Genomic DNA, 71,073 nt, shown 5'->3' with positions numbered 1-71,073 from the left:
AGCAGCCTTGAGTCTCTGCACCCTTTTCCTTGGGTGCCTTCATGGGGACAGTGGCACACGTGGCCCTGTGGGCACAGCAGGGCTTGCCTTGTGGTTGTCCCCCTCATATCAGGAGAGTGGCTTAGGATAAGGGGGTTGCTCCCAGGATGAATGTTGGATTCTTTGTTTGCTTTCATAAGCATGCTCATGGGAAAAAATCCCCCTTTGCATAAAGCATAAAACCACTTTTAACTCTGGTCTTTGAAAGACAAGCAAAACTGTCTTCCCTGTACAAATGGCACATGAGAGAGCACAGAGATTTTGTGGTCCATCTTAGAGAAGTAGCTGCCAGAAGAAGACATCATCAAGCTGGCTTCTCCTTCCTGTAGGCATCATCTTGTGATGATTCACAGAGCCCAGCTGAAGGGCATTGATGATGTGTCTGTATGATGCAACAGCAGAGCTGTGTCAGATCCAACACCAGAGCACTACTTTCCAGAGTAAGGACACTCATTTTTTTACTTGGCAGGACAGTCTAACCAAAAACTTGTATGAAATTGGCCCAAACTCTTCCCTAGCAGAGAGCAGGGATGGCTGATAGAGGTTCCCATGAGGGTCACTGGGCTCCTGTCTCTCTCCATCTGAATTCAGTATTTAGGGAGAGATGAAGGCAGGACTTGCTGTTTCAAGGGACTTGCCCTCACAGGGCAGCATTTCCTGTGGTTTCTGCCATTGAGCTGACAGCACAGGGACCAGAAACAAGAGATGTGAATTAAAAATAGAGAAGAAAGACCTGAATCTTTTGCAGGCATGAAACTTGACTATGGGTTGCCAAAACAGTTCATTGCAGCAATTTCTGAAGGACAGAGCATCAAGAGGGGATAGCAATCAACAGCTGACAGCCAAAGGAAGCCCAGATGTTTAAGTTGCATGTTGAGGAAATTTGATTGAGAAATCAGAGAAAGCACAGATTCTGTTATTCTACATCCAGATTTTTTTTTCTTTTAGGTTAAAAATGCACTTGAAGCTCTTTTTTTGCAGCTTTGACCTGAGCAAAAAGCAGTTGTTCAACTGTCAGAGTTGTGAGCTCCAGTGATTTATTCAACTCTCATGCTAGCTGGTATTTCTGACAGCTTGGAGACTCATGTGAATAAATCAGCATTTCAGCTATTATCAACCTAAGTTTCTATACATTCTGCTAAAACAAAGGAAAATAAACTGGTCCTACAAATGTGTATACCAGGAGTCAGCCAAACCCCAGAGGCTGCTACCTGAAAAAACAGTCTTTTTTTTTTTTTTTACTTGATGGTATGGTGTGGGACATAACCAGTCTTGTTTCTTAACGCCTGGAGTTACTTTTAGATGATACCCTAGATTGTACCTCCAGGTTGCACAGGCACACTTGGACTGTGTTGTTACATTGTCACAGGCTCTGGTGTCCGCAGTACCTGCATTGTGACTCACGGCAGCACCACGGGGCGGTGGAGGATCATCCACCACCTCTGGCATCCAGTCAGGCCTTGTGCAAACCTTCACCAGGATCAGCAGGAGATGGGCCTGTTCTCACTGTCTGTTGCTGGAAGCCATCAGGAGTCTCCAGGAAATGCCAGTCAGAAAGGGCTGGAGGCAGCAACAAAGGAAAAATAAATCTCAGCCTAGCATATCTGAAGATATTTAGTACAAAGGAATACTTACAAGTCCTGCTTTGTGCTTTAGGCACAGCATTTGATAAAAATGGTCTTCTCAGCCTCTTTTATTGGCAAAATGATGCACATCAGTTGGACTTTGGAAACAAAAGGTGAACAGTCTGATAGAACAGATGCCTGGTTCCTGAACAAGGCTCTGACCCTCACTCCAGAACAAGTGTCTTGAACATTTGCCTGTAAGACTGAGGCCATTTACCAGTGCCTTTCAAAGCGAACAGAAAGGTCACCGCTGGCCACAGTAAGAGTTTGATCCAGATGAAATGCTGCACCCAACTCAGTTTTCTACTGATTTTTCAAGAGATAATAAGCTTTTACAAACCTTTGCAGAATGAAGACTCTCACTTGTAGCTCCACTGACTTCACCATCCTGCCCCAACAACATAAACAAAGCCAATTACCTGAGACTTGCAGACTACCCCGGCCAGGACAGCAGAGTCTTCCTGTTTCTACACAAGAGGAAGTATTTCCTGGTTTGCAAGGTGTGGTCAGGCAAAAGTAACAGCTCCTTTTTTTTAATTAATTTTGTTGCTATTTGTATCTGCACTTTCTTTCATCATTTCAGGTGCACAAGTTATCAGGAATATCTGCTGCAAGGCATAAGCAGTGACAGTTCTCAATTCTGCCTTCCCCTGCCTTCTCTCCCAAAGTATATGTGAGGCACTTTCCCACAGATGCTATTTTGATCACCAAAATATTAAACCTGCAAACTCGGGGCAGGGAAAGCCTTTCAAATCAAGTGAATAAGCCAGGGGGGAAAAAATAGACTCAGTCATTTCTCCTACCCATTTCATTAATAGCATTCCACTTCAGAAGGGGCACACACAGAGCCAACCTCTCTGGGTGCCTGTGTACAGCCCAGCCCCTGCAGTGCCCCTCTCCTGCCCTCCCTGGCCCTGCTGTGCCCCTGCCAGGGACCAGAGCTGGCAGCGCCCAGGCAGGGCTGCGTGTGGGGCCGTGCTCCAGCCAAGTGTTTGAGCAGGCACATACCCTAGTGAAAGGAGCAGGACTGGTTGTGCTTCGAGATAAGATTGTCTGCCAGGGCTTTGTTGGAGGCAGCCTTGCAGATGCAGGAAGGAAAACAAGCTGTAAAGATGGCAAAAGGAGAAGGAAAAAAATGCCCCAAGGGAAGCAGCACCGGCAGGAGACAAAGTGAAGGGCACAGTAAGGCTGAGACAAACTTGTGCAGCACAAGTTATGTCCTGCATGAAGAACCCCCCTCACTCCACTCACTTGTGTTCTGCACCTCCCAGGGCAGCCAGTGCTGGGACAGAGCGCCAGGAACCTTGGCAGGAGGTGCTACAGTCCACCCACACCCCATGTTGCCTGCAAACCGTCCTGAGCAAGCAGCTGGGACACTGGCTGTGAGGCCACCTGCAGCAGGGGCTGTTGTGCTCACAATGACAAAACCTACCTAGGAAACAAGTTGTGGGGCTGCTCACCTTGTAAGTATTTCAGTGGCAGCAGGAGAAGCATTTGTTGGCACAGTTTGGAGGAGGATGATCAAATGCTGCTCCCACAGGAGAGGTGCCAGGTGAAGTACAGCAAGAACAGCAGAGGCAGCCCAGCAGCCCCTGCTGCTCACAAACCAAGCACAGCACTCAGGCTCTCTGTCACGTTTGCTTGTTTGGGATGCCTGGTTGTTTTTCCAGATTTAGCCTCCTACTGCATCCATGGACGAGGCCCTGCATTCAGTCTGTCCTGTGAATGTACAAAGAGAGCAAGGACCTTCACAGAGGGTCCCTGGAGGCGCACCACTGCCTTATAGATGAAGGTTTTACTCCTTGAGCATCTTGCTTCAAGCAAGGCAAGGATTCAAGGGGAAATCCTAGTTCCAGTTTAGCTCAAGCTAATCCTGTGCAGCCCAGCCATTTGCATCCACCTGTCACACAGGTATTTTATTCAGCACAGTTTCCTGGCTTGCCATCTTATGGCCCTTTCTCCATTGCTCCAATCCACAACAACAGGAGGATGGTGTGAGGGCAGGGAGGCCAGGAGCAGCTGAGTTTTACATGTTGAGGTGGGAAACAGCACTGCACAACATGTGGTTTTGGTTCTCTGCATTCTGGAGGCTAAAACCAGCACCTGCAGCCCCACAGGAGCCCTGCTGAGAGCACAGGGAGGAGCTGTGGGCTTGGGACCAGCTCAGTCCTGTTGGATTTCAACTGACTGGTGATAAACTCTGGGAGCCAGACAAGACCCGAGACAAGACCCAAGATAAGACCCAAGATAATCCACACAGCTTCCTGCTGCACTTTTTGGCTTGATGCATCTCCAAGTTAAACCAGCACCTTGTCCTCACAAGTGGCTGAGCTGTGGTTCCTGGCACACACTGGACCTGGAGCACAGGAGCAACAGGACTGGGCCAGAGGGTCCACAGCAGTGCCAGAGTACCGGGGGCAGTTGCACACCCCAGGGACCCCAGGGAATGGCAGGGTACTTACAGTGAAAGCCACAGCTGCTGCTTTGTGCCCTGAGGCTCAAGGTCATTTCTTTTTCCAGAACAAGGAAAAGAAACTTGTGCTAAGTGCCTCAGTTTGTTTAATCCACAGAAACAAAAGCCTGAGAGGTTCAAAGCTCCAGTGTTTATTCTATCAGGCTTATTTCTGGGCTAAATAAACCATCAAAATCTAAATCTCAGCTGAAAACATCTAAACATGCTAGCTGCAGCTAATGAATAGTTAGTGTTTGGCAAAGAAAAAGCACGAATCCATAATTATTGTGAGTCACCTGGAGAAACCAGAGCAGTAGCCAACAAAAAACCCCCTCTGAATAACTCAATGGGAATGAAGATGCCTAAAAACGTGCACATCATCAACACCACATCCTCAGCCCAGGTGAGGCCAGAGGGGGGCAGTTCTGTAGAGGATGTTTCAGCTCCCCACTGGTCACTGACCAAGGACCCCATGCCAGTCTCACCAGAAGCCCATCCCTGCATACAAGGGCAGTCTGACATCCACATTCCCTCCGTGACTCATAGGATTGGACAAGTCAGGCTTTTGCAGACAACAAAAAAAAGATAAAAATCATATTGCTTGGGGGAGTGCCAAGCTATTATTTCACCCAATTAGAGTCTTGAACTGCTGAAAGTTAAAAGGATTTCCTCTGCAAAGAGAACATTCCCCAGCCAGAAAGTCTCCAGAAAGGTACAGGCACAATAACTCCTGGCATTTGGTCTTAGGAAACAAGTGTCTAGACAAAGCTGCCTTCTTTTGATTTGTTTTTGATGACATTTTTAAAGGATGCTACAGTACAGATCCTAAGACTTAAATTTCTATTTTTACACTGTGAATACCTGTGACAGCTTCACACATCCAGAACACGCTGGAAATTATTTCCACATCTTTGGTTGTTTTACTTAACCACTACAGTCTAGAAGTATTCTACCCCCTGGGGTTCTAATGGATGGGTATCACTATTTGCATGGATGGGCTGTCAGGCAGGAACAAGAGCTGCCTGCACTGAAACTGCCTCCTGGGGAGACCATGAGTGGGTTTAGCCCCATGTCAGTCCTGCTTGAGAAGCCTCAGTTGATCTGAGGAGCACAAGGGACAGCACAGGGGTCTCACAGGAAAGTGCCTGACACTGGTGCAAAGGTTCAAACACCCCCCCCCCCCCCCTTTCATGCACTGCAAGTGGCACACCTGGGGCTGAGCACAGGAGCTCTCTCTTGGCATTCCTCACCCACCCTGGCATCTCCTTTTCCATACCTCCTTGCTTTGAACCGAGCAAAGCCACGGAGAATTGTACTAAGGGGAAGGTTTTTACCTTGTCCTGCTGTTCCAGGTGGGCACTGCCAGGCTGGCCATGAGGAGGAAGCCTCTTCCCTTGCCACAGCACTGCCCATGGTTGCTTCAGCATGTTGCAATACACCGATTGAGCAACTGGCAATTATATTGCATTTATCTCTATCTGCAGTGTTATGGTGTTACATTCACAGCTGTCTAAACAGGAGCCTGCCTCCCATCCACGGTAACTTCCATTTTGTGTGACCTTGCTGATCCTGCAGCAGAGAGCAGCACCAAAGACTGAGCTCATGTTTTGGGGCTGTCCCCCCACCCAACCAGTGCCTCAACAGTTTTTAAAAAGTAATTTTAAAACGTGCTTCTACATTGCTACAAAAGCAACCTTATTACCACCCTGCAAAAGGAAATGTTTTGTGTTTTGGCACAGCCAGCTTTAGATCCTTTACAAGAAGGGGGAGCTCAGTGTGGCTGCCCTGGGACTGGCTGGAGCTTTATCAAGAGAGATTTCATCATGGACTTAGACAACCTCGCTCGCAGCCATTGTGCTGTCAGACAGGTTTCCTTCCTCTTCTTCCCAACACTTCTACATCACATCCTATTTAGAGCTCTTACAGTGCTTCATAAATAATGTGATAATGAGAGCCCTGTACACTTGTGGGATTTGGGAGGCATTATCTCAGTTTTTAAGAGTGGAATATGAAGATCAGAGATTAAAGGTGGCAAGTCCAATGGGCTGTGATCCAGACAAGAATTCTAATTCATTCCCCTTACATTTGGAGCCCTTTCCTGGCTTACAAAGTCAGCCCAGCTTTTCCACTTCTTCCTCCTAGCATTTCCGTCCTGCCCCATCCTTTCTGTTCAGGGTACCTCCCAAATTTTACACCAGAACATGACTGTCTGCCACTCACTGTATTTTGCTTGAGGTCTGTAGAGACAAGATTGCTGTTTCCATTGGACAGTAACTAGGATGAGAAATTAAATATCAGAAAATCTGTTGTAGATTAATACTGCTGAAAACTTGGGAGTTATTGAACATAGTGATGCTCACCCCTATAAGAGGAATAACCTTTTGCTTAAGAAATGCAACAAAGTGCAAAGGACATGAAAAGAAAATGAAAGCTCAGAGCTAGGGCTCACCCTTGGAGGGCAAGTGCTCACTGCAGAAGCTCCTGGATTTCCTGCAGGGGCTAATTAAGCATAAGGAAATGCAGGCATGGATGGAGCATTTGACAGCACTCCATGTTATCCAGAAGAGGCAGCCTCCATCTCAAGGCATCAGCAGCTCTGTGGGGGCAAGGCTGATTGATGCTGAGGGCTGCACGTCACACCCTGTGGCTGGAAAGGCACAGAGGCTGAACCTGACAACTCAGACAACAAGACTTCTATTCCAAATTTTAAGCTGCTCCAAAAGACAACATGCCGCTGTGCTTCTCCCTGAGAAACAGGAAGCTACTGCTGAGCTGTCTATAGTTTATTATAAAATTATTATTTTTTCCAGTGAAAGTGAAGCCTTGCTGAAGGACCACACAGGCACCAGGATGCAGCACAGACAGCAGGAAGCCAACTTGTGGGATTTTCCATGTGAAGAAATAGCTTGAGAGAGATGGAAGAACTGAAGGTTTTACCTGAAAAACCCCAGTGGTTCTGTCCCTCCACAGTAGGCAGGCTTTGTGACCCCTGAGCAGTTACTGCTGACTTCACACCAGGCACCTCTCACTGCAGGGACACACAGAATCCCAGGACAGCTCTGGAGAAGTTCTCCACTGCAGAGCAGAAGGGCTCTGGAGTGGTACACAGTGCCTGCCCATCTCATTCTGACACAGGGAAAAACGGGGTGCCTCTGCTTGGCTTCTGATGCCCAACAAGAGCTGCTGCACATAGGCATGGACACAGGGCAGGCATGCAGAGGATGTGTGTCTGTGGGTGCTAGGAACAACTTCAGGATGGCTAGAGCAAGCAGGATGCCTGCAGGAGACCAAAAGGAAGTGCACATCATGACCTCTAGGCACTGGGGTGAGGGGCTGCTGCAGGGCAGGGCAGGGCTGCAGCAGTGCCCCCCAATGTTCCCATGAAAACAATTCCTCATGCACAGGGAATGCTACCAGGCAAACTCCCAGGCAATAAACAAACAAATAAACAAAATCCCCAAACATCTGTTTTCCAAGACTACAGTTTTAGCCTTAAGAAAACACTCATTTCCTGACAAGGGCTTTCATGGTGCTAAGTAGCAACTCAAAGAGCTGGATGATGTCTCTGGTGAGAGGGTGCCCAGCAGAATCAGATGGTGAGCAGCCCCTGCACTCACTGATGCCCATCCTGCAGAACAGGGATGAGAGCACAACACACAGCTATTCTGTTCCAAAAAAGAAAAAAACAAACAGAAAACTCCACTAAAAAAAAAACAAAACAGACCAAACAAAACACCCAACCAAACCAAAAAAGCCTCCACCAAAATCCAAACCACTAATTTTGCCAGGTGCTTTGCAGCTGACAGCCAGCATGGCTTTCCTTCTGGGTCAGTGTGAATGACAAGGAGAAACAGGTAGGAAATGTCCAGGACCTCAGCCCAGAAGCTGCCAGGCACAGAACTGGTCCCCTGAGGGAACACGAGATGTTGTCACCAGCACACTCAGAAAGGCTGCACTGCCACTAGATGAGCACCTGGCAGCTCCCAGAAGGCTGGGCTGGTGGTTGTGTCCCTGGCAGTGAAGTGGAGGCTGTGTGGAACCCCTTCCCCTGGTAGGGGCTGTAAGTGCTCAGTCCAGGGGACTGTCAGCTAGGAATTTAAACTTACTGTGGGCTGTGAAGGAAGGATACCTACCCTTCCAGCTCTCAGTCAACATGAGAATAATTTTCAAAAGTCATTTTATATCCCTTTCAAACTGCCAACCATCCCTTTGAAACACCCTCATTTACCCTCTTCTAGGCTTAGCTCTAGTTCATCAACCATTTTCCACTGCTACTTTTGGCTTAGAGTAACCCCTATTGGTAAAATGCTCTAAGGATTACATTATCATTTTACATCCTTCTGTTCTACAGGTCTTGCTGTCTTGCTTTAAATGCCATCATCAGTCTGGCTAACTCTTCTTTCTGCATTCAAAATACTCAAAGCCTCTATCTTTAACTTTAGTTCTGGGATTTTGATTTTACTTTATCAGTAACAAAAGATCCATTTTTGGATGAATCACCTCCCTTACTAAAACTAGTGACCCATAGTTCAGGCTCTACATAAATGTCTTTGATGCACAGTTGCTCCTTACAGGAGAGGCTACACAAGCCTCAAATCTACTGTAAAGAGATAAAAGGTTTGGGTCCCAACTAAAGGCCTCTCACACTTCTTAGGTAAGAACCACCACTTCTCTGTGCAAAGAGGCTGCAGTATTTCCCAGCTATAACGACAGGCTTTATCATTATTTTAAGGTGCAAGACTGCCCATAAATGCCCAAAGCATCGTTTGTGGAAAAGCATGTGTGAGAAAACCAATCTTATCAGCCTGAACTGATAAGCAACCTGAAATGCAGTGACCTGGCCTACAGTGACTGCAGTCTATCACCACTGTTTATTTTCACTGATGATATTTAGCACTTGAGCTGAATACACTTACCAATGTTTCAGCAGTAGCCCTTGTGGGTAGGCAGCTCATTGTTCTGAGGATGAGGAGTTTAACAGCTCAAACCAGAACCCAGAGTACTTATTCCTTTACCTGCTTAAAAGAGGTGATGGGCAGATGTGTGTGGTCTATCCAGCACTGAAAAACTTCAAATTTGCTTCCTCTTCTCCACCCAGCATTTCTGGGTCACAGACATTTTGAAAGAGAAAAAAGTAGAAGCTCTAGTTAATTGTGTATTAAAACCAACATTCCCAGCATGGAGGAGGAGAGGAAAGACATGCTGCTTCATGACCAAGCTCCAATGGGCTGCCTTGGGAGATGGAAGCTGGTCTGCACTGGACACTGGCTTGCAATGATAAACCACTAAAATGTGCTACATAAGGAAAGAGGTGAATCTCATTCCCTTGTTATAAAAAGAATAAGCAAAAGGAAGGAAAAAGTGGCCATGCAAAAATAACCTCTCCATTTCAATCCCACTGATTAGATCTACTAGCAACTGATGTTCATATGAATTTTCTGATTAGGGTAAATTATACATGACAGTTTCTTGAACAGCACATACATAATTTATCTGATACATCTGAGAAGAAACTACAGTAATAGTTCAGAGAAAACTGAACTTTATGTCTGGTAGGACTCCTGTTTGAAAATGCATTTACAATAAAAAAACCTAAAGGCACTAACAGTCAACTCTTCTATTTCATTATGAATACTTTTTAATACTTTTGCTGCCCATTTAAACATTTCAGCTTAGATTCATTTTACTTGTCTAGCAAAAAGCAGATTGCCTGAGTATACTGAGACCATTCCAGTTTATCTCACAACAGTTAAACTCACTGCAACCTTCATAAGGGGGGAAAAAAGGCAGTTCATATTCTTGATACTGGTAGAACAGTGCATGAGTTTGTTACCAATCCATTCAGGGATCCACTTGCTCTTCCAGGCCACGAGCCGTGGGCAGTTCAGTACCAAGGAGCTGCTCAGTAAGCAGCTCCAGTATTCCAGAAAAACCACCAGCTACACTGGCTGCAGTTACCAAAGGTTACTCAGCTGAAGAAACTCATTTTTGTTCAGGTAATATTCTACCCACTATACATGAGGGAAAAAAAATCCTTCATAACAATTAATAAACTGAGTGCTAAGCACAGTTAAAAAAAAGTTTCCTTTCCCACTATAAGAGCTTAAGAGTCTTGATCACATGATGCTACTTCAGTGCATCTGTATTCCCACAAGAATGGCAGAATTAGCAAATGGCTGATTTCTGCTACTAATAAAACACTTGTCTTTTCTGCTTCATTATCAGATAGCTGAAGTAATTTTGCCTTGGGTTTGGCTTGGTTGGGATTTGGTTTCTTTTCCTTGGATTTTTGTTCGTTAGTTCCAAGGGTTTGTTTGGTTCTTGCTTTGTTTTTAAATCAAATGGGGGAAACTGCTACAATTACCATGAAGCAATTTGAAAGCTACCTCACATTTGTTCAAAACATGCATCTGAATTTTGTTAGCCAGTGCAGCAAAACCAAAACATTTGAAAGATGCTTAAAAAAGGTTTTATCAAGAAAACTACAGTGCAGACTTGGTAACACACCTCAACTGTTCAAGGCATCTTTGATATCATGCACAGATATTAGTATCCATTTTATAGAAAATTTAAGGATATTACAACCTTTGAAATCATTAGAGAATAAACTGCAACAGAACATTTACACATTTAGAACTTCAGAACTGACAAGTCATTTAAAACAATGTATCTTAGAAAAAGTCCAAATAACGGCTAGAGAAAACAGCAAACAAGTTAAAAGACAGAGGCATAAAATCTCCATAAAAATGTTTTTATTCTGTATCAGTGGAGACTGGTTATGAAAAGAGGACCTATTGTGAGCTTTTAAACAAAAGAAACTAGTAATCCTCCTAATTCTCAGAGACACCAGGGTATCCTGTTCCAGGGAGAAGACAGCTATCAAACCCATCTCCTTGCCCTCTTGCAACACAGGGAAGTTAGTTTTCAGCAAGAGGCTAAACAAATTATGTAGATAAATGCTACTCCAAAGCAGCTGTCCAAGGGCCAGTGTTTTCCCCTGTTCCACATCAGTCTTCACCCTCATCTTTCATTTTCTTTTTTTTCTTCTTCTTTTTCTCTGTATTCTGCAAACAAACAAATGTTGCCATGAACAAAGCAGAGTGGAAGAGCAAAGCAACACGCGTAGCTAGGCAACAGGGCTCAGAGCCCAAAGCCCAAGCATCACCCCAGCTGCCATGCACAGCCCAGGCCATGTCCTCCCTCAGCTGCTCACAGGGCCAGGGAGGCTGTGCCACACTGTCACAGCTCAGCCCTGCAATGACACACACCAAGGGCACAAAATTCAACCCTGGGTTAAGAACAGGACTTCAGAACTGAGCAAAAAGCTGGGTTTGGTCCTATCTGCTGTTCTAGAAGGTACCAAATCAGCAGGTACAGCCTCTGCTCCCTGCAAGGGACAGATGCCTGTGGATTGGCACCAGGGGACACTCTTCCCACTAGAAAAGATGCAAAGAGAGGGAAGACAAGAGCTGGGGGTGGGCAGAGGACAGGAGGGGAATGGAGGCATTGCAGTCACAAACTTCCCAGATCTTATTTTGCAACACAAATCTTCTTGGACATTACAGTGACGGATGTCACAAAATAAAGTTACTAGAGCAACTATTTGCATGTCATGGATGATACATATAAGAATTTCTCCCCGCCCCTCACTCTACACTCTATATTTTGGAGAGAATATTCCCAAAAAGGATCACGTAGCTGTGCAATTCTGCCTCACCTCAGTTATGGGGCTTGTGGGGAGTTCCTCACTCATTACCACCTCTTCTTCAGCTTGCTTTTCCTTTTCCTTATCCTTTTTCTTTTTCTTCTTTTTGACAGGTTCACCATCTTCTACAGCTGTCCCTTCTGTAGCACAGAAAGGACAAAAATGAAAGGCAGGATGTCAGTTATTAAGAGTGCAAAAGGAAAAGCTATGAGACATCAGAGGATGCAATGACTCCTATTTACTGTCTGTGTTAACTTACCTGCAGAACTACTCCCTGCTATTATCAAAACATAAAGCTACTTCAGACAGTGACAGTGTTCAGATAGCACTATGCCCAGCTCCTGGTGAATTCACATCATCCTATTCCTATATGCTACTCCCAGGGTTTAAAACAAGCTTGCATGTTTTAATTTGTTTGCCAAATTACCTTCAAGTACTGCATCAGAAAAGTGACTGTACACAGTTTGGCAAGTATTTTTACCAGCAACACAGGAGCAGCAAAAGGACTCTAAATCCCCCCTGAAAAATACATTTAGCCAGCAGTAGCTTGGTCACAACTGATTTCTCCATCTTGATGTTGGAAATTTGTTAAGAAGCAGACCAGTTTTCTTTACTGTTTAGATTGGCAAACACAAAGATCTCAATGCAACTTCAAGCATTTAATGCAGAAACACTTTCTTATCCTGGACAAGAGGAATTATTTATAATATTATTTATATAAGCTGAGAGGAATGTCAACCCAGGGAAAGATTTACTAATGACCTTAGAGTTACTTTTCAGAACAATTCATCAACAGCTGCCCTATCTAATCACAGGGTAATGGAACTGTGATTTACCACTCACTTCCTAGAATACATCCCACAATCTTAGTAATCTTGAGGTAAAGATACCAAGCAGAAATCATTACCAAGCTGACAGCCTATGCAGCAGCCAGGCTGTTACTGGAGCGTACCCAAGTTAAATTTATTTGCACAGCTGAGTCAGTGCTGGATACCAAGTTTCACACAGTACTCATGACTAAGTTCTGAATGTAGCAACCACTGTCCTTCAGTAGCTACAAAATTGATGCTGAAACCAGAGGTGTTTGTGGTATGCATCTTTGCTACTGGAGGTTTGACTCAAGACATCATTTTCTCACCATATGTCCCCCAAGAAAGAATAAGAAAGAATCAATTTCATTTTCATGAACACTCACTCACCACTTACAAAAAGAACAAGTACAATTACAAAAAAAAGACCCAAACCACATAACCTCCTAACATCTTGATTGTACTTTGTCATGAGTTTAGTTCCTCAAGCCAGAAGAAGGACTATATGAGTCAAAAATAACACTTCAAACTGTGCCTCTAACATTAGCTTCAGACAAAAAAAGTTGGCTTTGGGGTAAAAAATTTCTAGACATGTCTACAGAAGAATACAGCCAACACATGCAGTTTTCTGACATTAAAAAACATACCAGAAACAAAACAGCAAAAGATTCTAGATAAAAACGCTGGGAAATATAACTTTGAGTGGATTGTGCCACAAAATTCACAGAGAACAGTATGCAAGCATAAGGCATTCAAAGCAGGTATAAAAATAAGTGTCCTCGCCTCCCTATGTATAACATGGGAAAAGTAAAAGTAGCTGAAAAACAAGCAGAAACTATATTAAAGCCACACTGTATAACAGGAGCATACACGTTGTATTTTGCTATGCTACATGTTTTTACTCAGCTGGATTGGTAAGATATGCATTTCCAAGAAAAATGTTGGGTGATAACCTTGAAAAAAATAATTTCTTGTTATTACCCTAGATGTCATCAAGTCTGACACAGCAGGCAGTGGAACCTGGCACAATTTGCAGTGCAGATGATTCACTGGGTGCTCACAGGCACTGTCACTTCTCACAGCAAGCAGCAGAGCCCTCTCTGAGGATTTCAGCTGCTGCCTTCTAGCAAAGCTCATCACAAGACCTCACATATTTGTACCTAGCCAGAATGAGGCTTTTATAAAGGCTCCAGGAGTGCTGGTCTTTTCCCTCTAGGTGCAATACTTCCAAGTCAGTCAAGGCCAGTGGGGGTTTCTTTGTGATACACAGCAGCTGACAAGGAAACCAAGAGCTCTGACTCAGGCACAGAGGCACAGAAAGCAGCAGCCTGAGGATCAGCTTGACCGATGGCCCTGGGAGTGCTGACATCACCTGCAGTAGTTCCACTCACCATCTTCCACCGGTTTTGTCTAAGCTTTTACACACAAGCCTGATGTCCTGGTGTACCCTCCCTCCTCCAGACAATGCTCCACAGAGTGTACAGAATGAAGTCACACTGCCTATCAGTAAAGAACACCCTGTCAAAGCTGCTGCTTTTGTATCTTGCAGGGTTCCCTCCACTGACACCATTAACTGAAGATATTTCTCTTTTCAAGAGATACTTTCCCAAGTCACTAACTGCCTCTATATCCTGATGCTAAATGCAAGCTGAAGGCTTCCCTGAGGACACTGGCTAGCCCTGCTGGTGGTATGAATTCTGTTTGGCCACATCCAACTGCAGAGACCACAGTCACAAAAACATCTGCCCTATTTCCCTTCACCAACAAGAAAAGGGGTTTTAACAGACAGCTCCTGAAGTGGATTATAACTTTTTTCAGGCACTAATCCTTCCACCTGGTTTCCTGATAGGTATAAAAGGTGAATGTGTTTTCAAGTCATACCTCAACCCCCAACCCCCTGCCAGTTCCCACCCAACGTACTGCCATTCATGCACCCCAAACAGGGAGAGAGAAAACACCACACATCTCATCTTGCAGTAACATTTATACTTCAGGCTGGCATAATGCAAAATACTGTCCCTCTTTACAACAGATATTAAAAGCAATGGTTTGACCAAAACTTTTCACTGGCAGCTTCCCACTCCTTCCTGTCCTTTACCTTCCTCTTGTAATACAAGCCCAACAGAAATTTCTGGCTGAAGAATGCCTTTTTTTCTGGGACTACTTTTCCCACCACCCCCATTTTTTATGCAGCTGCACAAACAGCATGGGGAAGGAGGAGGCAGAGACTTCTTTCACAACACACTGTCTGGATGTGTTATCTCTGACCAGGCAAAAGCTGAATAGAGCACTCCAGCAAAAAATAACAGAGCCAAGAACAGCAGACATTAAAGGCTCACATGCATATTCAAGTGGACGTGCAATATAAATCTTAATGCTGGGACATCCTCTGCACCCTTCTGTTTATTATGTGACTTGCTGAACTCCTCAACCTTCTAGGACCACCAAGCCCTTACTAGCACACTTGGCAATCAGAGAAATCAAGCTGCAAAACAGCAAGGCTATGCTCTATCTAGCAGGTCTCAGGGAAATCCGTGTACCCATGCTGGGTGCTCAAATATAATTTGCAAACATGAGGCAATGCTATTTTCAAGGGTACAAGAGGACAGGCTAAAGGGATTAATTCTGCATAGAGGTGACATAAGATAAATAAACTCTCTGGAAACATTTATTCTATAGTCTGAAGCAACTGGCATAGTTAGCACTAATGCCCAGGTAGTCAAATAAAATGACCCAGTTGATAGAAAGAACTAGGAAAAAGTAGTAGCTATTAGCCATACATTTGAAGAATTACCCATCTTTTAAGAAAAAAAAGCAACACATCTGAAGTCTGTACTTCGGGTTTGGGGAAATTTGAAAAACAAGCAGCCAAACAGCACAGATTTCAGCAGTCCACAAATATTCTGGACACTACCTCCAACTCAAGGATATCTGCTAAGCTCCACCCAATCCTCAAATCTGGAAGTACAGTAAATGAAGCAAACACAAGCAGGTTTGTGTATAAAAGGACCAACCATTGAGTAATAGAACTATGAACTGAAATATCCTCCTCAAACTACAAAAGAACAGGCTGGAAGGCAATGTAATATTTCACCTGCAACGAGCTCCTGCCTGTGAGATGTCAACACTTGCTTTGATAGTACAAGGGAAGCCCAAGGGAACAGCTCTGGCTATATTAAGGGAAGTTGGTTCAAAAGCAGTAGCTGTGAGAACACCCACATTCTCCAAAAGCAAATGGGCAAAGTTCAAGCCTCCAAAGTACTCATGTCCTTTTCTCATTATGTTAAATACAAGTGAACAAGGCAGAGCACAGATCTCAGCTTTACAGCACAAAGGATTCTCCTTCCTTCCAGTGTAACTTTACTTCTCAGCTGTGTTTAGATTCCTGCAAGCTCCTCCCTCCATGTACAGACACCATGGACTAAGTGGTGTCTGGGATGATCATACCTCCCATCACCTGAGCATGAAGGGCATTGAGCCAGCGCATCTGCACTCTGATCCCCTAGAACAGAGCAGCAGAGAAGGCAGAAATGGAAGGCTGACAGCCTCGCCTGCTGCAGGCACAGGTAGTTGGCAAAAGATGAGTAGTTTGTGCCCAGATCTGGCTCTGGATCTCCCAGAAGTGACTTTAAGTCATCTTCTTCCCCTCCCAAGTTACACACTGGTGAGAACAGCATATTTCTTAAAATGAACCATAATGTTGAACTAGATAGATTTTGAGCTGTGACTGCAAAACATTCTTCACACAGTAACTTATCAGAGAAAGAAAGAATAACTGTGGACAGAGTTCAGTTTTAGCTCCCCAGAGAATAACAATTGTTCAAGTATTACGTAAATTCAGACGGAAATTTCCAAGTGTCATTTCAAGTCAAATTCTGACCTTTTTATATGTTGAGAAATGCCAGAACACACTTCTACACAGAATAGTATTCTTGAAAGAAAATAGGGCAAATTCTGGTTTTACTGAGTGCAGCTTTTCTATCTTCAAGATACTAAACACAAACCTGCTGAGCAAGAAATTCTGCAAGAATATGAGTTTTGTTTTTAAATGTTCATACACATTTACAACTGCTTGTAAATTGACTGCAATCTGCTGTCAGTCACTTTTTTAAATACACTGCCATTCTCAAGGAGAATACCCAGGTACTGTGGCTGGCTGTAACTAATTCCAACTGCACCATGCTAACAGGGACATGGCAGCAGCACAGGTACAGCAACCAACCTTTCATCTCTGCTTTGAACTTCTTGGCTTTCACTGCAACCTCTGTGTCTTGTTCATCCACCTCCTGAATTTTGCGCTTCTTGGAAACAACGGGAAGTGTTGAGTCACCAGAGGGGTCAAACACTTTTACTTCACTGTAATGAAGAAAAAAGTTTATGCATTAAGAAGAGCAAACCTTTAGGGAAGACCCTGCAGTTGAGCATAAACTTTCCAACACAACCTACCAAGAATATTTGAAAATCAATTTTGCTCAGCTAACAAAGCATCTACAGGCAGTGAAGCCCTCCCTCCAATACACTGTGCCTTTATCAGTAATCATGACTAGGAAAGAGATATCCCACAAAGTACAATTGTCTGATCTGAAAATACCAGTTAACTAAGAGTTTGATCCTGGTTTATACCTGCTCAAGGCTCTACAGAGCACTTGAATTACCCATTACATACACACACACACACAAAGCATTAGAAGTAGCTTTACTTCTGGCTTTTTCTACACTGCCTCTCTACCATTACATTGAGAGAGCAAACTCACAAGGCAGGGTAATGTTACAGCCTCATTGCTGTAGCACCTGTATCACTGAATTTATGGGACATTCAAATATTTAATCTGTGTCTGAAACTGCCTCTTCTCAGTTATTGCATGCTCATTTGTTCAGTTCCTAACTCCTCTACAGGCTGTCCAGTGCTCTTTAATTGGAACTTGTAAGGGACAACTGAATCATCAAATAGCAATGAAGCAGTTCTTTTCTTATTCAGAACAGAATTCCTACTGAAGAAAGAAGTTGTTTTAAAACACTAAGTCTAAAATATTTCATCCTCAGCCACATAATGGACATCTGAACTTTTCTAAAATAGGAATCTGAAGAAGATACCTTGCACAGGTTATAAAAACAACTGAAGCTGAGTGACTGGGCTAGCAAGCATGTGGTAATGCCAGCAGACAGTACCATCAGCTCATCCTCTAAACATGGGAAATTATTTTTATGGGTATAAACACTGCATATTGGTTTAAAGAAATTGATTATGCAGCTTTTTGCAAAAGGTGGACTTTACTTCAGATAAGCCCAAATGAGTGCTCAATGGCTTCCTTGTCATTATCATAATACTGCTAATTAAAAACAAAACCAAAAACTGAAACCAAAACCCAAAAACCGTAAATAAGAAATGTAGCATGTCTTGCATCTGTTTTGGAAAGCATACAGAAATGTTTCACTTGAATCTCATCTCTAAAAACTAACTCTCATTTAACTTCTGATACATTACTTTAATTTAGCTAATTCATACAAAATCCATAGTTCCATACAAGACTAAGATTCTTGCCCATCTCCTTAAAACACTATTTTAGCCTTTCTAACGTGCTCATGCAGCAGTACTGCCATTTTTGTACTACAAGGACAATTTGACAAGTACTGAGTTAGTTTCCCTTTTCGGTAGCCAGCCTATGCCAAACAGCCAGGAATTATCTTCAGATTCTTCCCAAGCCTAGACATGTTTGCAAAGCATGTCTACCAGCAGGAACATGTCCTGGCAGGAGTTCATGATTCCTCATTTCCAGAGGTCAAACCCAGATCTATGCTGTCTCTTTAACAACCTCCTCTCTCAGCTCCTGCCTCCCGACACGCCCTGATGCTTCATTTACTGACTGACACTGCCTGCAAAAGCTGCTCCAGAAATCACAGCCGTCACCACACTTGGAAATGCCTGGCATATGGAAATAGAAGTCACAGCTAGACTCCAGAAAGATGTTTGGGGGCTGCAGATGGGTGCAACAGTGCTAATTTCTCCTCACAGAATGAGCACTGAAACCTGGCTCTTACCCTCTCTACACCAAAAGCTCAGCAAAATAAGCAGGGCAGGCTAAGCAAGAAGCCTGCAGCCAAATTAAGCAATAAACCCAGATGTCACAGCACAGACTAATAATACCTTGTTCAAATCCTCAGATGTTTAGCTGCCCCAGTTGCAATTTACAGTGTCACTTTGGGCACCAGAAACTGTTCTAACAGTGTCCAGAGTACAGAAGCATCTTATTTATTGCTTAAGACATGTTACTTATTACCTACACGACTTAAAAAAGGAGATGAAGCTTTGCTCAGAACAAGTGGTGTCTGTTTTTTTTCCTTTTTTCAAGAATAAGAGGTCTAAGTAGGTCTCTAGGACAGCTTCCATGTCAAATAAATTAATTCATACTCTGATTTTCTCCCATTTATTTCATTTGGAATTGTAATAAATAAAGCTGCTATAGATTAAGACCCTGCTTTTTGGGGCACTACTGGTAGCAACTAAAGTACTTGCTATCTGATGATGTCAGTAATTTGCTATTAGAAAATCTGGGGAAAAGGAAATTCTTATTAGCAACAGAACTTATTATCAATGTTTAAATAGTACAGAAAATGTTTTCTGGATCTTAGGTCAACCCTGCCCACAACCAAAAAGCTTTTCAGAAATAAAACTATGGAGAGTTATTTTTACTCAGCCAAGCTGAAAGGAAAAACTATTCACCTCTTGTTTTGATACTTGTCTGCCTTGGCCAAGGCTTTTCCAGTGCCACTAATTCTTCTTATCTACAAGAAAAATTTAGATAGGAAAAACAATTACTCATAAGGAAAAGAATTCACAACACAAGTTATTCAGCTCTTGAAATGGAAAGACAGACATGTATAATGGGTCAAGCTCTTGTGTACTTGCTTTAGCTCTACACCTGAGTGTAGAGTAGTGACAGGGTAACAGGGAGTGTAATTGAAGTGAAGAAGGCTGAGGTGAGAATGGCCTTCCTAATGCTGCTCTTCAAGGGCCTAATTCAAGTAAGGTATATCTAATACTGGATCAAATATGCAACAGTAATATGACATAACATTGTACTTCCAAATTCCCAAAAGCAGCTCAAATTTGTGTACTTTTTTTCTTTGGCAAGAACAACTGCATGTCAGGGCAGGTATCACCCTGCAGCTGGCATAAAGCCACCCTTAAAGCCACAACACAGGCCCCAAACTAAATTAAATGTGTACTTGTCAGGTGACTGGTTTGTCTTTTGGTGTTAACATGTCTCCTTGCCTTTGTTCTGATGGGAAGTTTCACCTTCCATGGAGAGTGGGCAGTTTTTCTGGATTTTTCTTTTCTGTTCTAACGATGGCAGTACTAGAGCACTGGCATCAGGTCTAGCTTGGAAGGCTGAACCTAGCTGTCATTCACAAAATCACATGCAGCAATCACCTAAAAGAGGAAAGGGTCCCCTACGTGCTCCCAGCACCCTGTGCTGATGGCAACATGGAACAGCAGGTGTGGTGAGCCAGGATATGCATCAGGAGGTAGGAGGGCAGTGCAGCAATTTGCAGAATAACATCTCCCTTTAGCTACAGAGAGAGCTCCCTAAGACTAAGCTCTGTCCAGATTCCAGGAACCAGGGTGGAGAAAATATTGACACAAATACTCCTAAGGTAAAGAGAAAGAAACTATGAAGTAATTGAGGTATCCTTGCAATTCATAGAGATGGAGGGAATGTAAAGGTATGATCTTATTAATCCTGTTTGCTATCAAGATTTTTCAGTATAAAGCAAATAAAGACAACCCTGTAAACAAGAACAGCTGATACACAACTGCTTGCAGGCAACTTACACACCTGGCCACTCCAGCCAAAGCTGGGAGAAGCTACAGGATAAGAGAGACATGCTGCTGAGAGAGAAGAGTCAAAAGGCAGCGTCAGGAAATCATACCCTGAACAAGAATGACCGCTTCATGCAGCTCTCTGTAAGACTTACCCCTCTCTCTTCCAAAAGCCTCAGCCTTGTCTCTACTTTTAGTCTGTTCTCAGCTCCCATTTCAGCACTGGTGTTCTCTCCAAGGGCATCATAACGAATTGTCAAGGCAGTCTTTGCTGCCAGCATTCGAGAAATCTGGAAAAGCCAAAAATAATATTAAATGCTAAGACTCAACATAAGGCAATGATTCACTCTGATCGGGAAACCATACCCACATACAAAAGAACAAAGTAACCATTTACTAGCAGTGTTTAGTCCAAAAAGTAATTAGTGTCTCATTCTTTCAAGACTGAAATACTGTTAATATAACACCTTGCTTCCTTGATAAACAGAGGGAGATGTCTGAGACAGCAAGTCAGTTACACATATCCTACTCTACCCCAACCTTTAGACCAGGTTAGGCTGAGGTGTAATTTCCTGCTTTCTCCAAAATTCAAACACATATTCATCCACCTGCATTATGAAAGACTAAGCATTAAGACCAAGCTGTTAATAACTTCAGTACAAAAAGAGTCCAATTTTCAAGCAAGACTAAAGCCTTTAACACCTTAGTTTACTATCACATAGAAGAAAGTAGTAACATACCCCTTGAGAAAGCCAGTGTTACGTCCTAACTCATCTGGGATACACCTATTATTGCTCAGGTATGTCAAACAGACAATCCTATTCCCTTTTTTTTTTGAACAGGAGTGAACAATAGTCAAGGATTTGTAGGACGGTGGTATTTTCCATGTCATCACAAAGCAATACAGTAAAGCAAGCCATGGAAAAGCCTCACTGTGAAGCTCAAGCCATCATGAAGCTCAAGATATTAATGCCCTGGAAAAAGCCAAGCCAGTAAAGAACTATGCAACTTACCTTTCCTTTATTTTTGGTATTGCTTTGTCCCACCAGGGAGGCATGATAGATAAGGCCAAACTTAGGTGTGTCCCTCTTAGTCTTCAGTGCTCTGAAGAGTGCCTTCTCAGCACCCAGTAACTGAACTGTAGAAGCTGGATGTTTTGCCAGATTCAGGAGGGAACCTAGAAAGAGGTGACACAGCAAGAGTAATTTGTCAGAGAAGCAGCTAGGCTAGATTGCTGCTTTTGAATAGTGTAAGAAGCTCAGATCCATCTGTTTTCATGAGAGCTGTTTCCCATTTGTTTCCTGAAGGACAGGTAAACCATTTCAGTCTTTCATGCCTCAACTGTCTTGGTTTGATTTGAGCATCAGGAAAGAAGGCTTAACATATTCCATTGGAATAATGCCTACTCCTGACAGTCTGACAGCAAGAACATTTCATCACAGAACTGCAGCACAGATAACTGAAATAAGGCTGCTATCTTGAGCCAGTCTGACTATAAATGCCCAGAGCTGGTTTTATACCTCAGAAGTGACTGAACTATCAGCAGGAGGCTCAGTAAGTGTCTCAGAAGAGGTAGTGACTTAAGTTGCCCTCATATTCCAAAAAGAATTCAGGCCAACTGAGAACTTTGTCATCACAGACTACTACCAAGCTCATGCTGGTATTCTCAAGATTTCTGAAGTGCTGCTTTTGCCCCACTTACCACGATATGTGCACCAGGCCTTACATAATGCTGTTAGCTGACCAGCTCCTCAGAGAAAACCTCTGATGAGGTCACCTAGGATTCATTCATGTTGATCACTGCAACCCACCTGCATGAGCAATGAGCCTTGCTCCCACTAGCTCTCCCACCATGACAGTGAGATTGGGAGCAATGGCCATCATTCTGTTCTTCAGGTAGTCATAGAGCTGGGTCCGATATTCAGAGATTTCAATCACCTGGCACAGACAGAGTTTGGTTACAGGAGTCAGTATCAGCCAACCAAAAAATAGAAAGAGATAAATATACTGACACAAGGAAGTGCTGAGAATTCCAGTGTAGGAGACTAACAAATTGCAAATGCAAACAGCCAAGAGCCAGAGTTATGGGAAGCCTTATATAGGGTATGTTGCCAGAGCAGAGCTACATCCACAAAGTATATTGGATCTGTTCTGCTTATTCCCTTATGCAACTTATCTTCTCAGCAAAGCTCCTGATAAAGGAGCTGACAATATGCCAAAGACAGAGAAGCAGAACAAAAATACTTAGTAAGCACATTTTCTTTAGGACAAAACCCTGGAATATTCAGTTGTTACATAAATCTTTGCCATCATTCTCTTGAAATGGGATACGTGCTCTTGACTTGTTTCATACAAACAGACACAATTAGAATGCACATAAAAAAGCAGCCTAGTCTAGATCAAGAACAGGAACTCCTAACTCTGCCACTGCTGGTAAAGTCACAAAGGGATCCAACTGACACAACTGAAGTCAGAGGGTGTTTGTTCACACATGGCCCAAACGAGAGCAGGGTAGAACTCCTAATTCTTTTGGGGCTTCAGTGGTCCATTTTTAACCCAGGGTTCGTCACCTAGCGTCCACAGTGACAGATTTAAAAGAGGCTATACAATGCTATTACCTCAAATTCTTAGAAGTACAATGATAGCAAAATCCCTCCCAAAAGTAAGACTGCTACTTTCAGAAAGACTTGTGCAGGCATCAACAGCCTGAGATGGCTCAGATGAGGTAGTGACTGTGCACCCTCATGTCTGAACATCAGGAAAGCAACAATATAGGAATCATCACTGCCATCACAAGAGTTAGCACTGCCCTGGGAAAAGCTCTCCTTGGCAGAAGTGGCTCTTCTGAGCTGAAATAGAGTCCTACTGCTATCCATTCATGTGTACATACCTGATCACAGAGATGGATTATGTTGTTTATGTCTTCTTCTGACACTTCTGTCCCCATGGAAATCTCAGCAGCAGCCTTCACATCCTCCTCAATCTCCTCTGGTAGGATGTCAGAAACATCAGAGGAAGCAAAATTGCTTCTGTCTCCTGTGGGGGACAGATGAAAGCATGTTTGTGCTGGGGGTGAGATGAACTAGCAAAAAAAGCACAGAAACAGATGAAGATAAAAGGCCAAAATCAAAACAGTGAGTCAAGTCTGCCATCACACTATTCTGAATTCCTAAAATATATGTCAGTGTTCTGACTTTGTGTTTATACCAACTAGGAATGGTTGGAAATATTAAATTTGAAACCAGAAAGCCCATACTGCATACTTCATCTTTTCAGTAGCTGGTTGCTGCAAAATTTTCAGTGACAATATTAGAACAATAGAATTCCAGGAAGTAATCACTTACCACTAACCAAATCTATTTAATTGTTTCTACAACTGGGGGGAAAAAAGCTCCCTTAAAACCACAGGTCTCTCTCTGGACTACAAACTACATTATAACAAAAAAGAACAACCAAGCAAAAATTAAATCAATACAAAGCACATGAGCCCAAAAGGCAAGGCAAGTGTCCAAAATATAGCAGCCATTCTTCCTGCTCTTACAAGTAGTTCTAGTAGCTGCTCTCTTTAAGAGCATCCAGAGACAGGCAACACTTCTCTACATCGGTTTTTTAGGAGCTAATTTCCAAACTGTTCTGCTGACTAACTGTGATTCTAAGATGTGCTGGTGGTCTATGAAGGACTGGCTGGTGATGTGGCATTAGCTTTCACTTAAGTTCCCAAGTGGCAAACTGCACCATGATCCAGATGCAAACATACCCTCCTTTTCTGCTGGCCCCATCAACCCTGCTGCTGAAGGCAGCACTGCTCAGGGTGATGGCAGCTGGACGAGCAGAGTGGGTGTCACACCAGTGCCACTCCTGCTGTGCCCACTGCCATGGCCAGGCTTGGCTGCCCTCGCTACTCACCGACTTTGCGCACGCATTTGCAGTAGGTCAGGTTATCCGTGATGATTTTGCCCAGCTCAGGGAAGTGCCAGCCGTACCACTCCCGGCAGCGCATGATGTAGTTATTCAGCTCTTTGTCCAAGTCATCAAGAAGTGCTAAAGAAAAGAAGGATGGAGTTCTTTTTCTAAAAGGGCAACCTAAAAATGTGGTACTCTCAAACCAACCAATTTAAGTAGTGTAAAGGGAGATTACCTGAAGCATTTCACTCTATAAATATTGGAATGAACCAAACTGCAGTACACAGAAGTCTTTACTTTTCAGAGAACTGTGTAATACCAGGCACAATACTATAGAAATGTTGGCATTCCCACGAGTTTGGCCTCAAAGTTTTATCACTGGGATCATCTTGGACAAACTCCCTAACAGCTGCAAAGCTCATTCCCCTAGGAGCGCAGCAGCCTGTTCTCCTTCCTCTTAGTCAGCCAAAGGGCTTTAGACAAGGTTGATGTAAAATCTAGCATCCAATTAAATTTGAGGAAAAAGTGGTTTTCTGATAACTAACTGATCTTGTATTCCATTACTTGATTTAAAAGAGCAAGCCTGTTAGTTGCTGTTATAATATAAATATACCAAATACAAAGCCAACGAGCTCACCATTTACTAGATATGACAAATAACCAGATTTATAGTTTATTAGAGTAGAGCACCTACAGTATATATTGCTAGAGAACCCTGAGGCTAAAATATTTCCTGCTAATGCAATACCAACATTCCCATCTGTTGTCTCAGTGGTAGTGACGAAGGAACTGAATTACATCATTAATTTCAGTTTAACTATGTTTCATCATTGGCAACAGTTTGGGAATTAATATTCCAAACAGGATTCCTCACCACTGCTTCACAGCAAGCATGCAGATTATGATGTGTGTCTTTCAAGGAAAAAGCCCTTAGAGGACTGAACTAACACAGCCTGTAGTTCAGCTGATTTTTATGCTAAGAAAAAGTGCACGCCAGTTTATTGCATCGCCCTAAAAATGTTCCTGCTTGTGGAAAGCCCTATTGAGAAAACACACTTTATGCCTAGATGAACATCAGTGCCCAATTTACTCAGACATCCTAGGAGGAAATTGACAGCAATACTTTTCTTTAGCCAATGTAAAGAAGCAGCTATCCGAAGCCAAATCCATTAGTAATTTACGCTCTAAATATACTTACAAATTGCCTGGATAATCATGGTATCTACTTTGTCTGGGCTGAATTTCAGCTTGTATCGGGAAAGGCTGAGGAGACACAAATACAGTTTCATCAGCATCCTGACATCCTGTTGCAGAATATGCCCCACCTGTTCCTTTTTGACACAAATACAGTTGTCCACAGGTTCATTGAAACCAAGTTCAGTTCTGTGCCACTGACTGCTCTCAGCTGGGGCCAGAAGCCACACTGACACAAGCTCCACAACACCCCTGACAGGAGTCCCTCCCATACCCTGTGACCAGGGTGAAAGTGAAGGTTATTTGTACCACCTGCTGCAGACTGAACATGAGTGCTGTGGCAGGAAATTAATTGGCTCTTGGTTTTTCTGCATGGTTCTCCACAAAATGTCTTTATCAGCAGCATTTCCAGTTGGGCAGCAGCAGGAAGCAATCCTCAAAACTGCACCTCCCTAGCAGCAAACACCAGCAACACTAACATGAAGCAACAAAAGAAACTTCCTGGAACACATTCTCACTGTCTGAGAAAGCCCATTACCATCTGGCTTTAATGTTATGTTAACAATTCCTCTGTAAGCTACAGTGAAAGACACTTGGTATCAATGAGGAATTGCATCTTAAAAGTCCTTTTTCAATATTAATGCCCATTTTCTAAGCAAACACACTTTTAAGGAATTGGCTACAGCAAAGTATTTCTCTAACTTGCCAATGGCTTGTGACAGGACAAGCTCATGTCAGAATATGGATTAAAAAGTTACTCGCTAATGGATGCTTGATCCCATGGTGATCCAACAACTTGGTATTCAACTACTACTCCACTAAATCTAAAAAGCAGCAAGAACAAGGTGGGAAGAACAACCCTGCCTTTAATATTTGCATTATCTATTATATGGGTATTTATTCTAGCAGAAATAATCAAATTGTGGTCTCCACATTGTCTCTTAGTGGCAATAGAGCTTTAAATGACTCCCTGGACTGCTCCAGACACAGTCCAGAAGTATATTACATGAAAAGGAAAGCTACCAGCTTCCACTTTGGGTGAAGATTAAGCCTTTCCCTAAAGGGTGGGTGCAAACTGAAAGCCCTTCCTTTTAAAACAAGATTTCAGATACACAAGTATCTTGACTCACAGAGTACAAGACTATGCCACATACTCAGAAACACTTCAAGCAGCACAGCACAGCCAGGGACACAGGAGTGGGGCAGACAGGATGAAACAGAGCTGTTGTAGGAACTCACCTGTGTGCCAGACCCAGGCACATAGCTGCCATCTCTCGAGAAGGGAGGCCTGTTATGAGCCCTTCGATCTGTGAGCGAATTCCTCTCATCAGCTCGGTAACCATTGGGCTGTGTATACAACTCAAATTCAGCTTCTCCTGCAGTGTGGAAATCAATGGTCCAAAGTCAGGCACAACACAACATTCCTCTGAAGTCCTTCTTCCAGCAGCCTTACATCATTTTAACTGGTTTTCCCACTGCAATCCTGTGATCACACAAGTTTCATCCATTTTTGATGTTCAAGGTAGTGACACCCCCAGTTCCCCACACAGTTAATATTCCACTTGGAAGAGCAGATTTATAATTAATGCTCTATCTGCTATATAAAACATTCAACTTAAGATTCAAGATTTTGAAGTTTACTAGAAACAGTTTGGTCACAGAAAGAAAATTCAGAGGTAGAGGGTTAGGGGCTTTGTGTCTTTTTTTCAGAGAACAAGAGTAAATAATTGGTTCAAAGTCCTTGCCATTATTCACTAACATTAAGCCCTCATTTTGCAGCCTACACAGTCTCCTAAGACAGCATGAGGATGTTGTCAGAACAAAGTTCAGTGGAACAGGGAGCAATTGGACATGAGGTGGGAAACTGGTATTTGACACCTAGGAGACACTGGAAAAAGCAATCTACTTGCACTGAACCTCCTTCTTCCTCTGGGCAGGCAAGGAACAAGGGGTGTACACAGCTACCTGCACACTGAGGAAGGCACAACAATGCCCACTCCCAGAAAGACAATAAATCATCACCCTACTCTATTGCTGCATCTGTTAGTGAGGAATATGTGTCTGCATGGCTTAGGTTTTTTGGTTGGTTCCTCCCTCCACTCTTTTTCTGGGATGGATAATTAGAAAATTAATTCTTCTACATGCTGGGTTTCTAACCAATATTTAAGAGAGAAATCAAGCAAACCTGAAGACCTCAGTGCATTCTTACCATATCAGTCACTTGTGTCCTCAAGACAACATCTTCCCTGTACCCATACTAGGATTAACTATCCTCTATGCTGCAAACACAGCACTGGCAGCATAATCCATTGCTAGCAACTGCAAAATCTCTGGAATCTGACTGTAGCATTTTAGTAGCGTGAGACAAAAGGAAAAACAGCAAAATGTTATCACCTTTATGACACCTCCAAGTTTGGCATCTGCCACAGCCAACTGCTCGTGGGCATCTTTTGCCACTATCTTCTTGAGAATCTTCTTCAAGTTCTTGCTGAGCTTGCCTTCTACAAGAGCTGTGGATGCTGTATAAAACAAAAAGACCAAAGATGTTGTTTCTTTCCCCTCCTAAAACCTGTAAAAAAATTACTCCTAACTTCATGTATTTATTTTAACTGTCCACAGTAGCTCTAGTCTGAGCTGCAATACTACTTCACTATGCAATAGCTAAAAATCAAAAAAGATAATTATACATGTCCTCCTCTGAAGGCCTAAATGAAAAACCTTTTCTCCCAGTTGCCTCTCCTTTTTCCATATGTTTTCAGTTCTATTTTCACCAATTTTGTTTAAGGATCTCTACAAACAGAATGCCATATGCTTTAGATACATGTTTAACATTTCCAATGGCAAAGTTAGATGGGAATATTTTGTGCATAATTTAATTAACCAACCATTTGCCAGGTCCCTTAGACAGCAACCATGATATCCTAAATTGAGTAATGGCTTATCTGCATTCTCTGGTGATGATAACATACTATCTAAAGCCCCAGGAATGGTGCCAAACTGGACAGTCAGACAGACCCTTTTAATACAGCATGCAGACATGAGAATCTTTAAAGGATGTTCTTAATTCTTAAATATTAATAGATCTGTAAAAACTTTACCATCCCACACAATATATTTTAAGCAGGCACTTATACAACTCTGAGGGTCAGCTCTGTCCTCCACTGAACTTCTGGGACTGATACATCTCCACCACAGTAACAGAGCAGTGATTTTTGGTTTCCAGACCCTAATAACATGTAAGAGTAAAATCAAAGTGCTGAGCTGAGTTTCCTCTCAGCCCTTCTGCAATGCAGATAATTTTCTACCCTGCAAACTGGCCAATAGCATCTAAGCCCTTGAAACAGTTGTTGTCATCTTATTGCAGGGGTTCCACACCGTTGTCTCCTTATCACAAAAGTTCCATACCTTCTTGGTGTTTCTCATGGGCAGCTCTCAGAGCACTGACTCTTTCTTCTTCACAAAGCAGCCAATGGCTCCAGGTCCCTTCTCAACGAGCCACCCCACTCTTTTATAGCACTCTTCATCTCATTGCTTACAGCTGTGGCCTGTTGAAGTCAGGCCTGTTCCTAATCTTTGCTAATTGGCCCAGCTGCAACTCCTTAGGGGTAAGATTACCTTCTACACTGTCTTTATTTTCTTACATTCTATCCCCCTACAAACAGTCACATACATAGTCCTGCCTTCAAAATAAATGAGCCATAAGTAGTCTGAACATCTCCAATTCACAGATAAGTCAACTTGAAGCAAAGTAGTAGAAGGTGTTGGATGTTTCTGAGGTTTTTTTAATCGGCTAACTGAATCCAAACCTATGCAAAAGCAACATAATCAAAAAAATATGCCACAGAGAGGAATATACAACAGCTTCATTCTCAGCTCTTTTATTTGCATCTCATGTTTGATAGTTGTGTCTCCATTCTTGTTTCTTTGCTTCCTTTATAAGCTACCCCTACTGCATCAGAATATGAAGAACTGATCTTTAATTATAAATGTGACCTGGAACACTCACCTACTTAAGTCATACAGCACATTCAGCAGTAATTGTCACACCATTTCTGAATTATTGCCTAGAATTCCCACAATTTCTGTTCAAACCAGGCCACACATCAAGCATTCAAATGCAAAAGCCATAAAAATTATTGAATATAAGGCTTTCCATCTTGCTTAAACTCCTGAATTTGAGGAGAACACAGACTTTTCTTAGCCTGAAAACCACAGGCATAACATGGATCCATAATACCCAGGTGGCTGTAATAATGAATGTTCTCTAATACCTGTCTGTTGTCTCAGTGGTAGTGACGAATCGTTGACTCAAATCAGTGATATTCAGCTTCAACAAGAATGCATCATTGACAACAGACAGGCTATATGTATCAGTCACAACTTATATGGGGCTCATTTGTAAACTGCTTAAAAATATGCACTGAAGGAAAAAACTAGACTTTATTACATCTTTACTGCTCTATACACTGGATAGGTGACCTCATAACCATCAAAACCAGCTCACTTTTAAAACCCTGTCATTTAAAAGCTAAGAAAAGAAAAAGAGCATGGACAGATGCAAGTAATGAGTGAACTAATGCATGATAGAGATTTGATTTTTTTGTAATGATATGTAACTCACTTACCAGCAAGTGCTTCTGTTGTGTCCTGAAATTTTTCAAAGTGTTTCAGCTTTACTCTACAGAAATAAAATAGAAGTGTGTAAACAAGCGTACACAAACTACATGCTAGAACCATTTTATCTTTCTCTGCCTCTGCTCCTCTCTTTTCCCTATGGCTTCAAGAGAGCAAAGATCAATATGCAGACCCTCAAAGAGGACTGAGAGCACTAAACTGGCCAACTGAGTCTGGTGTGACATTTCAGCTGGGTCCCACAATAATTATATAAGGGGGGGGGGGGGGGGGAATGGAATTTTGACTTGGTATTTCTTGGACCGACATCACCAGAAAACCTAAACCCCCCCGTTTTTGCTTTGTAGTTCATATTTAAAGACAGACATCATCCATTTACATTTCAACACTGCACCCTGATTGACTGATGATAGCATCTTTCCACTCATCTTCAAAAGGAAATGTTCTGCCTCTGTGGAATGCAGAGCCTGCACAGCTCAGATTTAACATGCTTTTCAACCAAATACATCTTCAAAGACTTTAAATTTGAACTGATTCATTGCCCATGAAGCCTCAAGTCCTCCCCTGTAATTAGATGCTAGAATACAAGTTCTGAGCTGAGTTTAAGACAAACAACAAAAATTTCTTTAATGCATTAAGTGCTGACCAGAGCCAAGAATCATCTGAAGAGTGTTTAACCACACTGTGTCAGATCCTCAGGCATAGCTTCCCTCTACCCCTCACACAGCCTGTGGTGCTGATATATAGTTACAGTTAAGAAGCTATCTCAATCCAGTAAATGCCTTGTCAGGGACAGGCATTTAACTAATCCAGCTCAGATTAACCACTGCTGGTTGTGAGTAAAGTATCAGCAAAGGAAGCAAGGTCACAGATACAACTGAATACTTGAGTTAAGCATCTGCAGATCCCAACAAAAGCTTCAGGCTTACACTGATGCCTTTTCAGAAAGGCAAAAGAGGAATTACTTTTATCAGAGTAGAGATCCCATTAAGAGCCACATCCTGTATAACAAGTGCCCAAGATGATGCTTTCAGGACAAGATTAACCACATTACAAATAGGCAGATGTGGGATATTCTGGCCTCTGCCCTAAGTACTGTTACAGAGCAGGATAAATATGAAATGCACAGCTTGCTCACACACATCCATTATAATCAAAGCTGGTTAGAAATCTTCCAATAAAACCACTAGACAGACTTGGAAGGAATCCACCATTGTCCCCAGCTTTAGCACAATTTGCTGGAAAGGCCAGCTTGATTAGTGGACACTGCAATCCCTGTGCAACTCTGCAGTGGTGCTAACTCCCACTGATGGCAAGGGCAACAACACAGCTCTCAATTCAGTGATTTACATAGTTCCACCTGGATTAAGCTTTATTTTTCCCAAAAAGAATTTTCTGTGAGCGCAAAACCCTATCATTTCACTGACAACTTCCAGCATTACAAGCTTGGATATACTTGTCAAAGCACCCACATCACCTTAAAATATTGTTCAATTTTTTTGCTTTGGTAACACATGGTAATGACTTCTGCTACTAAATTACACTGTGAAGTATTTCATTCACTTTGATATTCCATCGTAAGCATCTCAGAGTACCTAATTTCACATTATCATTGCTCACAGCTTTTACAATACTGAAACCCAAAAATCAGTGCTTCACTTTGAACCTCAGCTGTGTGTAACTACAGGCAGCCATGTCCTTCCACAAGCCACAGTGCTACCTGTTGTCATCTTATTGCAGGAGTTCCATACTGTTGTCTCCTTATCACAAAAGTTCCATACCTTCTTGGTGTTTTCTCATGGGCAGCTCTCATAGCACTGACTCTTTCCTCTTCACAAAGCAGCCAACTGACTCCAGTTCCCTTCTTAACCAGCCACCCCACTCTCTTTTATAGCACTCTTCCTCTCATTGGTTACAGCTGTGGCCTGTTGAAGTCAGGCCTGTTCATAATCTTTGCTAATTGGCCCAGCTGCAACTCCTTAGGGGTAAGATTACTTTCTATACTATCGTTATTTTCTTATATTCTATCCCCCTACAAACCTGCTTACATTTTGTTTGCTTTTTCAGGAGTTTCAAATTCTTTCCATAGACTGTCAACTTCTTGAAGCTTTTTCTCATTCAGAACCTGCAGGAAAAAAGACACAACACACAACTATATTTAGTTCTTCAATGCAGGAGACCTGAAACATTTACAGTGCATCCAACCACTCTGCAGTAGTTAACACTGATTGAGTCAACAAACTCAACTTCAGTGATCTCTGTTTCACTACTTCACTATTCTCTCTCAGCAGCTTTACCCTACTAATAGACAATAGTGCAACATTTTTACTTTCACCTGAATTACACAAGTTCTTCAATAATGGCTGTGTCCCCCTGGACCTGGAATATTAAAGCAAAACCCTCTTCTTCTTTATCAAAACTGGGCTTGCTCCACCTCCTCTACAGTACTCATAACGCCAGTGACCCAAACCCACATTTACCACTGCTTTGGAAAAATAAAACATCTGGGAAATCTCACAGAAAGCAGTGATCCCCCAAGTTATTTTCATTAATCAGAGCTAACCCTAACAAAAAAGAAAACCTCCCTGTAAAGAACAGTCGTCACCACAGCTTGGTCATCAACCACACCAAAACTGCCTAAGAGGCAGCAATGGCTCAATCCCATCTCTGTACACAGGGAACCCCCTCAGCTTTTAAGCAGCACAAGATTAACACTTTTACTCTTGGAGCCTATAAGCATTTCACAAAATGCATAGTACATGGCAAATTCCCAGAAAATGGCTTAGGGGAGTTGTCAAAATCTTTACAACACTGTGTTCTTTACATCTCACTCCTTGTGGTTTTGTCCCCACGACGCAGATGCAACACAATTGCAATTTAACCCAGTGCAGAAATCACTCCGAGTATCATGAATTTTGCTCCCTGGAAGATTTTTTAACTCTGGTTGAAGGAGATTGTCTTTTTTTAAACTCAATTAGTAGCTGAGCAATAAACCTAGTAATTAACATCCCACATGACTGTGAGGCACGGCAAAACCTTGGGGCAACTCTTCCTTTCCTCAGCCAGGTGATTCTTTCCTGCAGTTCATTTTTCCTACACCAAGACCTACAGAATTTTCAGCCTCTATAAACAGACACGGGCACATAGAGAAAATGAAAGACATAGAAACTGCTAAAATCAAGACTGTAAGTGTATAAAAATGGATATACGCCTATGGATAACTGCTGACAGCTGCAGCACACACTGCAGCACCTCTGCAGATACCTTCCTGCAGTTCTCTCTGTATGTCCCTCCTCCTGCCTTTGCTTCATGCCTAGCCTACCTTCAGAAGTTAAAATATTAAAATTTATATTAAAATATTGCCTGAACTGCACAGCTTCATCCCAACGAGGAGAAAAGGTGTCAGGGCATAGGAAGGAAATATCGTGCTCCACAGAGCAGCAAGGGTGCAATTCTGCTGCAGGCAAAGGTAGAGGAAACCAGAGTCTTCCTCTCTTCACACCTGCATTCATGTTCACACAAGTTAAACCCTAAGACTAAATAGGCGGGGGAAAAAATAAGGACGTTATGGTCAAACTATGACCAAGCTGGTAAAACTGTACATGAATCGACACTCGAGCAAGACAAAAGCCAGAAAGGAGCACGGCACTGTAGCAACTCTAGGCTTGCTCAAAGCCCCAGGGAGCTGCAGCCTGAGCCACCCGGTCAGGAGGCTGGCAAAGCCCTGGGAAGGTGGCTGCTTGTCCCTCTGGGAGAGCGAGGTCGGGACACGAGAATCCTGCACCGTTCCCGCGATCCCGCTTCCAGGCACGGCCCGGGCAGCGGCCCCGCACAGCCGGGATGCGCTGCCCGCCTCCCACCGCCCCCTCCCTCACGCACCCGCGGGGCTCTGCGGGAACAGCGAGGGCACAGCCAGGAACAGAAAGGGATCAGCACTCCCAAGCCCGGGTGCCCCGAGCACAGGACGAAAGGGGCACGGCCACGAGAGCACAACTTCCTACCAAATCCAGGCGGGCAGAGGGGAGGAAGCGAGGGCCAGAGGTGACGCTTGGCAGGCACCGAGGAGCTCCGCTTCTGCCCGCCGAGCACCTTCAGCCTCCTCCGGCAGCCCCTTCCCCGAGGTCTCGGTCACAACGCGGCCTCTCTGCTCCCACCCCCGGCCCTGCTCTCCCCGAGGGGCCGCACGGGATGCGGGGACCCTCACTCCCTCCCTTACTCTCACCCCTTCCCGTGTCTCCCCGTAATTCCCACCGCAGGCCCGACGCGCTCCCCTTCGCCCTCCCTTCCGCCCCGCCGCAGGTCGGCGGCCGCGACCCGCCGGGCGAGAGGCAGCGCGCCCCGAGCCGCAGCCCGGGGCTCACCTTGAAGATGGCGTAGCCGGCGGCGGTCTCGAACAGCACCAGCATCGCTGCGGCGGGCGGGAGGGCGGGCGGGGGGCGCCACGTGCGCCGCCGCGCCGGACCCGCTCAAGCACGCGCGCGTCGCGCAGCGGAACCGGAACAGGAAACGGCGGCAGCAGCGGAAGCGAGCGCGCGCGGGGAGCGGAAGCGGCGGGGCCACCTTCCGTCCGTGAGCCACGTGGCGGGGCCGCGCCCGCGCCCCCACCCGGTCACCGCCCCCGCCGCGGGTTCGAGCCTCCTGAGGCACAAACACGCGGGAGCCTCTGGGGTAGCCCTGTGGCACCTCACCCGAGCTGCCCCCACTTCCCCGGTGCCGCAGTTGGCGGCAGGGTCGGCCACCGTAGATTGGAAGCGGGTGTGTTCCCCGGGACGCGGGTGGCCGTGCCGGAGACTTTGTTTCCCGAACGGATCCCTGAGCGAGTGTGAGCGGGTGGTCCCCTCGGCGACCCCAAGCCGGACCGGCCGCGGTGTAGGGGTGTAGGCGGCGCTTCCGGCCCTCCGCACACGGCGGGTTGCGTTCTCTGCCCGCTCCGCTTCCTGACCTGCAGCTCATCGCACCGAAAGCAGTTTATTTACATGAAGAATTGTTGACACAGTGCGATTGTGTGTGTTTAAAAGCTTGGCTTCGCCGCCAGACAAGCACCACATTGTGCCCACATAAAGCACGCGTGTGAACGCTGCATGTTTCCCCAGGCTGCTGCGATCTCCCCGGGGCAGGGTCAGTCCTGCCGGGGGAAGGCAGGGCCGGGAGCGCTGGGCGGCCCTTTGTGCCCCCTCCTACTCTGGTGCCACCTCGTGCTTTGGTGCCACCTCGTGCTTTGTCCTTGGCACAGCCCGGGCGCGCACAGCGCGGTGCCTGGCTGACCTACTTCTGTGCCGCCGTCCTGCCGGGCAAACCGAGCAGCTGTCTGCCGGTGGGAGGCAGGCGGAAAGCGCCGCTCCTTGGCCTTAGAAATCCCCACTTATTTCACAGGCAGGGTTATCTGTACTGAAAACAGGCAGAGATTTTCCTGCCCGCAGGAAGAGAGGCTCCGAGAAACGCCTGGATTTTAGTTTATATCAGGCGTTCATTGCTGCATTTTATGCAACCATCTATATGAGTCAGCACTCCTTTGTTTCCTCCATGTAAGGAGTATGCTGGAAAGCCAACAGTGAGAGAAATCTGTGGACTTGAATATTTCTGAAGATTTTTTTTTTCAAAGGAAAGACTTTGGTACTTTACATTACATAACCAATTTTCTTAAAATCCTACAACCAGTAATATTGTCAAAGAAATTAGGTTCAGGGTGGTAGAGAATTTCCAGGTTCCACCTAGTTTTAAAGTACTGTTTCTGGCCTGGCTGGTAGAGGACCATTATTATGTAAGAGCTACTGTTACTTAGCTGGCTGCCCTAGAACACTGCATCCATCCTGTTTGCTAGCACTAACCCCTCTCAGGCAAACAAATTGGCATGATGAGATTACAGATTGTTCTTAGGTTAAAGTCTGCTTTTTTAAGAAATCTGTTTCTGATGGACTGAAGCAGCTTTGCACAGAGTGTATGTGTGGGGCTTTGAGAAAACCTCTTACAGCTATTGGCTCCTAAACTATACAGCGGCTTGGGAGAAATCCGTCAATGGAGGTGAACTTTATTGGCTTCAGGTGACAGAGATTAAGTGCAGGTAGGGAAATCAGAGACATTATAAAACACCTGAGAATTCAGTGAGGTTATTAGGGCAAGTACCATTAGCAGTGCATGCAACTGCAAGGCTGACTTTGGGCTTTGTGGGAACAAGCTTGTGTTAGTATATTTGGTAGTTTTAAAACAGCTTTTGTTGTTTTCTCTTTAAGTGCATTCTATGTTGAATTTGAGCTGTTGAAAAAGAAAAGTGGGCGCTTTACTGCTGTACATCCACAATTTTCACAGTCTCAGTGGAGATTAACTTTGAAGATTCTGTACAAATCTGGCTTGTGTCCTGACGAGCTAATGCAGCCACAACTGATGGAATAAGAAGGAGTCAAGAAAGGTGGTGCTACAGTTAGTGTGTATGCTGATGATTCCATTCTAACCCTATATTTTATGGCTATGTATGTGGATAGGTAGCTGCATTCTGACTCATGTTTTATTATGCCATTACTTGAAAAAGTTGGATTTTTGCCAGAGTCTGAGACTTTGGTCTTAGCACAGTAAGGCTCTGTTTTTAAAATCCCTTTAGAATTTATAAAAAGCAGTAATGTTCAGGATAGAATATTTGTCATTTTCCATTTTGATAGTATTGTGTGTTGTTGTGGAGCCCTTACATGGCTTATTTTGGTGCTTTGTGTTTGTTATTAAGCTCATAATGAGCTCTTACTGTGAGCTTGGCATACTATGAACGTATTTGGCTTTTCTAACTGCTTGGCCTTGCCTAAAAAAGATCATCTTCATTCTGTAGCTCTGTATAGCATTTGTTTTGGTTCTCTTTATTTATTTTTTCCTTCCCTTGTTAATTCTGAATTGTTTTAACAGTTGTTTAACAAAACTAATTCCCATGAGTCTAGATACTGATTGTTCCACTGGCTGGTAAAAGTGCACCTCTTGGTATAGCTGTGTTTGTAACTTGGCATTCAGTGACAAGCAGAAATGCAGGCACAGAGTGCAGCTGGTTTGGTGTTATTACAGGGCAACATGGCACAGAGCATGGAGCTGTTTGTGTTAATGAATGCCCGCTGCCCAGAGCTAATGAACGTACTCCGCCCTTTCCCAAAGGTAGCTGGTAAAGTTAGAACTCTGTTTAGTAGCATGAGGATAATAATCACCTATTTCAATTGAGCTAATTTCTGTTGATTCATTGATTTTACATTCATGTTATTTTATGGTTCTCATGTGTGGAGTTTTTTTCTACTTGCTGGCCACTTAGAGCTAAGCATATGCCTGTGCCAGCAGTGATGCCATGCAGGAGTTGCCTGAGCAGTTGGAGAGGGGATGTTAGGACTCCATGCTATAGTCCAAACAGCTTGCAGCCTAAGTGTAATCTTTAAGGTAGATGTTACTTCTTGTGCACACCTCTGAATAGCCATGCTGTGCCAATGGAAAGCAGGCCAACTGTTCTAATGATGTATCTTTGCAAATGCAACTGCCTGGGTGCAGATTTGCTTAATACATGCGGATCCCATTGCTTGCATGGTTGCAATGACTTAAAAAAATGCACTGTGTCTCAACAGAAAAGTGAGTTTTGTTATGATATCTTAGTAATGTCTTAACAACCTTAGTAATCTTAACAACCTCAGCAAGATATCAGAGATAGGCAGAATGAAAGTGACTTTTGCTCCAAGATCTGCTGTTGTGGGAAGGGTTATGTGACTTCACAGAATTGTCAGGATTGGAAGGGATCTCTGGAGAGCATCGAGTCCAACCCCTGCCACGGCAGGGTCACCTGCAGCAGGTGACACAGGAACATGTCCAGGTGGGGTTTGAATGTCTCCAGAGAGGGAGACTCCACAACTTCCCTGGGCAGCCTGTTCTAGTGCTCTGCCACCCTCAATGTAATTAAGTTATTTCTCAAGCTGAGGTGGAGTATATTATGTTTTAGTTTACGGCCATTACTCTTCGTCCTGTCACTGAGCACCACTGAGAAGTGTCTGGCACCATCTCTTGGCATCCGCCTTTGAGGTATTTCTGTGCATCCATGAGATCTCCTCACAATCTCCTCAGACTGAACAGGCCCAGCTCCCGCAGTCTCTCCTCATGGGCAGAGATGCTCCAGGCCCTTCCTCATCGTTGTGCCATCCGCTGGCCTCTCCCCAGCGGCTCCGGTCGCCACAGTGCCCTTAACGTTCGTCGCTTCTTCCAACGGCGATCGCCCCTCTCGGCCGCGGCCTGGGTGAGAGTCGGCGCCGGTGCCGCTCCGAGCGAGGGCCGGGCGGGGCGGCGGGCGGAGCCCGGCAGGGAAGTGAGCTCAGGCGCACCGGAAATCCCGCCCGTGCCGCGGCCCTGTGTTTGCGCTGCGGGCAGAGAAAGGAGCGGAGCGCCTGCAGCGGCCCAGCCGAGCCTGCCGCACGACACGGGGCCGAGCCATGTCTGACCAGGTACGGGCGGCTGTCCCGGCCGCGGGGGGACGGCACGGTGGGCGCGGCGGCCCTGGGGGCGCGGGAGGAGCTGCCTGCCCTCCCCGCCCGCACTCTCCGCCGCCGCGGGGCAGCCCCGGCCCGGGGCGAGCGGAGTCGCTGTCGCCCGGAGGGCGCCGGGGGGAACGTTCCCCCAGGGGAGTGTGTGTGTATGTATGTATGGATGCCGATCTCCAACCTCGACCACATTCGAGCCTCTCTCCCCGTACGTTTTGATCCTTTTCCCCTCTTCCCTCGGGGTGTTTCGCGAGGAGCGCGGTCGGGCTCCAGGCAGGGATACTCGGGGGCCGGGGCGGCGTCCGGACGGAGCGGGATCGCCGCCGGGGCAGCCCCGGCCCTGGAAACCCGGGAATGCAGCGAGGGGTGACCTGTGTTGCACAACTGTTGTTTTCTTTCCTTTTCCATTTCCCGGGTGTGCGGTAGGATGGTTTTCCCTCGGAGCGGGCTTTGTACGGGTTAGGCTAGGCTTTCCAGGTCCTCTGTTCGCCCTAGGAATGCGAAAGCCTGGTTTTCTCCCCCTCTTTTCTCAGCTGAGCGTTGTAAGCCTGTATTAAACAACCCCGTCCTTTATCAAGACTCTGTCCTGCCTTCGCTCCAAGTAATATTCTCGTTATACCCCCGTCATTTCTGTCTTCTGAGCTGGGGACCTAAATAGTTGCTTGTACCGCAAGTTCATGGGTTGCTCGGCCTGGCATGTATACAGTGCTTTGCTTATAACTATTGCTTTAGGCTATGTGACCTGCTGCTGGAAACTTAAAACAGCGTTCCGGATTTAATTTGTATTCTGTTTTCCTTTTTTTTTTTTTATATTGTCGTTATAAGGCACTGTTTTCTACCAAAAAACCAGATCTTTCCAAAAGTGTAGCATCGCGATAATGTCAGTACCTACAAATGTTTCTTGTAGTGCCGTGAAGTCAAGAATAGTACTGGTGCCAGCCAGGAAATGAAAAGTCCCCAGAGACAAGGCTCAGCTTAGTGCATGCCGTGTGTGCTTTGGGGAGTAGCCTTGGTGCAGTCTGAGCGGCGAAAAGGGGCCAGCGCTGTGTGCGCTGGTGGTCGGCCTCCCCGCCCCCGGCTTCCCGGCACAATGCAGCTGACAATGGTGCTGCTGCCTCTCCGTGCCTGTGCTGGGAGAGGGGCAGCTGGAGAACAGCGATTGCTGCCTCCTAGGAGGACACGTTGTCTCTGTAGCGAAATACGTGAAAGTGACTGCATTTTAAAAAGAGCCGAACAAACCCACCAACAATTGCTGAACTAGATTTTATAGACAGATGTTCACGTGACCTGCTCTGTAGCTGTCTGCATATGTGAACCAAGGCGTGTTTTAACAAATAGCAGCTTTCATTAGTTAGGTAAATCCTTCCCCAGACAAGTTCTGCTAAAACACATGTGTATTTTGTCTTTGGGACGGCTTGAAGTGTGTAAAATTCCATGTATGTGATAACCTGTTGTGGCTATGTATTTTAAAGGTCTGTGAATAAGGAGCCTGCTATTCATTTTTAATAGATAAGGAAAACACTGTTAGATGTTCATTTCTGGGGGACTGTGCAACAAGAGCTAAACAGATGCTTAAAAAGAAGGATAACGTAAGGTTATGCAGCACTGTAAATCTCATTCCTCTTTTTATCAATCCTACAAGAATAACTGGATTACCTAAAATTGTGAGTTGCTTGGAGTATCATTCTATTTGGCCCTGGAATTAAGTTAAGAGGGGGGTCATTTATCACCAGTAAAATAAGGGGTTACTTTATTTTCAGTGGGAAATTGACTTTTATGATAAGTAAAAATACTTGAAAGAAGGGCAGACTTGAAAAAAAAAACCACGATTGCTTAGTGGGATCTGAGCAAAAATGAAACAAAACACAAATTGTTTTCCCCTCCCTTCAAGTGTCTTAGGCCGTTTTTGCGTTATTTGAATCTAAATGTTATCTGTTCATGTACTGCTAATAAAGAATGCCATAGTTTGTATGTATGTTTTCCACTCCTATAAAAAATGTAAGTTTATTTGCTTTGTTAGGAAGTATGTTGTACATCTGTTCCTCTAGTAATTTTGGTTTTGATGATTTTTCTTTAAAATGCTGAGAATAGTTTGGTTTTTTTAAGGTTAGATATTGAAGTTTGAGCTCTTCTGCACATTGGAGGAGGAAACTTGCAGTATGTTTCCTCACGATGTTTGTTTTGTGTGTGTTTTGTTTAGGGTCCTTATATAAGTGTGGGACAGTGCTAGGAACCTTATTTTGTGCTCTTTAGGAAAACTGCAATGAAGCCTTTAAAACGTCAGGCATCTAACGAAAAGTTAGAAATTGGAGTGTTGTGGTATTTCTGTTCCCTTTGTATGGCGGTCTTTATGTCCTGTTTCATGAGGTACCCTAAAGCACCCATTCTTTTCATAGGGCAAGAAGTCTGGAGGCTTGCTTGCTAATTACTGATCAGGATTTTGTCAATGAATGCTAGTAGTTTTAACAACTCCTTCCTTTCTTTATTCCTAAGTGTTTTTGTGTTGCCTTAACCATTTGGCATTGAATGGCAGTATAGTTCACTGACAAACTGCAGAGACCATTTTCAGACTTGCTGGGTCTTGTATCCTAGTGTAAAGTATTTTGCTCCTATTTTAAGTTTTGATTATTGGCACTTGTATTATTTGATTTTATATTTCTCTTCTGAAGCTACAGCTTTCTTTCCTCTTATTTTGTGGGTGAGAGGTTCTGGGGCTTGAAGCAAGCCCCTCATCTTTATGGTTTTTTTTTTAATCCCTCTGCTTTAATTCCCTCTGCTTATTCTACTGTTTGGTGCTTTCCCTATTTGTTTTTAATATTAGAGCCCTATTTCCTTGAGGGTAGGAATCAAATATGAATCATAGTTTTATCACTCATATTGGCCAGAGGCACTGTCATAGTAGCAATGATCATTAGTAATACCTTGTACAGGATGATTGGGTTTGGAAGCCTGAGTAGGTAGATCTGTTACAATGTACAGAACTATATAACTACTACAAATACCTCTACTGCTGGGATAATATGCTGTCATGCCATTTGTAAAGTAAATTTAGACAGTGACTGACCTGAAATGTCATGTAGTGGTTCTCTCAGTAATAGTGAAACAGGAGCTAGTTTTGAAGCTACAAACCAGATCATTAGAGATCTGAATCTTGGTCTGATTCCTAGAAGTTAGTAATGCTGCATAAAGACATTGAAACAGCTGTGCAAGTTATCAGAACAAGTTGCAGCTTCTTGTTTTTCTTTCTGGTCAGGAGTGAATACCAGTGTGTTTTTCTTCCTGCAACTAGTCCCAGAAGCTTAGTGTCCAAATGTGTTAGGGAAAACTTTGGGGAACAGAGGTGATCTGACTGTGTTACCTGTGAAGAACTCCTTTCATGCTTCTAAAGTGACTTGCTTGAAAACCTGTGTATGTCAGGCTTTTTGAAAGCCTGGGTTGAGTTTTTGGATTTGAGCTTGAAGGGTGATGAATCAGTCCCTGCAGTTTAGGTTGTGCCTGGATGGGTATTAAAAAAATAAAAGGTATTCAAACCAGGTGGAGTCTCTGGCTCATACTTCTTTCTATTGTAGAAACTGAATTGATCTGGGTTCAGGCAGTGAATCAAACTGATAGAGAGAACACTTCCTCTTTTTCTTCACTCCAGATTGAGACTGGTACAGATGGGAAAGGTGCTTGCTGACTTGCCCTGTGCCCTTCCCTGATCTTTTAATGTTCAAAGAAGTTATGTGTGTTTAACTTCTTTAGGGAGCAGGGGGAAAAAACTTAAAAAGCTTTTAATCTGGAGGTAGAGACCTATCTGGATGGCTTAATAGAGAAGGTTATTATTTTGTGTGTTTTTGGTATTTGATCCTAAATTTCAAGTCCAACCATACAAAGGATATTTCTGTATATTTAGAAACAGGTCCCTTTTGGGATGGGAGCCTGTGGTAGACACCTGTACATGTTTTGTTTATTAGAAAAGGATGATTTCAAACATGATCAGCAGGGTACCTGTGGTTATGATTACTTGGGAACAATTCTTCATGGAGCACCCTCTAGACCTGATGTCTGTAAATCCCTTTGTCCTGCAGTGGAACATAGCTAAAGGCCTGGTGCAGGATATGTAGTGACAGGCAAAGAATGGGGTTAATAACACCTGATTTCTCCCTTGTTTCATCTATCAACTGGTAACACGAAAACTCTGATGTCCTTAATTAATGTCTTAGAGTGTATAACACTTAAACCTTTTTGATGAGATTTAGTGCTCAAGCTGTTGAATCAAACTGGTCTGTACAGTTAGTTCTTACCCTGGAAAGATATCAAAACACTATAGTGCTTGGAACTGCACCTTTTTAAACTTAGAAGTATTGTGGTCTTAAGACAAACGTGTTCTTTTGTTGTCATAGAAAAGAAGTTAGCTGACCAGCCTTTTGAAAATAAGGACTACCTTTGATGCAGTGGGTTGAAAAATGTTTGCATGGTTCACTCTCTTTAAGTTGATAGGGTGTTACAAGTACTTTCTGTTTACTCTCCTCACGATGTTCCTTTTTTCTGTCAAATAGCTGAGCCTCTTAGTAGTCTTAGTATGCTTCTTGTGGGTTTTTTGCTGTTTGTTGTCTAGGAGTTAGAGGTATAAAATCATACTTCTTCTTTTTGTATGTCATCTATTTCCAAATGGTTCGTCTCTCATTTCTTATGTTCTTCATGGTGTTTCTTTTCTCTCATTAATTGAACTTCTCACAGGTAGACAGACAACCTTTCATAATACTATGTTGCTGTTATTTTTATGCACACACATACAGAGAAAGAAAGAAGACACCTTGAGTAGTCTGATTTCACGCAATAGAGGATGACAGCCGCCATACTCTCCAGTGGAAACAATAAAGTGTTACCTGATCAGGTCTTTTTATGTTTTTCTTGCAGGAAGCAAAACCTTCAGCTGAGGACTTAGGAGATAAGAAAGAAGGGGAGTACATTAAACTCAAAGTCATTGGGCAGGTGAGTTTTTTACGTAATTGCTTGTTGACATTTGATGTAGGTGTGACTTCTTGTATGGTAGAAAGGACCAAATGCAAGTTGATACTTTCAGTTCTTCAGTGTGGATCCTCCTCTGCCATAAACTACTTCCAGTTTCCAGAAATGTGTATTAGTATACTCTGGTATGTTTTTTTATGCATTGAGGGATTAATTTATCCAAGGGTATGAATGAAATAAGGGGCAAACTTGATAAATTCAGGTCCTCAAAGTTTGTGTAGTATCCTAGGCATGAGATCAGCTTTATTTTTCAGGGATAGGAAAAGGATTGTTGGCTGCCCTGTTGGTAGATGTAGCAACCAGATGAATGGTGGATTAGAAGTCTGAATTCTGGCTGCATTGGAATGTGAATGTTGAGAATGTTGGAATCTTCTGTGCAAAGAGCCCCTAGCTCAGATGACAGCTAGGATTGTTTGTTGGAGTTGTAGTGTTTGCTCCAGTTGGGTGGAGACAGATGACTTTCAAGTAGGACTAACAGGGGAAACTACCTTACCTCTTGCTGGCCTAATCAGCAGTTACAGGAACACATTGAAAAGCTGGAAGTGGCCCAGATGCTTTTTGCACAGAACCTTTTGCAATCTGTTTTATCTGTAGCCATTTTGACAGTTGCAGCTACTTGCATCTTAGGGCTAGTGGGAAGGACTACAGAATAATAAGATCTGTGATTTCTCCTTAGGTTAGTCTCATGTTGCCAAGTCGGCCTGTATCCTAACTTCTAGATAATTACTCTTAAATTGAACGAGGTTTCGTATATATTTTGAAGTGCAAGCTTTAACTTGTCTCTTTAGAGTCTTAGAGCAGAAATCCCCTGCATATGTATGTTTGTATTTTGTAAGTATATCATCTGGGTAAAGATGGCAGCACAGACTGAACCATGGATGGGTTTTAGTAACTTGAAATCCAAAAGCTCCATGTTGAGCCTAAGGCTATACGATGCCATCTGTTTTTTTAAAAAGTGCTTCCTGTGGAAGTACACAGCGAATTTAGTGACTGATAAATCATCCTGGAGGTTCACGTCATGATGCACCAAGGTATGCATGGTGATAGTTAAATCACATTCCATGTTTCATGTAAGTTTTATATAAATTTTTTTTTTCTTAATGAAATCTTTAAAAATAAAATAGATGAAGTTAGCAGTTTCTACAAGGAGAGTAAATTTTTTTCTTTTCTGTCCTTAGGACAGCAGTGAAATTCACTTCAAGGTGAAAATGACAACACACCTCAAGAAACTCAAAGAATCATACTGTCAAAGACAGGTTTGTGAAACAATGACATTCTTTAAAAAGAAAATAAAAGCCCACTGTGCTTTCAAATAAAGACTTTGGAGGTATCTGATGGTACAAACATAATGGTTCTCCTTGTGTCTTTTGACAAGTAAAAGTACTCCTATGTAAGACAATTGTGAAGTTATACTCTAAGTTAAAGAAATCTGCAATATTAATTGTGTATGTAGGTAAATAGTAACAATTGTTACAGACCAAAAACATATCTTCACTTCCAGATTCTGTGGCAGATATTGTGGATTCACAGCTGCTATTTCCAGAAGCCCTGGCCTAGTTTGCCCTCAGCTTTGGGGATAGATGCCTTGTGTGGCCTTTTCTTGGATAAGTGTGTTGGAGTTCACTTCAGGAGATATAATCATAAGTAATAATACTTTGGGGGCTTTTTCCTAATACTTTGAGACAAGTTGAACTTGTCATTGAAGTGTTCTTTCATGAAATGTTATTTTTTGCTGCCTTTCTGGTGTAGGAGGAAAGATAAGATCAAACACCAGATACATTTGTAGCCAAATCCAAATGGTTAAAATTATGATTCATTTTAAAAACCTGATTTTTTTAAAATCATCTTGGAAATAATTCATGCAGCATTCTTACTGACTAATGAACATGCATGTGTGGAATTCTTCCTTAAAGAAAGAAATAATTGTTTGAGTAAACACAACTGTCATCTCCTGAGCTGAATTCTGGAGGGTCTGTGATTTCCTTCGTTGCAGTCAGTGCAGTTTTAGGTGTCAAGTAGCCTTTCTCTGGTAAAGGGACTATGAACATTTCTTCCACATTGGCCAAAGGGATTGTTGAAACAGTGTGAAGATCTGTCCTTACCTGAGAAAATTTTCTGCCTAGTTGCAAGCGGTATTTGAGAGCTAAGTGATAAAATTGTGTCCTATTCCACATGAGTTTGTTCTGCTCATAACCTGCAAGAGAAGGAAAAGATGAGGTATTTGCCTTATCTGTTGATGTGAAGTATGACGTTCTGCAAGAACATGGGCACCTTGTGCAATAGACATACTTTAACTTAACTCTGTTTACCCTTGGGATGTTTGTTTCACTTTGTTTGAATGCTGTTCGTTTTTCTTCCCCTCAGCTCTGCTCTTTCTTGTTCCCAGTGCTGAGCATTTGCAGAATTGATAATGATAAAGGTTGTGATTCCTTCCTGTAGCCATAGAAGATTGGGAAAGCAAGGGTAGGAGTTCATGAAGTAAATATCATGTTTCTCCTGTTGTCTTAGGATCCTTAAATAAGGCTGATACACGGTTCAGAAAAATATTTGTGTAAACATATCTTGGGAGAGAGGGCATAGTCAGTACTTAATTCATAAATAAAGTTTAAAAAGCTAAGGAAACGTCCTGGTTGTTCCAGTGAGACTCTGGAACAAACCCATTTTGGCACTATCATACTTTTTGTGTCACTTCTTGGTAGTCTACTTGAATGCAACAGAATATCTGAGCTCCCTGTGTAACAGGAACTAACACTCTTTTATGACTTTCATGTGTTGTTTTTATTTAAAATGTTTTTTTCTTGCAAACCCATTCAAGATTCAGTAAGCTGGGTTTTTTTCTTATACATATGTTTCTTTTTTTAGGGTGTTCCAATGAATTCACTCAGGTTTCTCTTCGAGGGTCAGAGGATTACTGATAATCATACCCCCAAGGAGGTGAGTTTCTTCCTAGAAATATGGTTTGACTATATTTCTTTAACTAGGATCTTTTAGTAACAGCAGATAGGCAGTTTGGAAAGAGCCTGCTTGGACCTCCATATGTAATGCCCCAGAAAGGAGGGTGTAGTCACTGCTTGCTGGGGGGGGAAAACACGAAGGCAATCTTCCCATTGTTGAGCTTGAACTTCAGTATGACTTTGGAATAAATATGTATTTAGTTCACATTTAGTAGATCAAAGTGTAAATAAACAGAAAACAGTTACTTCTGTCCAGTGACTTCCACCAATTGTTATGGAAAAGCAGGAAGAAACCCATAATAATGACCTTCTGGAAATATCGAACAAACTTGTTGACTATGAAGTTGAACAAGTTGCTCTCTCTGAAAGAATAGTTGTAAACAGGCTTTGAGTTGCAAGGTGTAGGTGTTAAGTTGCACTGTGAGCTAGTAGTGCACTATAGATGTAATTCATGTGGCTCTACAGCTGATGCTTTCACTATGATGTTGGTGATGTCCTTGTTCCCCCTAAACAAGGGGTTTAGAGAAAGGTAAAGCCAGCAACTTCCAGGCTGATGTGGACTGCTCCACAAGTGGGTCTTTCCTGTAACGCTTTTGCTTTGACTCAAATACCTAAGTCTGAAGCAAATGCCCAAAAATTGTGAATATTGTCTAGTGAGATGGAGACTGAAACTTCCTTCACCCCTTTGATCAATTATGATGGGACAAAGGAACAAAGCATTGTATAATTTGTCTAGGACTTGCTCTGATTTCATCATACCAGATTTATACAATTATTAATAACAATTATTTGCTGTTTTTTTCTCTGTTCTCACAGCTGGGGATGGAGGAGGAAGATGTGATTGAAGTTTATCAGGAACAGACGGGGGGTCACTCAACAGTTTAGATCCTTCTGATTTTCTTCCCCCTTAATCCTTTTTTATTTTTAAATAATAGTTCTTTTGTAATGTGGTGTTAAACACTGAAACTGGCACCCCATCTCTGGGAGTTTACTTTCAAGCGTCTGGTATTTTGAATTCTCGTGCTCATTATACACTATTGTTTCTGTTTTCATTGTGCTGAACTTCTGTGATCCAGCTGCAACCTTGCTCCCCTCTTCCCTTCTGCCCTCCCCTTTAGGAATACATGTACTCACATGCATTTGTATGTTCACTGGGTTCGTGCATTTCAGGCACGAAGGCTGTAAGATCTGCCAGGTGGGCGAGTGTTCTTAATGACTTCCATATCTGCCCTGAAGTTTTGATGTGTGACTGTCTCACTCCTGGACTATAACTTTCAGTGCGAGATGAAGTTTTTCAGAGAACTAAACTGTGGAGAAGTCGTGTATCCATAACTCAGAGCTATTTTGCTTAAATTATGCTGATGGCCCAATGAGGAAGATCGACAAGTCGGAAATGGAAAAGCTAGAACTGTTGTCATCTGTTTCTTGCTCCAGAGATGGCTTTGCTGAAGATGTGAAATTGAAAGCCCTAATGATTTTTAAATATTACCAGAAGAGCCCAGAAGCATTTTAACCTCATATAGCAATTAGTATGCGCAGGTATCCATGCAGGAATGTTCACAGCAGCCAACTGGTGTTACTTTGACACGCTTGTTTGTACCTTTTGGCCTGGGACGTGGGTTTTGAATGGACATTGTCTGTACCAGCTTCATTTAAAATAAACAAGAAAACCAATTTTATAAACAACTTGCATTTTCTTTTCAAATGATTGGAAATGAGCAAAACCATTAGAAGTTCTAATTAGGGTATGCTTTTCCTGTGATATAAGTTGAAGCCAGAAAAAAATTGTGCTCTGTAAATATACCTCATAAAAAGTTTTCTTTTTTCCTACTTGCCCTCTTAAAATACTTGATCTGCTTGTTTTTCAGGTGACTCTTAGAGACTACTAGCAGTTTCTTCTCTTGGAAGAGACTATTCACGTACAGTTACGTAAATCTTCACTTCATGCACAGAATTTAAACTGAAAATGCAACTTGGAAGTAAATAAAGATGGCTTTTAATGTCTACATTTCATATGATATGGTACCATTAAATAATCTATGATTGATGACATGGAAGTGTCATGACAGTTCATTGGGCATCGTTATCAGGGTCTACATGTTCCATCTACCTGCAGGTTATAAATGGTCAGTTTGAGAACTTGTTACTTAATATGAAAGCTGAGGTGGGAGATACTGAGTAGAGTAGTGCGAAGAGAAGATTTCACTGCTCTCTCTGCTTCACCTCTTTTGCAGGTGAATAGGACTTCTTTGGTAAATCAAGTTCCATATAAATGCCAGCTTCAATTAAAAACATATGCTGGCATACTATGAAAAATAGCAGGTTTTAAGTACTTTTTTAAATGGCATTTGCTGTAAAGCTAGAGTGCATTTTCGTTCATGCTTGTGGTTGTCCTGTTCCTGATTTAGTAATTTTGTATGCATAGTTGCACTAAGCAATTTTTTAAAGATTAAAATTTTTGTTTACAAAATGTCAGAATATGGGGTTTTCTTAAAGTATTTTATGTAATTCAGTTCTTAAGGAAAGAGGGATTGCTATGATGATGTAGAATGACACAGCTTTTCTGCATCTACCTCCTATTGCTTTTTTAAAATACTAAATACATTTGCTTCAGAATACCAGAAATAAAACAGCCTTGTGACTATTACCAGATCATCTTTTAAATTAAAATTGGTATACTGCTCTTTTTTGTAGGCAAGTTCCTATTATCTCTCTTCTGCAAACTAGGAACTGAAGTGCAGCTACTGGGGTCACTGTGGAAGCTGAAAGCAGAGCTGAGAACTGAATCCACATCCCTGGGGTTTGGTGCTAGTACTCCACTGGCTGCCCTGACTATCTTTGCTTCTAGCTGTTCACTTTCCTCTTCCAAATCACTTTTTATATGCTCATTTATATCAGCTTTCTAGCTGAAGCACTGCATTTGGTTCTCTTGAGACTGTGGAGGAGGGTTTTCTGCAAAATGCAGCTTCAGTAGGATAAAGCTCAAGGCGAAGATTGCTTTTTGTTCTGTAACCTTGTCCTAAAATACATCTCTTCAGTGAGTGGATGTGGAACCAGTGACAGACTGATTTGACCTCTTTCTCAGGCTGGTTGTGAAGCTTCAAAGAGCCTCAACAGAGCTGCTGGTCTAAAGTCATGTCTTTGCTGATAGAACAATAGTAAGGGGAAAACTGTCCCGCCTCAAAGATTAATATTGAGATCTCTGTGCAAATTGAGAAGATACATGTGCTAGAGATCCACTAGTGCCCTTTTTAAAGAAGTTAATTCTTTGGAATTACAGGTTGAAATCTGAATTTTTAAAGTAAAACCAACCTGAGTTTTGAAGTCAAGAAGCTAGATTTGACTTTTTTTTTCCTTTTTTTTTCCTTTCTTTTCTTTTTGAAAGACCTAGTCCTTTTCAAAGAATTTCTTTTTAAAAACATGGTCTAGAGTTGAAGTTTTAAAGCACTTACAGTTTCAAAAGCTGTAACTGGGAATAAGGTTGTATTTCATACGTTGGAGAAAACCAGAGAATCTTTCCTCTTGTAATTTTTGTCTTTGCTTACTTGTATATTAGAAAAAGGTTGGTTTTAACTGCTTTAAAAAAGTGTTGGGAGAACAAAACGATCTTCACTGAGTCAGTTAATGGAATAGAAGGTGGAAGCTAATACTTTATTTTGAATTGTGATAATATATTTAGTTTTCACTATGGTGATGTATAAAAGCTTTATTGAAAGGCACTTTACAAAACCATCAGTTTTAACAGCTTTTCTCAAAGCTGCTGTGCCTAGAGGATTTGTGTATTCTCCTCAGTATAAACATGTCTGCATGATCACCAGTTTGATAAAATTAGGATGTTTTTAAGTTAAATGCATAAATGTTGGCAGGATTTAGACTTCAGTTAATGTTAGATAATGCTAACACAAATTCTGCCATGAATTTTGACTAGCCATGTATTGTTTTAGAAATGTTACAGTTGTTTACTGTAGTTTTTAGCTTTTCATAATTTAAATGGAAATTATTTAAGAATGCAGTATTAAAATATTTATGTTGACCTGTGCTGTGCATCTTCTGTGTGCACGCTTGAATTATTGCTCTTCAGGTTAAGTTTTCTTAAAAGAGAAAATCAACCTCTGAAGCACTCTACAGAGACCAGTAGGAATTGTGCTGGATGTTTAGACTGGTTTTGGTTTGCTTTTAGAACCAGTACTTAATGCATATCTAATGAAGTTCAGCTCCAGTTTAGAGACTGCAAAAACTCTTCTCCACAGGAAACTCTACAGGAACTGCAATATGAATTGAATCTACAAGTGTTACACTTTGCTAGAAAATATCAGAGAAGCAAAAAAAAAAAACCAAACCAAAAAACAAACCCAAACCTGGTTAATAAGGAAGATAAGATGAGACCTTACCTTGCTACGGTTTCTCTGTAGTCTTTGTAGTCTTTTTATTGCTGAATCTGAAATCTAGCTGCTTCTTACAGTAGCATGTTTATTGCAACTTCCTGTTTTGGAGAATTCCTCCTGAAGTCAGCACTGAGGTCTTTATACCTTTTTGTAACCTGGTGATATCATTGTTTTGTCTCTTAACATAAAATGGACCAAAGAATCTATTTGGCACCTCAGGTCTGTCTGGATTAATTTCTATTGGCTGACCAAACATGAATGCTTTTACTTCTGTTGTTGGGATGTCAACACAGACCAGTGCTGCAGTCTAGGAAAATATGTGAGTGAGTAGCAGCTGTGCCAAAAGGTTTCTCTTGAGCCAGACTGGATCCTTGAATTTGAGTGCAGCTGAAAGAACTCTGCAGTGACACATTCCTAGCACCAGGCATTTACTTACTCTTTCATACTTGTTTCAGGCCTAGCTTTTCAAGCAGTGAACGTGAGAAAACACTCGTGGATGAAGGACATGTTGAGTGTGTTCCTGTCTGGTAGCTTCCATTGATCATGTTCCTTGGACTGCTGAGGTGGTTCAGGTTTGTTCTTTGCCTCCAAAGGGAGTTAATAAAGGGCATACAAGACAGAATTCCTTCTGGGGTTAGAAAGCCAGTGCATTGACTTGATGTGTGTACACGCTTGGTGAGCTCATTGCTGGTGCACTGGCACTTCCTTTGATTCTGCCACAGTGTACATGGTGCCTTCTGTAGCACTGAGGCTGGGCAGGAGCCTGGGCTTCCCCTGGGAGTTGTCTTTGAGCAAGGTTTGGAACACCTCCTTGTGGGCCAGCTTGTCCTCCTGTCACAGAGGTAACAGTAGAGCAAGTGGTAGGTGTCAATATCTGCTCAGCTGTAGTTCTTGCTTGGCCTCTTGTCCCTGGCAGTGCTTTGTGGCTCATAAATTGGCCTGTTACACAGTTTGCAGTGGTTTAATGTGTACTAGCCAGCCTCCCAGCTCCTGTGTTCGGAGGTGCTGCAGGAAGTTGTGGAAGCTCTGGAGACTGCTCTGATTGATTGTGTAAAGGTAACCAGAACTTCAGGTGTTCAGGGAAATGCAGTTGGGTTTCTTTCTGTAATATGTTATAAACACTAAAATGATTATAGAAGACAGGTGGATGTCAATTGCTGGTGAAATTTGGAGAAATACTGAGAATTGGTTAAATAGTAAAAGAAGAGTATTGTACCTCGGGGCTGGAATTGATGGCAATTTAACTCCTGAGGTACCAGTGGTGCTCTCCAGTGTTAACTACACTGATGGAACTCCTACTACAGAGGTATTTTTCTATAGCCTGGTGCTAGGTATAAAGATGCATTGATATAACTGAGAAAAAAAATTAACTTCACTCTTTGCTTAATAGCTACATACCTGATTAAATTTAAAAGCTGTGCTTGTGTTTTGGCTTCCTCTAGAGGTAGTCTAGCATCTTCCTCTTTCTTCATTTGCTCCTCAGCCTTATATGTTGCAATTTCTCAATTTTTTCCTTTGAATTCCAGGTTTTCTATTGCCATGTCAACCAGCTGCTGGCACTCTTCCTCTAACCACATTGCCCCTTCTTTTTGTCTGCGTTTTTGTCCCTCTTAGAAACATCACCAACAACTATTGGTCGTTTATATGCTTTCTATTTAGAAAATAACTACCAGTTACAGATAAAAAAAATACTGTTACAATACTGACATTACTGTCTCACGTGAGTTTTTCTGAAATTGTAACTGGAGTTTTGTTCAAGCCTTTCTCTGCAACTATTAGAATATCTTTTTTTTTAACTGTAGATGCTGGGAGTTGGGCTTCCAGAGACAAAACAAATGATCAGATGTAGCATGAATGTTGTAATTGCCAGGAATCTTGCACACTGCAGCGTAGATAGGCTGTGGAATGTCTCTTTTTTCAGGCTGCAGGGACTGTGGCATGGAGGACTATTGTTACCATATCTGTTTAACAGAGAAGCAGCTTAGGTACTGCAAGTTTGGGATGTAGTGTCACGGGAATTTCAGGAAGATGCACAGGCTAAGTCTTTACCAGAAATCCTCCATTCTAATGAACCATCTACTGCTAAAGTAAGCATCAGTCTTTCTAGAGACCATCTGCTGCTCCCTGTTCCTCTAGCTGTTGCTTCTTCTGGAACTGCAGAAGCTTCCTGTGGTAATCCTGCTGCTGCCAAATATGTTCTTGTGCTGTTTTCTCTAATTGTGACTTCTTTGCTGCCACCTCCTCCTCATGGCACCTCCACTCCTCTAGTTTCTGTTTCTGTAAACTAAAATATAAATGATTATTAATTGCTATAGCAACCTTGGGTTTGCTGAGCATTCTTGCCAGAAGAGCAGATCCTAGCCAGAGGAGCTCAGCAGATTGCCAAAGTGAAGGGGAGAGAACTGAGAATAAATGGAGAATAGGTGCTGATTAGTGTCCTGTAACATATATCTGGTTGGTTAAGAAATATTTTTTAAAATTACTGTCTACTTTCCTTGATGCTATTTGTAAAGGGGCAAAAACCTGTGTTGCATTTTTCACATGTGCTTTTGAGGAGGATATGAGGATTACAGGATATGGGTATGTGGCTTACATGGAACAAAGATTTGGAGAAAAGGGATGGAGGAGTACATAGGAACAGTTAGGAAAGTTCAGTAAGTAAGAGCTGGAAGAAAAAAACTGGAATGCATCTTAGTGTAACAAGGACACAAACCCAGAACAAGAACCCGGGCTATGCAACAAATGAGGCAATGGAAAGCCTTGGCTGACATTTAAATGTAAACAGAATGACAGTAAAATGGGCTATTTTTGCAAGAGGATTCACACTGAGAGTAGGGAGCATCAAAGAAAATCAAGGAGGTTCATGAAGCAAAGGAATATTCTCCTTATTTTGGAAATGGGAAGTTAAGAAAAATAAAACTAAAGGTCTTCCACCTCACTGAATGTGGTTCAAGGTATTTTCCAGTCATCTTGGTGTTCTCAGTTCAGCAATTTCACTTGAATGCCTATTTGCTTTTCCTGAAATAAAGTTAGGCAGGGCGTGACACTAATTAAATAAAAAAAAAAAAAGTTTTTAAGCCTTTCTTTTCAGACATGTGGTTAAAACATGCTGCTTCTCCTGCTGGAGTTCTCGGGGATGCCTGTTTTCCCGGGAATGCGCTGCAGTGCCGTCAGGCATTTCCAGGTAGGCTGCAGCTCCTCGAGATCACCCGAGGAGGTCGCTGTGGTTCCCGGGAAATGCCGTTCCAATGACAAATTACCAGAGGGACGCGAAGGATGAGATTGTGTCAAATGCGCTGTTTGTGTAAGCAGAACATTTCAAAAGGTGATTAGAAATGTGATAATTATACTGCACCAGAGCTTGTTTCTGATACTGATCGGTTTCCCAGAGCTTTGCCTCAAGTATTTGGTTTGGTTTTGGGTTTTTTTCCTAAAGCTGTGTCAGCAGAGGTGAAGAAAAAAACTGCTCTCAATGCCTTTTTTTTTGTTTTGTTTTGTTTTTAAAGTAGACTATGCTTATATCATTAAGGAATAACCTACAGTGCTACAAGATCTTTATAACCACGTCCTGAGGTTTTTGTCAGGCAAAACACTAGGTAGTGGGTTTAGTATTGTATGGAAAGTGTGGAATATCATCTTCATGAACTCACTGTAAGCTAGGTACAATAGGTTGAAAACCTAAATTTGTCTAATGCCTTTGATTCACTGTTGATACTGATTTTTTTCATTATCAACAAAGACTTTGAAAAGTCAGAATTCAAAGTAATGACAAATGGATTAAAATATTTTTTAAAAGTTAATTTAGAAGACACACATGCAATACTAAACTTAAGAAAAATCTAATATGCTGCTAAAAGATGGAACTTTATCTATGCACGTGTTTGAGAGTTCGGAATTTGCCCGGGAGTGCTGAAGCAGTTTGCTGGGTTCTTCACACTCTGTTGTTAGTCTTCTGTAATGTTAGAAGATGCTTTGTTGTTATCTGTTTTTTCATGCTGAAACATCCTTAGGTGTAGACACACGTTCCTGGCTTGCAAACAAAAAGCAAAGACAACAGTAGTTCTGTCATCATTCCATTCAAATGTTCCCTTCTCAATGAGAACATTATCCTGACTAACCACAAGTCCTCTGTGCTTCTCTGTTGTTCCTTTTCCAGATCTATCTTCACTTTTTCCATTTGTTTCTACTGCTCTTTTTCAATTTCTGTTATTGTTCCTTCTTCCTTTTCACTTCTGCCTTTCTGCCTTTTTTGTTCTCTTTCCTGTGAATATTTCTCTTCCAGGCATTTTTCAAGAACAATCTGAACAAGAATAACAACTTTAAGTGCATTATTAATTATATTCTGTAAATTATTATTTATCTGTTATTAACAGAGATTTAAAATTTCTGAAAGATATATGCTTTAAGTACTTATCAAAGTTGTTTTGACTTCTGCGGGAGTTTTCCAGTCACTGTGACCAATGGTGCCTGTTTTCACTATATAGTAAATGTTTTTGGTTTTGGGTTTTTTTTTATATTTATATATAATTTTTTTCTTCCAGTAGATACTTGCCTTTGTGATACCTGATAACTCTTATGCTAATTTGCTAGTATTTATTGTCCCAAAATATTGTTACTTAAGCTGTATTCTTGAACCTCTGCATACTTTATATTTCTCCCTGTATTTTTTTTCACATTTTTGAAGTTGTGGCAAGGGAGGGGGCAGGTACAAGGGTTTCCTCCAGCCCCAGAAAGGAGGACACTGAGGAAACAGGTAAGGTCTAAAAAAGCATAAAACTCTGTTAGCTGAGTGGTCAGCTAGAGGATCACTATGGTGAAATGGGAAAGCTATTGACAAGCCAGTATTTCTGCAGTTCTAAACTAGGGCTGAGGAAAACTTTTCCAGGAGATTTAGAGATTTAAGATGCATACCTGAACAGCTGCTTTACTTTGCTGTGTGGTGTCTCTTTTAAAGAACGCACTGGGGAGTGCTTCTGGGCTCCAGGTTTTCTGTGAGACTGATCCTGGGTATTTACAGCCCTGGAATTGCAGGTTTTGGGGTCTGGACTCGGTGGGCAGTGGGATGGGTGGGCTGAGGGCTCTGCATGCTCCCAGGCTCCCTCCCACAGCTCTTCCCAGCACCTCTGCCTTGGCCAATTGGCAGGGGAGCATGAAATCGGGGCAGGTGAGCAAACAGCCATGGATACCTGGTGTGAGGGAAATACCATACCTGCCTGTGTGACTGATGCTGAAGTACATTAAAAAACCCACAAATCCTCTTGCTAGTGAGGGTAAAGGAGAGTTGGAGTTACCTGAGCTTGGCTACACCTGTGCTTAGGGTGAAAAATAAGCTGGGGCGGCTGGGGAGCTCTTTGTGGCATGGGGCAGCCCCAGGGGCAGGTGTTGTGTGGAGCGATGCCGGCTGTGAGGCTGTGGGATGAGCTGAGAGGGAGATGGGGATAGGGGCCCTCAGTGCCCTGCCCCGGGACTGAGCCCCTGCTGCGCCTCTGAGGGGGAGCCTCGAGGGGTGGGGATGTGCTGAGGGAGCTGGGACAGCACCTGTGGGGAGAGGGAGCCCGGCCGTCCCTCAGTGTAAGTGGGACAGCACCTGTGGGGAGACGGAGCCCGGCCGTCCCTCAGCGTAAGTGGGACAGCACCTGTGGGGAGACGGAGCCCGGCTGTCCCTCAGTGTAGGTGGGACAGCACCTGTGAGCGGAGGGAGCCCGGCCGTCCCTCAGTGTAAGTGGGACAGCACCTGTGGGGAGACGGAGCCCGGCCGTCCCTCAGTGTAAGTGGGACAGCACATGTGGGGAGACGGAACCCGGCCGTCCCTCAGCGTAAGTGGGACAGAACCTGTGGGGAGACGGAGCCCAGCTGTCCCTCAGTGTAGGTGGGACAGCACCTGTGAGGGGAGCCTGGCTGTCCCTCGGTGTGACTGGGAGAGCACCTGTGAGGGGAGGGAGCCCGGCTGTCCCCCGGTGTGACTGGGACAGCACCTGTGAGGGGAGGGAGCCTGGCTGTCCCTCGGTGTGGCTGCAAAGGCACCTGTGAGGGGAGCCTGGCTGTCCCTCGGTGTGACTGGGAGAGCACCTGTGAGGGGAGGGAGCCTGGCTGTCCCTCGGTGTGGCTGGCACAGCACCTGTGAGGGGAGGGAGCCTGGCTGCCCCTCCATGGTGGGCACAGGTGCCCTGAGGAGGCAGCAGCCATTTTGTCTGGTGGATGGTGGTGGCAGAGTTGCCAGGCTGCAGTGGCCACAGCCGGGAAGGACACACTGGGTAAGTCTTTGTTCTCTTTTTTTATCCTCATTTCATGGGAGTTTTCAGCACATGTCCCTGCCAGCACCTGCAAGCACCATTTCTCATCTCCACGGCCCCTCGGCTCCTGCCTGCTGCCGAGTGGGAGGTGCTGGCTGGGGTGGCTCTTGGAGGCAAGATGGCCTCCGTCAGGGAAAACTGGCATGCTGTAGATACTGTGGTGATTGTTCCTTCAGGGAACAAACATTTCAGTCTAAAGGTAAATCTAGTCTTTCTGTCAATATTTTTATGTTTATGTAATATTTTTTTTGTAGTGCAGGTAAGTGTCAGAACAAATCATAAATAGGACCCAAATGTTGTGGTTTCATCTAAATCGCGTAAGATAGTTTTCCCAATGATATAACTTGGTGATTCTTAAAATGCATATTCTTGATCTTTCTGTCCCTGTTCTGTTTCTTGCTACACCTAAGTTAATAAAATATACCAAAAATCTGGTTTTGAAGTTTCATTTGTTATGGTCAAAGAGGGTGCACCATCAGGACTGTTGTGGACTTCAGACAGAAAAACTGGGGAGAAAATATTAAGACCTTGATGCATACAACTATTAATCTGGAACACGTGATCTTGTCCTAATCAACACTACTGATGCCTTGACTGCTTTCCTAAAGGCTTGACTGCTTTTGGCTGTCTGTCTAGATTAAATGTTTACAATTAACTTCTGCAGGGTACAAATGGTAGAAGGCCATGCCATCCAGTAGAGAGAAGCTGCAATATGAGACAGGTGAGCTGTGAGCTTTGTGCTGCCTCTGAGCTGCTGGTTAACTTGGTGCAAGCTTTCTCCATCTCTCACAGTCTGCTGCCTACAGTGCAAGGCCTAACATAATCCAACTTTCTGCTTCCAGGTATGACCTAATGCATGCAGGCATGCGTAAATAATCTCAAACCACATTTATTGTAAGTGCATGCTCATGGTTAGGGGTATTCTGGTTTACAGGTGAGGTATGGAGAGAAAAAAAGATCTAGCTATTCTCTGCTTGTTGATATAATGTGTAATTCTTGGCTTTTGATACAAAAGAAAAACAAAACCCACCTTTCCCACTACTGTAAATGTAGTTGAAATAATTTTGACTGTAATGCTTGATGTATCTTGTTTGAGGCTTAATCATAAAGAAATCAGTTTTAATAACAGTTGATTATTACCACTCTCAAAAAATACAAAATAATGTCTGAAAAAAAATTTCCCTGGTGTTTTATCTTGTAAGGAACTACCAAACAAAAGCATAGAAATAAAATTGGGTTGGATCATCTCCTTCAATTTGTTTTGAAGAAATTTGCTATAACATATTAACCCTTTATATGCCTTGCTATATCTCCCACTGAGATAACTGAAAGGGTAAGGCAGGAATCTTCAGGAAAATGCAAAGAGGTCAGTTTCTTGTTAGCTAACCTTACCATAAGTGCTTATGATACATGGTATTGACTTATATCCTTGCAAACAGCAAAAGCTGAAATGTTGTGCCAATTTGCTAGTCACATTATGAGCTCCTGATAAGAGAATATTCATCTCTTCAGGATTTGCACACTAGGACTTGACCGCAACTGCTGCAGTCCACTGTTGTACGAGCACTGTGCTAGTGGGTCTAAAATTCCTGCATGAAAACTTAACCTGAGCCATGAAGAGAACCTGAGGTTGCTCTGTGTTCCCAGTGGTGTAGAATTGCTGAGGAAAAGATAAAGGGAACTGTTCTCCTGTATACATTACAGTTAAGGATTTATGCTGAGAGTTAAACCAATGTCCACTGATTTGTGTGGGGAATTGCTGTTTGCCCTTGGGGAGTTGTTGGTCTTTGTTTTGGCTGTTACCTGCTCTCAGTGTGCCAGGGAGGCTGTGTGCTGTGCACCGAGACCTCCTGGTCCACTTTACTCCTAAGAAATCTCATTAGAGCAACTGAGGGAAAAGGGATGGCATCTCAGAATGTGCTTTGAGACAGAGCTTGTCCTCTGCTCCTCCAGCTGTGCTTTTTCAGGGCTGCAGGCCCTCAGGAGGGTGTATAAGGAACAGTGCTGTTCTACCATTAATCAGTAGTGTCTGCACTTCTGTGTACACATACATCACTTGAGAGTTGACTGTATATAATTTCTGCGAGTGATTGTTTTGCCACCTTAACTTTATCTTGATGGTACAAAGCAGACAGAATCTGTATCACAAGCCAGACAGCACTTAATGTATTGCCATTGGTGTCTGAACCATGATTGAAACCAGTTTTTAACAGTAATAGATGGTCAACGACATTACAGGGGAAGGGGCAGGAAGTTTTGCTGCCATAGGGATTTACAAGATCGAAGCTGCTGTCAATTGGGTATTTTCTTTCCTTCTCTCTGTTTAGTGGTAAGTCTCCTTATATACTGCTTTTCAGAGTTACTTGTTATTATTCCAAATGTCTCCTACATTTCCTGACGACTGGGAGATCTCAACTGTTGTTCCAGATTCAAGCTATATATCCTGTATATAAAAAACTGAAAGATCAGAGAGAGTAACAATAAAATGAACAATCAAAATTTAAACTTGATTCTACTTAAGAAAAAGCTTGGGAAGGTGCAGCAAAATCCTGAGGTTTTGTTTTACTCCGCCTTAACCTCTCAACTTGTTGTACACACCTGTAAGCCCTGAAACTCTTCAGAATACTTTGTCAGTGCCATCTAATGAACAACCTGTGTAATTGTAACGGCCTGTCCGGCAGCAGCTACTCTCTTTGGAGATCACTTGTCTCCTCATTACTAAGGTGAGTTCCATTCTCTCTTTTGCTGTAAGGAAGATCCAAGGACTCATTTGCAGATGCTTTGCATATTTAGTAATGGTGAATATTTTAATAATTACAGTTTCATTTCTGTGATAGTTGTCATCCAAAGATCTTGAAATATTTTAGAAACTCAGTCTGCTTTTTATTTTTAGTTTAGGGGAGGTGTGAAGCCATAGCTTTCAGTCACTTAAGCAGCAGCAAGTGCTTAGTTTTTCTGAAGATCAAGCTACAAATATTGACATTTCACACTTTAATTAATAAGTTCTGTATGGATGCTCTGGGATGTCCTGTTTGGTTTTCCTGAATATAGGTCTAAGATGTATTTTTAAATCAGTAGCATTAGAAAAAGGAAAGGCTCTATTTTGCTTCCTCAGAGATGGCTCTGGGGAGACCTTCCAGTACCTCAAGGGGCGTACAAGCGATCTGGAAAGGGACTTTTTACAGGGCATGTAGTGATAGGATAAGGACTAATAGCTTTAAACTGAAAGAGGGTAGGTTTAGATTTGATATTGGGAAGAAATTCTCTGTTGTAAGGGTGAGACACTGAAACAGGTTGCCCAGAGAAGTTGTGGATGCCCCATCCGTGAAACTTTTCAAGGCCACGTTGGATGGTGCTCTAAGTAATCTGATCCTATGGAAAGTGTCCCTGTCCATAGCAAGGTGGTTGGAACTACATGATCTTTAAAGTCTCTCCCAATCCAAGCCATTCCACGATTCTTGTCTTGAGGTGAATTGGTTTAGAGCAGGCAGTTGATTCTGAGAGGTGTGGACCTGAATGTAAGAATTTTGTACAAAGTGTTAGCACTCTTAGGGCATGTAGATGTGGCTCCTAGGGACCTGATTTGCTGGGGGGCTTGGTAGTGTTAGTTAGGGACTTGTTAGTGTTCATGATGGCTGCATTAAATGATCTTAATGTTCTTTTTCAACCTAAACAATTCTATAAATCTGTGGTACATTGCTCTTTTTTTTTCTCAGTCCTAGTTTTAAGAGGTCTTCCAAAAAATGCCCTGTAAAGTAATTAGATGCTGTCACAGTCAAGTGTTTTAATCTGAGGACTTTTGACAGGAGATCTGTCTCTGACAGTAGAAATAGGAGGCAATGCCTGTTCGTTCTCACTGGGAAGGTGGCCCTCAGAGGCATCTGTTAGTGGGGTACCACTGCTGAGAATTTCCATTCACATGCTTTACTGAATTAAGGCACTCTGATAATAACTAAGCTAAGATGCCTGACTAGAATAGAAACAAATGTGGTAGAAACCTGAACCTTGTTTGCAGAAATGAAAGTGAAATAGAAAAACCTTCTGTCTCTGTGTAAACTTTTATCTTTTTACTAAAGTTTGTTGTATGGTCACAGCAGGCTTCCACTTGTGCAACACTGAGTTCAGGTTTACTGTCCATTTGCTTGTCTGAATCTGTAAAAGTGAAGATCAACAACTCTTGATCAGGTTAGACCAGACTCATATTTGTGCAGAATAATTTTCTTTGCTGATCATCTGTGCTGCAGCTGTGGTTCAGTGCCATTGGTCTCAGTAAAGAAGTAGGCAAACCATAGGATGAGAGAATAAGTCTAGTTCTAAATTTGATGCTGGGGAAAAAAAAAAGTGATTATGTTTAACTTTCTCACCCCAAAAGAAATTTGGAACTTGATGTTGCAGTCTCTTTTGGTCTCAGTTATGGATTTTTTTGATAGTCACATCAAATTTAATTTTCCTCAGTGTATAGGATGGTTGAAATATCTTAATAATGATTAAATAAGGTGTAAGATTAAAGACTTGCTAGAGGCAAAATAGTATGACAATAGTATGGCCGTGGGAATGATAGGATTTCCCTCCTTTTTTGTGCTTTTGGGTAATATTCCAGAATTGAAGATTTGAGGTTCAGATGTACTTCCAAAGATTTGAATCAATATTGATCCTGTAAATGATACGATAATTTAAAAGTCTCCTCAAGTCTTATATGAGACAGCAATAAAGAGATCGTTTTTTTAATTTAAAATCCAAGCTTGCATGTATTCTATGAGTCAGACTGAAGTTGCTGGATCAACACTTGTGATTTCAATTATCAGACCTCAACTATTGAGTAAATTAATAATAAAAAAGAGAAGGTAATCTATAAACAGCAATCTCTGTCTCTTCCTGACGAAGCCCCAGTTTTCTTGCTAGGTTTACCTGAAAGTACAAGAGTAAAGTAACCTGTAGAAATAAGCAATTGCAGTAGAAGATTGTTCTCTCAATATATATTTTAAGGGCACTACTAGGGAAACCTATATTAAAAGAATGAACTTCAGTCCTGGAGAGGAAGGAGCAGGATTTTTCCTGAAGAAAGGAAGCCATTCTGCTTGGAGGTATTCAGTGCTTTTCCCTGCAGAGCCGGCCTGTGGTACAGGATGTCAAGGCGCCAGCAGAGAGAGCCATTGTTTCAAGGATGCCTGGAAAGCTGCATCCATGGTACAACTTGCTGGCAGGGCACAACCCTGAAGTGTGTGACTCTAAAAGCTCACGTGGATTTCAAAGGAGATAATTCTTGTAGAGAAGGATCTTCACTTTCTAAAAGCTTGCTCCCCCTCCCCACAATATCTGGACAAATTTGCACAGGGATCACCCAACATTCAATGCCCAGATCCATGCCTCAGCTGTTTTTATACTTCCTGCAGTGTATAGGCTTTAATAACTTACCCAAGGTATGTGCAGAGCTTGTCTCAAAAGAATTTATACTGTGGGGGCAATCTAATGTGCCATGGGATGTTGGTCAGGAAAGGGCAGAGAAAGAAAGACATGGATTCCAAGTATGTAGTTATGAGTCTTGGAACTGATGTCAAATGTGGTGGGGTTCAAATTCAACATAACAACATGAACTGTTTTTCTTTAAATTATCAGTGGTGTTGAAAGTGGTGCATCCTTAGGTGGGGCAGTTGCTATCACCTTGCTCTGAGCTTCCTTCTGAGTGTGCACCAGTCCTTTTTGGCATAAGACTAGTGCAAGGAACACAGCGTTCCCAGCTGTTCTGTTGCCCAGGACTATTTGCAAAGCTGAAATGGGTCTATTTACTTTTTTTGGGGTATGTGTAGTTGCTCTACAGTTTCATGGTCCAGAAGCAAAACCCTGTAAGAATTCAAAGCCTAAACAAATCTCAACAGAAAGCTTGACTGAAGCTAAAACTTCTCATCTTGCTGCATGCTGGAAGCTTCCTGAATTCTTGATGTTATGTGTTCTTAATTGGCAGAATTTCTTACTTTGCCAAACCCTTCTACTGTGGGGGTAATGAAATCTGAAACCAGGCAAGTTTAGTGTGGTTCTGAATTTCATCACAAATCACATCTCACACTTCTTATTTCTTGCCTGAGGGAGAAAAACTCCAGTATCTTTGTCTCCAGAAAGGAGGCAACGCCTGCATAGTTCCTCCATGCTGGCTGATTTTATTGACTCAGTGATAATTGAGGAAGGAGTCAGGTATCAGCTTGTGTGTGATACTGGCACATAGAGAGAGCCCTGTACAACCTAAGGCGGCCCTGATGAGACAGCTAGGAAGAAGCAGTGATGGCAGCATGAAAAACAGCATTTTGCTGACATATCTTATGATTGTCACTAAAGGTTAAAGTGCAAAGGGAAGAGCAAGGAAATTACATATTGCTTAACAGAGTTTCTTCTTTATGTATGGAGTACTGACTTCAGGAGAACAATTTCAGGTACCCAGGGTCAACAATATATGCTAAGAAGAGCCAAACGTATTTCATGCAGGTATTTTTATGTAATAAAAATACCAAAATGGAGAGACGACTTTAAAGATGGGTATTTTTTTTTCCAATGACAGCCACAAAACAGAAACTTCCTGGGACAATGTTGGCTTTTTTCACATTTGTTTGATCCTTCAGAAGCTCTTAAACCTAGTGTGAATTCTCACTAATATTTTTATATTTCTCACTAATACTTTACATTTTATTTCTTATTATTTCAGATTGTACTAAGTATGTAAATTACTTTTTCACAGAGCTGACCAGCTTCAGAAAGTATCAGGAACAATAACAGCATGTGTGCTTGCTGTTCTGGATGTTTAGGTCTTAGTGTTCTTCAGGGCTATATACTTCTGCTGCCTTGCTGCCCCCATCTTCCTCACTAGCAAAAATGCAGCTCAAGTCATTTTTTGGTAGTTACTGTCAGTTCTACCAGCCATACTGCTGCTTCTGTGGTCTCATGCTGTCACCACTGTGCCTTGACACGGTGCAGAATGGATTGTGATAATGCTAGGTATGATTCTAACACTAGCCTAAGTCTGCTTTGAGGTAGTAGGGGGTATGTACTATGGATTTGACTAACATCATCCTTTTTCTTCTCCCTGGGAGCTGCACTACCTTCAAGAGTACTAGTACTGAGAAAATCACCAGTGCTCCTCTGACAAATGTGTATTTGGGAGGCACAAAGAGTGTAGAGTCTTGTCAAGTACAGAGTCTTGCTCTGTATCTGCAACAGTGAATAACGGGAAACACTCATGGAATTACAGTAACGGGAGAGTTCTCTGAAGTTAGATCAGTGGGTTTCTAAAGCATCCCACAAAACCAGTATGGCCTATAGTAAAAGCTGTTTATTTACATTACTGGGATCCTGCAATATTTTTGGTGTGTTGGGATGCACCTTATCTTTCTCACCTCTTTTTAAGTCTTTCAAATGCTTTTCACCTTCGTATGACCTTCATGATTTGAGGTTTCAAATCTTCAGCAACTTCAGGTCCTTACCACAGTATCTGCACTGCAGGAAGTGGTGCTTTGCCTTGAAAGATCCAGGGACTTCTTGGAAGGTTGTTGTAAGGAGAAGAAAAGGAAAAGAAACTAACATAAAAATGAGTTCTGTGGAAACAGCCCTGGAGGGAGTTTTCAGAGCTGGGATGTACAGTCGTTACAGGCTTACTAACAAGAAATTCTGTATGTGTGGAGTTCAGAAAGGAGAAATCAACTATGAGATGAAACCCATGCTGTGTGAAAAGGTGTGCTTTAGGAACTTCCCTGGTGTGAGCAATGGGTAGCCAGGAGAGTTAAGAGCTTCAGCTAACAAATGCTGGAGAATAACAGATAAGAGAGTGAAACTCCCTCACTAATGCACTGGACTGTTTTCTTTAGTGTTCAAAACAGCAGGAGAGAACTCGCCCTGCTCAGTGTTAGCAGTTCTGGCCTGATACACACATGAAAGTTTTGTACATGTAAAGTACAAAAGGGAGCATGTGATTCTTTTCCATCAATTTCCTTTGATGAACTTCTCTCTAATCTGTTCCTTCCCTCTTCTCTTGGACATCCATATGCCTAAAGCATATGGATGTCCAAGAGAAGACCAAGGCCAAAGTTACCAAATGCTGCATTGGTGCCAGTATGGCTTTCTGTGCCTGATCTGAGGTGATGGTAGGAACAGACTGAGCCTGTAGTGACCAAGCATCAGCAACTGGACAGCAAGGATGTTATGTTTCACCCCACATTGTCACTTAACTGAGCTGTATGACCAGGCTGAGGGAAACCTCTCTTGCACATGAATAATTTGTGCATAATTTTAAGCATTTGAGCAGCATTTTCTTGGCATCTGGGTGATGCTGAGTTTCTATTAAGTCAGTTCCTTGGAATAGTTATCACAGCAGTGAAAGCTGCTTAAGAGAAAATGGATCTGGCAACAAAAGCTCTGAACAGCAGGTAGCTGATTCTCTGCAGAAGGTAACAACAAAGGCAGGTGAATGCAGTTAAGATTCTAGTCAGAGCACCAAAATTAAGCGGGACATAGGAGAGTAGTTGAGTTAATAAAGATTTTATTGTTCTTAGCAAGAAGTGGCTTTCTGATTTTATTGTTGTCATTGCATGACGAGCTCTTCTTACTCAATTACAGGTGATATCTGTTCTTTGATCCTATGTAAGCAATGGAGAATTTAATTTGTGTGACACTTAAATCCAGCAACTAAGCTATTTTAAGACTCTACTGCATAAAAATATGTATGGGATGATAATATGGTGTCTATCTTTATAGACTTTTATGAGAACAAGAGGACAAAATTTGTTTTGTGGTGACTGTTCTTCTGTTCAGAAAAGTCAAAGTACATCCAGCTCTTTTTAAAAATATGAATTTCAGCTTTTGAGCTGCATTTGTAAAAGAAAACAATGTGGGTTTTTTTCTCAGAAATTGCTGAACAGATAAAGTCAAGGGAAAAAAGGGAGTGGTAAACTTTCTTTGATTCAAGTCTTGAGGAATTAAATTGAGCATTAAAATAGATTTGTACCATCGGTCCCAGACGTGAACACTGCTAGGCTTAATGAGAAGGTACTGAAGCAGAATGACAGTTTCTTATTAACTCAACAAGACTGGTCTAGCTATTTCCACACTGCTTTTGCTTGCTCATTAATGACCTTCTGCACTATAAAAAGAACAGCCCAAACACTCTAAGCCCCTGGGAAGACCTTTTTATATGGTCTATCAGATGTTAAATGGCCTGCTAGCAGTGAAGAAACAACCCAGTGAAATGCTGATCAGCGTTTTTGTCTTGTACTGGTGCCTAGACAAAAAACTATAATTGATTAAATTGTCTACTGCAAGATAACAAATGCAGGTGACATGCTAAGCCTGAGTCACTGATGTCTGCACTTCATTCCAACCAAATCCAAGTTGACTTCAAAGTAATGGAGTCGCAGCTGTAAGAAGCTGAGAAAAGATAAAGCTGTCAAACTTACCATGAACACCACTATAAAAATGAGTGAACCGCCTAGAAGGAAAATGTTTGTCATTGACCCATCATTCTAAAAAAGCAGAAAGTATAGCAGGAAGTTAAAATACCATGGATGTGATTGTTTTCTTTGTGTGCTGCCTGGGTACCTCAAGGAGTTGTGTCAAAATCTGAGCATCTTCTTGCAGCTAGAGCTAACACTCAGATGCTGGACAGGTCTGCTTTTTTAGCCCAAGCCTCACCTCTACAGTCACTTCCCTGCAGCTGTGCAGAATTGCAGATAATCGCAGAATTGCAGATAATTCTGGGTAGTGCCTGGATATGGGAAGCCAGGTTTGCTGAAACAGGACTGCTCACTGTGACTGGGAAATTGATAAATCAGGTTGTGAACTTTTGGCAGTTCTTGTCTAGCTGTTTCACTGAGTTCAGTGGGCTCTACTCAAGCCTGTCTGTCAGTATGGGAGATGGCTGTGGTTGGGGGAGGCAGTTCACACAACTGAGCCTCAAGGTACTTTGAACTCAGTGCAGTGGAGCCTTCAAACACACACCATTTTCTGCTCTGAGTGTTCACTGTGTTCTTATAGCTTGGGAGAGTAGAACTGAAAGCTGTGTTAATGATTTTCGAACATAGTCCTTGACTTCGTCCAAAACAAATCTGAGTCTGGAACAGTTTTTAAAAGGAGATCAATTTTGAAATTTTTTTGTTTGTTTTGCTTTGTTTTTGTTCTCTGTTCATCTGAATTGGAAGTTGGTGGATATGCAGGGAGTTACTTTAGTAGGCACCAGCACAAGTCTGTTGAATCAAGCAGTATCAAGGTACCTATATAAAATCAAAATAAATGTCTGCAGAATTCCCTTGGACAGAGATTAATGATTTGACTTGATATGAAATCCCTATCCTCTAACCTGGAAAGCTTGCAGCTGAAAAAGGAATAGTATTTAATAATAGACCAAGAGTTGATTTCAATGGAAGCATTGTCTGAGTACGGACATCAGAGCTTGGTTCCAGAGCACTAGTAAAAAAAATAAAATAAAATAGGCTTTTTATTTATTGGGCACTCAGACTTGAAGACTCCCAGGTGCCTATTAGTCTAAGGGCTTGTCTGTACAGGAAAGTTAGTGTGCAATATGTCGGAATATGAATTTACAGTGCACCAACTCCTCTGTGCTCCCCCTGTGCTTGGATATTTTTAGCACACAGTAATGGTGCCTTTCCCCATGGCAGTTCATTCAGCTTTGAAAATAAAATAAATCACATTCTGCTTAATGTCTGTGTGGTGAGTGAATGCCAAATAGCCAATGCCCTCTAAACTTGTACCCGAACTTCCTCCTCTCAACTAGTACTTGATATGAAGTACTAGTTGAGAGGAGGTGCTAGTACTGGTACTAAGGATGATGTTCAGTGGGGTTCTGACTTTGGCCAGGAAGATGAGTGTGATTCTGCTTCTCCAGAAGGGAGAAAAATAGCATGTTTTCAAAAGTCTCTGTATATCACTTCTCAAAAAAGCTTTGAGAATGTAGCAGTTTAGATCAGAGGGTTTCAGTATAACTCTTTGAGAGTTATTTTCATTACTATTTTGCAGCTGACACTAAATAACTGCATCCTTTGTCCAGCCAAAAGGTATGTATGGCTTTTTAATGAGGTTACATTGAAGTTTGCTTTACTTTTTTACTTTGTTAGTTTTAAGCTCAGATCCATCCAAGTAAATGCTTTTGCTGGCGTATATTGATGAGGCAGTATCAGAGTGAGAACATGGAAGAGGAATAAATGAGGGAGGATGGACATATAGGCCCTAATCTGTGGGTTTTGTTTCGTTTTTTTGTGGCAGTGCTGCAGTTTGCTGTGTTTTGAAACCATCAGTGAAAGGTGTAAGGCACCTGGAGAACCCTCCGTTTGCTCGCAGTTCTTGTAATAAAAATTTGGCAAGGAAACCTGTTGGTGAAGCTTTGAAAAATGGGATATTGTTTGTTTTTTCTCTTAACCTGGAAAGAAAAGTGCAGCAATGACCCTCAAGATAATATCTGGTTTTGGGAGAAAAGGGGAATAGGAGACAAAATTCTTGCTAATGCAGTCTAATCTGTACTTGATCTATTCACCTTAGAAAATAAATTCCTTCACCCTTATTAATTTGAAAATGTACAAGCTTGCATTTAAACATTAGGAACTGATGGAAAATCTTGCACCTTCCACAGAATTGATGCTACCTTGTTGTTCTGCCTCAGGTATCCATGGTATGTCAGAGGAATGCAGCAGAGAACCAAAGTCTGACTTAATCTCTTTATCCTGCATTAATCTGAAACTCCAGAGAGAGACAATCCTGACTTTGAGCCTCTCTGAATTCAGCATCAGTACTCTTGTTTACTAGACGAAAAATGAGGGAGAAACAAGTTATAAGTCCATGCACCTAACAAATGGTGCCACATGAATTAGGCTGAATTTCACACAACTTATTTTTAACTGACTAATTTCCTGAGAAGGATCTATTTTGTCAGGTTCTGCTCTTCTGTATGGTAAAAAGAAACACAAACCCATTAATGCTGAAGTATTGTTTTTTCCCAACTCTATTGTTAAACAAGTGAAAATTATTCCATCCAGCTGGAGAACTAAAGCAGGCTGAAAGTAGCATTGCTGCTTTGTTTGTCATATGTGTGTGCAGAGAAGATACAGCAATCTGATGGGAAGGCTGGGATCCTCACTGGGGAACTGTACCTGGAGTCCACCCATGTTGTTGACTGCAGAGCCCCTTTCTGTCGAGTTCCTTCTTACTCCCAACACCCTAAGACCAAAGGAGAAGAAATGTGACTTGGATGTCAACCACAGTAAGTTGCCTTCATGGGTTGACTGTGGTGAACCAGTCAACACTAGTTATTGCTGGGGACCGGTGTGTGTGATGTTTGCAAACACAAACTTGCAGCTAGAGCAGATCAGAAAAAAACCCCATGTCCTTTATTTCAGTCATGCTGGGAGAAGGCTCTCATCCAAGTCAAATTGTGCCTTGACCAGCTGATGTAGTGCACACAGCTTTTCCCTGCCTGTGGTGTTTTTAAAGCCATGCTATGCATTGATGTGATCACAAAATATTTGAGCTCATGATCTCCTGTGTTGTAACTGTGATGAGGATAAACCTAAAGGAAGCATCTGCTCTTCATGCAAGGACAGCATAGCTACAGGTAGGAGCATCAGTGTTAGCGTAATTAACCCTTTCTTTTATGCAAAGGAATTGACCCCCTACTCAAGTTGTGTCTGTGTGGAAGATAAAATCCTTGACCTTAAATGACTTGCACAAAGTCCAAGAGGGAGACTGTCAGGTTGGGTCTTGCAAGCAGCCTGACTCCTGATCCTCTGCTGAAGTTGCTAGACCAAATGTCTCTGTCCATTCATGCTGAATGAATTCTCAGTCTGTGCTACATTTCCTCCTTTGAATAATAATTGTTAATGAAAAGGAAAATGAAAGAATAAGGTAAAGACAGATAACACAGAGGAAACATTGAAAAGTGAAGAAAGAAATGTCTGGGCATAATAGCAATGCTATTATTCCCATGTTAATGATTCAAGAGCTTTCTGACTGCCATAGAAGCAAAAATGGTACTTGCTGCAGTCTACAGAGATTTGGGGGAATGCAGGGAATATTTCAAAATTGGTCACTAATGGCCTCCGTGTTTGTTCTCAAAAGATACCTCCCCTCCTGCAGGGGTGTGAGGTGGTCTCTGAGATATAGAATGCCCCTTTGCAGGTTTAAATCTGTAGTTAATTAATCTGAAATCCTTCCTATCTGGACTTACTGGTTAAGAGAGCTTAATAAATTACTGAGACACCAATCTCAAAGAAAATAGGCAGAACTCCCAATTATATCATCAGGTTTATCTCTGCGAGGATTGCCTGAATGTGCCCTTAGTATCTACTTTAGCTCCACATCTGCTGTTCTTTTCACCCAAACACAAATACTGGTGATTCTAGTCGTTCTTAAATCACTTTTTCCTTCACACTGTGTGTTTTGTTGTAACTACATTCACCTCCCTTGCTCCCTCCCCTGTTCTGAGGTCAGTTGCCTGTGACAGATACTATGTTCTATTTGGTATGTGCAGCTAACCACTTCTGATTTTAGAGAACATGGTTTTAATTAGTTCTCTTCCTCTCTGGTTGCTGAACAGAGTTGGCCTCAGGTGGAATTTTTTAATTGTGCTATTGCTGTCTGTTACACAAACTGGAGTTCTGTTTCATAGAGTAAATTTGAAACAAAAATGAGATTTTTTTTGTAGCAGAATTCACAGGATTGGTCAAACTTTAAAAAGTCATGTGAGCAGCTTTTTCACATGTGTACAGTAATATGCACAGA

General features: G+C 42.5%; 2 protein-coding genes and 4 non-coding genes across 6 annotated transcripts; 1 reads left to right on the top strand and 5 right to left on the bottom strand.

The window, feature by feature from the left end:
- Window positions 1-10,851: 10,851 nt before the first annotated feature.
- Window positions 10,852-34,604, bottom strand: NOP58 (NOP58 ribonucleoprotein). The gene is made up of 15 exons (XM_066553866.1): window positions 34,543-34,604; window positions 32,230-32,306; window positions 30,175-30,227; window positions 27,944-28,068; window positions 26,789-26,925; window positions 25,554-25,618; window positions 24,359-24,493; window positions 23,343-23,488; window positions 22,264-22,390; window positions 21,466-21,629; window positions 20,608-20,742; window positions 19,352-19,413; window positions 16,853-16,986; window positions 11,834-11,961; window positions 10,852-11,180 (listed from the first exon to the last, which is right to left on the bottom strand). The coding sequence occupies exons 1-15, from the start codon at window positions 34,585-34,587 to the stop codon at window positions 11,124-11,126; spliced, it is 1,590 nt and encodes a 529-aa protein (XP_066409963.1). The 5' UTR covers window positions 34,588-34,604; the 3' UTR covers window positions 10,852-11,123.
- On the bottom strand, window positions 22,011-22,096 carry LOC136559134 (small nucleolar RNA SNORD11). The gene has a single exon (XR_010783972.1). It is a non-coding gene; the product is annotated as a small nucleolar RNA SNORD11 (small nucleolar RNA).
- Window positions 23,162-23,245, bottom strand: LOC136559135 (small nucleolar RNA SNORD11B). Its single transcript, XR_010783973.1, has one exon. It is a non-coding gene; the product is annotated as a small nucleolar RNA SNORD11B (small nucleolar RNA).
- LOC136559139 (small nucleolar RNA SNORD70) lies at window positions 25,112-25,199 on the bottom strand. The gene has a single exon (XR_010783976.1). It is a non-coding gene; the product is annotated as a small nucleolar RNA SNORD70 (small nucleolar RNA).
- On the bottom strand, window positions 29,821-29,909 carry LOC136559138 (small nucleolar RNA SNORD70). Its single transcript, XR_010783975.1, has one exon. It is a non-coding gene; the product is annotated as a small nucleolar RNA SNORD70 (small nucleolar RNA).
- Window positions 34,605-38,513: 3,909 nt separating the features above from the next.
- Window positions 38,514-48,683, top strand: SUMO1 (small ubiquitin like modifier 1). Its single transcript, XM_066553874.1, has 5 exons — window positions 38,514-38,628; window positions 43,567-43,641; window positions 44,856-44,933; window positions 46,540-46,611; window positions 47,448-48,683. The coding sequence occupies exons 1-5, from the start codon at window positions 38,617-38,619 to the stop codon at window positions 47,514-47,516; spliced, it is 306 nt and encodes a 101-aa protein (XP_066409971.1). The 5' UTR covers window positions 38,514-38,616; the 3' UTR covers window positions 47,517-48,683.
- Window positions 48,684-71,073: the final 22,390 nt, after the last annotated feature.

This window comes from Molothrus aeneus, chromosome 7 (assembly GCF_037042795.1).
Source record: "Molothrus aeneus isolate 106 chromosome 7, BPBGC_Maene_1.0, whole genome shotgun sequence".
Lineage (NCBI taxonomy): Eukaryota > Metazoa > Chordata > Aves > Passeriformes > Icteridae > Molothrus > Molothrus aeneus.
The sequence above is the reverse complement of the archived record's forward strand: the minus strand, read 5'-3'. Positions and strand labels throughout refer to the sequence as shown.

Coding starts and splice junctions, on each gene's coding strand:
- NOP58 (XM_066553866.1), bottom strand. CDS start 34,587: ATGCTGGTGCTGTTCGAGACCGCCGCCGGCTACGCCATCTTCAAG. Junction 28,069..30,174: donor CACAACAGAAGCACTTGCTG/GTAAGTGAGTTA, acceptor TGTTTTATACAG/CATCCACAGCTCTTGTAGAA. Junction 11,181..11,833: donor CCACAAGCCCCATAACTGAG/GTGAGGCAGAAT, acceptor GTTTGTTTGCAG/AATACAGAGAAAAAGAAGAA.
- SUMO1 (XM_066553874.1), top strand. Junction 43,642..44,855: donor AACTCAAAGTCATTGGGCAG/GTGAGTTTTTTA, acceptor TTCTGTCCTTAG/GACAGCAGTGAAATTCACTT. Junction 46,612..47,447: donor ATAATCATACCCCCAAGGAG/GTGAGTTTCTTC, acceptor CTGTTCTCACAG/CTGGGGATGGAGGAGGAAGA.